Source organism: Strix uralensis, chromosome 1 (assembly GCF_047716275.1).
Source record: "Strix uralensis isolate ZFMK-TIS-50842 chromosome 1, bStrUra1, whole genome shotgun sequence".
NCBI lineage: Eukaryota > Metazoa > Chordata > Aves > Strigiformes > Strigidae > Strix > Strix uralensis.
In genome coordinates this window covers 149,189,601-149,261,689 of record NC_133972.1, presented here as the reverse complement: position 1 = coordinate 149,261,689, position 72,089 = coordinate 149,189,601, and the positions used below count along the sequence as shown (strand labels likewise).

At 41.7% G+C, this 72,089-nt stretch overlaps 1 protein-coding gene and 1 non-coding gene across 2 annotated transcripts; both read left to right on the top strand.

Moving 5' to 3' along the window:
- The first annotated feature begins 58,983 nt into the window (after nucleotides 1-58,983).
- TRNAS-AGA (transfer RNA serine (anticodon AGA)) lies at nucleotides 58,984-59,065 on the top strand. The gene has a single exon. It is a non-coding gene; the product is annotated as a tRNA-Ser (tRNA).
- A 186-nt stretch (nucleotides 59,066-59,251) lies between these two features.
- Nucleotides 59,252-71,070, top strand: CFAP418 (cilia and flagella associated protein 418). The gene is made up of 6 exons (XM_074884916.1): nucleotides 59,252-59,382; nucleotides 60,883-60,982; nucleotides 63,393-63,463; nucleotides 63,962-64,027; nucleotides 64,841-64,936; nucleotides 66,885-71,070. Exons 1-6 carry the CDS (start codon nucleotides 59,252-59,254, stop codon nucleotides 67,042-67,044), a joined length of 624 nt encoding a protein of 207 aa, XP_074741017.1. The 3' UTR covers nucleotides 67,045-71,070.
- Nucleotides 71,071-72,089: the final 1,019 nt, after the last annotated feature.

Below are 72,089 nucleotides of genomic sequence, written 5' to 3'. Positions count from 1 at the left end.
CATGATCAATAGAAGGTGCAGAATGGCAGGGAAGAATTTTTCGGCTCGGGGGAAACAATGTAGTTCAAAATGCTCAAATAGCCTTAAAAATCTCCCACTAGAATGTGTCCGGAAATTGCAGACCAGTTATTTACTTCTTCCTGATGGTTTAAAATAGAATCATGAAGTCAGTTTCCCATCTTCATTCTGTGGGAGAACAAGACCTGTATGTGATAGGGACATTTCCCTGCAACAGCAGAATTTCCTTTGCTTGCACCCAGACTGAATCTGATACCCTGTCCTACAGCTACAACAATGGATGCAGGTGCCCTACTGCTACATTGTCTATCACATTATGCCAAAAGTTCCTACACACAAAGAAAGGACGTTCAACAAACAGCTACATCAGCTGAGCAGCGCTTCCAAGATGAGCTGGTCTACCACAGGAAAAATGTACTTTTTGCAGCAGAAATAGCAACATTTCAGTCACCCAGGGAGGTTGTTTCCAAGAATAAGAGCCACAGGCATGTGTACAAATTAACTGGTAATAAACATCCTGACTTTGGTTACAGTCACTGGGCCAAATTCTTTTTGGCACTGTATTTGAACCATCTTCAGAGTGGTTTGCTGCAATCCTGAAAATTATGGACTACATCCACAGGTGGTTTAAACAGATGCAGTTCATTTTATTCTAATGTCAAAAGCATGATGCAGTAGTGGGTTAGAGAACTAGTTCCTTTATTCTTCTCCATGAAAATACCAAGTTGGCCATATTCCTGGCTTGACCACTTTGAAAAGCTCTCAGGTTTGCAGCCAGTGGAGGTCACTCAAAGGAGCTACAGGTCCTGACATGTTCACTACTCTAAGGTTGAGTCCAGTGCTCATCATCTCTCCCCTGTCCAGAGGTCAGAGCTCAAAGATGCTGTTACAGTCCAGGAAGAATGACAAGCACTGGATGGTGTCCCCTGAGTACCTATTACCACATTGCAAACTATCAGCTCCTGTAGTGCCATGTTGAGAGTCAAGACCTTGCAGCAGGTGCTTGGACATCTGCTGCCTGCATCATTCCTCCCTATCTAATCAGCCAGCCAGTTATGGAGGAAACTAAGAGCTCCAATATTTACTGCAAATCAAGCAACAAAGAGGTGAAGGGAAGTATTTTGGCTCCAGTTGGTGCCTTGTGATGGACAGCAGAGTATACTGAAGGACCATGAATGTAAATTGTGCTCATGGTCCAGATGAACACACTTGCTCTCTTCTTCTGTAACCTAGTGGTGGACAGTCCTCCCAAACATGTCTTATGGCCATCTTGCTAGAAAATACAAACTCAAACACAGCTGTAGCATTCATATGTGCAAAACCCAGACCCATCAGCAAGGCTCATGCTGTGCCAGTTCTCACAGTTTTGGCATGGTGTGTGAACCCAACAGTGAAGGGGAGGAGATCAGTGAAACAGTTAACTAGTTCAGTGCTGTGTAGGGAGCAGGACAGGTGGCACAGAACCACACTTCCGCTCTGTGTCTCTCCTCACTGAAATACTGGTGGCAGCATAGATGTTGCAGCAAAGGCCAGCATTAAAGGAGTTAAGAAATTGTCCTCACATCCTGCTATTCACTGTTCAGCTTATACACATGATAAATGCAACTAGATAAGTATCTCATAGTAATTGTCAGCTTTATCAGCCCATGTCTTTCAAAGGATAAGAAATGCAGAAGTGTTTTATAAGTCACCATGCATCTGCTGAGCTAAAATACCTGCTGAAGTTCAAGCTGACATTCTTCCCTTCTGCTGTCCCAGATGTAAGCATGCAAGGGGACAGCACTCACAGCTCAGCCAAGTGGCATTATCTGTGCTCCTTACCTGGGTGGTGTCCAAATATTATGCCAAGTTGAATGATAACAGGGTACACTTTGTGTTGGCAAAGCAGGTACTTGGGAGATTTTATTTCAATGTACTCTATTTGTAGAGTACATTGTACTTTTAGGTACAATCAGGGAAAGATGAAGATGATAAAAAATAACTAGCAGTATTTTTATGGAAGGCCCAACATCTCATGACACTTAAAAAAGGTTAAAGAATATGTCAGGATGCATGTTTTCTATTCACAGCCCAGAGGTGGAGCAAAGCATTTATCTTTCCTGTACAGCAATTGGACCTACAACTTAATTTACTTCATGTATAAAAATTATATACCTGCATCTCACAAGATTAGTGTGAAATTAACACTCTGCCTTTGGATAACTGGACACCACCAGAACGTCCTATCAGCACTTTGTTCTTTCAGTCCACATTGGAAGACAGCTCTCTCCAGTCTGATCTGGTATACATAATAGTTTAGTTCCAAGGCAAAGCTGAATTAGATAACTGCCAGCAGTCCCTTCCAAAAAATGTTTTTGTGATTCTGTGACTCAGGTGTTGCATTGAACCATTCAGAAATCAACAACACACAGTCCTTGTTTGGCTTCAGGTTGTGCACATCCTGATTAATTTATTTATGTAGTTATTTAGTGTTGCTTATAAATGTATGAAACATTTTCTTAAAGTCTTAAGTCAGTGCAAACATATGGTCATTTCTGCCAATGTATTAGAACAATTTTTCAGAGCTATCTGAAGGCTACCTTTGATATCACAGATATGAAATGATTGTTATAAAATAGAAGTTATTATGGACATTAAAAATTTATTGACTCATTAGAAGATTCAGCAGAGTGGTACAGTATATCCTGTTCCTCCCAAATGAAAGTGTGAGTTTTTGAGCTTCACTAACACTTGCTCATACCTCTAACTGCTTAATTTTTAAAAGGCCTTAGACCTGTGAATTTCTAGCACTGATATCCTTATTACTTCTTTTTTGTTGTTGTTATATACTCCATATTAAACATGGTTTTAAAGTGTAGTCTTTCCAGACCATGAAGTATGTGACAACAGCCCTCCACCACAGGACGGTAGTCCTGGCTGCAGTCAGTTCATTCTAGTGCACTAATAATATGTCAGTTAATACCAATGGTAATAATGGACAGCTCACCCAAAGAATCATTCCTATAAGAATTGTGCATGGGAGCTTGTCTGCAAGCAGCAGCAGTGAGAAGGACTTATATATTGTAATTTTTTTATCCAGCCATCCACCATAGCATCTCATTGCTCCTCGCTTCAGGAAATCAAGTTCCCTGTTTCACAAGATCATGCAAGACATTTCTCTGAGATCAGATTGACAGCACCATCCCCATATCAGGATAAAATGTCATTAAAGATGAAACATGAGTTGCTGGCATAACATTTTTCAGTCCCTTTCCTCATGCTGTAGTTTTTTCAAACATGCTCTCTTGGTTGTGAAAAGTATCTTTGTCAACAAGATAGGAACTACTAAGCTCCTCTGACATTTCTGCTTTCCAGTCCTCAAAAAGCACTGCTTCACTCTGGATATCTCTGGACCATGTCTGTTTCTGTTTTTTATGCAGGCTCTAAGATACTTCACTAAACCACTGTATAGCTTGCAACTGCTGTGCCCTTAGAAGGTGAGTACACAGGCAAAGAGCAAGCATTAAATATTGCACCCATAATGTAGTAGTAGCCATTTGTGAAGCTGAAAGTGGATCCCTGCAGGTTCTTATACTTTGTGGCTCATGCATCTTCCTATTTCTGATAGGGATTTTTTTTAATTCGTTCTTTTTCCAAACACTAAAATACATCTGTAGTTCAGGAGAAATTGACTGATAACCCTGTGCTTGCACACTTCTGTAAAGGACATGGAGGTGACATATACTTGTTTTAAATACTCTTAAGCTAAAGCAAGCAGCTGTTTTCAGAGGAGATTCTTCTATTAACTGGTTTTATTAGACAGCATTAAACTATATGTGGTTTTATGTTGTTATGTTTAAAAACTTCACACACTACTTGGTTTAAAAAGTAACACCTACTCTACTGTTTCCTGATTAGCTCTCTTTCTTATCGTCTTTACTCTCTTTATCTCTTACGTAGAAATAAACACAGATTCTCCCTTCTGTGCCCTGATGACGGCAGAAAAAAGACAGCTACATCCCAACTGAGACCAGAGGCTCCTCTGCTAGCCAACTTTCCTGGTAGAAGTCAACATGCCGGAAAGTTTGAAGGTAGAGCCAAACAGAAAAGGTCTGGTTTGGCTGGCGTGACCAGAAAGCACGCCAAGTCATTGAGGTGACTGTATACATATAGAAAAATAAATACATAAAATGATATATAGGGTCACTTTGACCACTGCGAAGTCATGCCAAAATATTGTCACTGTCTTGGCTCTGCCATTTTAATGGGTTTTGTAGCCCAGCCAAAACCAGGCACTCCATTAGCAGCTTCATTCACTTGCTCTTCTCTGCGCAGGCAGAGCAAAAGACCCACTCAAACTCCAGCTGCTCAGCCTAGCAGGAGGTTTGCTCTTTCTGTTTTGAACTCCTCTGCTTGCACTTTTTGGTTTTCTCATTTTTAAGATAGTGATGAACCTCCTGATGCCTGGAAAACTCAGTAACGAGTGCAGTCAGGAATGTCTCCAAGGTCAGCTGTGTCCTAGCATTTTCCCTTTGGCATGTCCCTAAGACAGTCTCTGCCCATGAGAAATCTTCACTCTGGGTAATTTTTTCTACTTATTGAAAAGTCCCATGCAGATATATGCATTTGCTTTCCCTGCCTCCCCACCACCACCACCTTTCCTCCTCTGCTCTTCCAGGAGGGAACATGTCAGGCACAGTGACATTCCCCTTCTCAGTGGGGCCACCAGGCACCAGAATGATATGAAATAACATGGGAATGACACAATACATGATTCAATGCAGCAACAGAAACATCTTGCTTTGTTCTCACATGACTTTTTACACTAATCTGATGAATATTCTGCCAGACAACTTTTGTAAATGTAGTCAAGGTAGCAACCACCAGGCCAGGGAAAAGTAGCTGCCTCGTGCCCTACCTAAGATGCTCAGCTTTGCTGAACAGAGATGATTTAAAATATATGCCCCAACTTGTTGTCTAAGGAGGACTTTTACAAATTTTGCTGTAACATATTGTGCTCTGACTAGCTGTGACAAGAGAAAAATATCCCAGCTTTTGGCCATATGCAAATTTCCCAAGCCCATGCTACACCAGTGAACACCTGCTGTATAAAACACAAGGATGGGGATGTGTTTTCAGGTAAAGCTTTACAGACATTAGTTTAGCAGGAAGTAGAAACACAGTAATCCCCAATGGAAATGCTAATTCTCTCTGATGGTGCTCTTGAACGCACATCTGGCCTCCAAGAGCTGTGTCTCTGTGTTAAATAACTATGGATGAGTATACCCATGTCTGTATTCAGCCCTAAGTTTTTATGGGAAAGTCCTCCTAACACAGAAAAGCAGGCTATTATCACAGGTTAAGAATTAATCCAAACATCCTCCTCATTCCTCTGCCACCTCTGAGAACTGGAAGAGCTTTCTCATGACTCTAAGTATGCAAGCACACATATCCCTTCTACCTCTTTCTTTTTCACTTTCTCTTTTTCTCCCACCTTTTTATTTATTGCTCTGCATTAAATGTAGGATGAGGACTTCACTCTTTAGGCTGCTATGCAAACTGGGATCTCTTCCCCTGGCCTTTTTTGGAAGTGTGTTAATGTGGCTGCTGTGTTTCAGGACATTTAGGAAGAGGGGCTTTTTGCATCATTGTCTCAATGCTGGGTGCCTACACTCTGCCAAAGTTGTATCATAGGTGACAATGTGCTTTTTTGGATGTTGGAGAACTTGGCACTGGTACTTGGAGAACTCTTACTATGATTTTCAATGTCAATCTCAACCAAAGACATACACTTTTTCACTCATTTCAGTTCATTTCAGTTCAAGTTATCATCCCAGTCCTTTTTTTTTTTTTTTTTTTTGCTGTATCATCTTTCTTGCTTATACCAGACAGCACAGGGAGAAGCATTGTCAATGTGAGGGACTTCAGGGGCAGAGGAGTCTGCCATCTGACTTCTTTCCTAGCATAAAGTTTTCAGGAATTAATTCCTGCTTCATGTTGAGTTGAACTGGAGCTTGGTCTTTAGAAGAACATCCAGTCTTAACAAAAACATTGTCAAGATTGTCAAGGGCAGAGGTCCCATGAACACCTTTAAGAAACTTCCTTCAGTGGAAAATTATCTTCACTATTAATGTTCTAAACTGCCTAATTTTGCTCTTGAAAATTTGGCTATTCTTTCTATGATTTGAGTTGTCATACCTCCATAGTACCTGTAATTTTACATGTATATGTGTGAGAAAGGATTCACTTTATTCAGCTGTATCCATCTAGGAGCTGGACTTCTAGCCCGGGCTGCCTCTATAGTCCTCCTGGTAGAGAACCAGTGTTTCCAAAGATCAACTCATTCCACCTACTCTACAGACCCATCTTAATATGAGAATGACTGCTTTCCACATGTCTCTACACTTTCCACATATGTCTCTACTTAGCCAAACAAGGCTAAGTACTTAGATCTGAACTAGAAGAACAAAACTACATGACTAAATTTTAGATGACTCATAATCTCATTAACAAAAAAATAAAGGAAGAGAAAATCAAGTTGCATAAGCATTGCCATGGAATGAGACTGCCCTCCTTTAGTATTCTTTAGCAGTCATTGAGTTGCTCTCGTTTCCGCAGTTCTATCAACTGCCCAAAACATACGTGAAGCTGGCTAGTCTGTTCAGCCACATTTAACAAGTTATTATCTTCAGCTTTTTTTAAATGATGGCAGAATAATATTAGGGGTTTTTTCAGTCTTCCTGAGCATCACCCAGTGTTTCAGAACTGAGAAACATTACCAGTGGCACAAGGAATGCCCTAGACTGCTTTTTTGAAAGCCTGGTTTGCAAGTTGCCCATACCTTTAGTTTTAAAATCTTACACTTTCTTTCCAAAAAGGTGCAGTGTTTAGCAACTACATCTGAACATCCTCCTTAGTGTCTGTTTGGAGTCAACAGACATGATCTGTCTGTGTTAACTGGCTTTTCCCCAGCTGCAGAAGAGCAACATTCATTGACTACTGTATCTAGACTACTACATGAGTGTGCACTGTATTTACTGTAAAGGCAGTCTGAAGGATGAGTTGCACATTTGTACCGTGGGCAAAGCTATGTAACGTAAGGCAAGTTGCAGGAGGAATCCATGACCATGCATGAAAAATGGTGGTAAATCATGATCTGAGACACTCTTCAGAAAGTCTGCTTCCAATTCTTAATTAGGTCTGATATTTTAATGCATAATCAGTTATTTGTAGCATTTGAAAGTAAAATAGTTCTTCATTCTGTTCAGGGGATCATCTTGGAAAACACTTCCACAGCTTAAAAAAATGATGAGTATGAAAAGGCCAGTGAAACCACTAATCCTCTGCTGAAAACTTTGAAATACAACTGAGAGAAATGCCAGGTTTCAGCCACAGGCCACACTGTCTACCCGAGGGGACGGTCACTCACTGCCCCTACGCCTGCACAAACCCAGGGTTGTCCCCGAGCCCAACAGCCGCCACTGCAGCTCTCAGTGCCCTCGGCTGGTACTGCGTGGGCACCTGGAGATGTGGCGTTGGTTTTGCTAAGCCTGGCCCTGGGGGTTTGGGTTTGCAATCCCCGACCAGCAGTCGTTTGCATCTGGGTCCCACCCAGCTGGATCCCAAGAGTCGGGGTGGGGGGAAAGAAGGAGACACATCGTTCTGGTGTCATGTAAAAATAACCAAAATGACAGTTGGTTTTGGTCTGAGCAAAGTAAAAGCAGGGTAGTTCGGATCAGAGCTTTATTTCGTATTAACAGCCCGAGGTTAGAAAGACTGCTCGTGATTTCGATCCACGGCTAGAAACAAAACGAGCAAAAATCTTCTGGCGAGTGACCAAGCCTGCCAAGGCTGCCAGGATGACAGTGCTGCGACACCAGTGCCCGCCGAGCGCCCGCCCGCGACTCCCGCGGCCCCCACCAAGCGCCCGGGCGGGCCCCGCCGGGCCGCCCCGCAGCCATTTTGCGCACACGGCGAGGGACCCCTAGCGGCCCGCCCGGCGCGCGGGAGGGCTTTCCGCGGCGCGGCCCGACCCCTGCCCCGCCGCCAGCCCCTCAGCCCGCAGCGCCAGCGCGGGCGGGCGGCGGGGGCCGGGCCGCGAGGTGGGCCCGGCTCGGCGGGGCCCGTAGCCGGACAGGGAAGGGCTGTGGGGAGCTGGAGACCGGCCCTGGTGCGGCATCGCTGGGACAGGGATCGAGGCCCCAGGGCCTGACATGGGGTCCTGGGCAGGGTGGGGGGAGCCCCGGTGGGTGGGCAGGGTCGGGCAGGGCTGTGGGTGCCCTCAGGGCCTGACACAAGGACCCTGATGTAACCTACCTATTCATCGTCTGAGCATCAGCTGTTGTTTTAATGCTGTGGTTATTGCATGTGTAAGAATGTCTCTGAAAACCACAGTGACTTCCACAGGTGACTCCCTGTTTTCCCATGATAAACGCAGGGCTGCCCACTGGTAAATCAAACAAAGCCTGTGCCCTCCCCAACAACCCTAACAGGGAAGGTTTTGGAGAGCACCAGCCAAAAAAGTCCTTCATCAGGATTGCCATGAGCAGGAGAGGAAAGCACACGTCAAAATCAAAGCATCTCCCACCCCTCCTCATTCATTCCCTCTAAGATGTTGCCTCCGACTTCATGCAAGGTGGTTCTTTCTATTCCCTAATATTCCCTACTAGAGGGAATATTCCCTGTCGCCTGTGAGATGTTGTGCCTCGCAACATCAGGCACAACTTAATTCTCTCCAGCAAGGCTGCATCTTTTTTATGGTATGTCCATCAGCAATAATAGCTCATCCTTTAATGGAATATTTGTTATTTGTTTTGCTATTACAGTACAGCAGCAGTTGCTCCGTTGTCATGGCAAATGTTTCATTTCTTTTTCTCCACAAGCACTTAACCTGGTTCTCCATTCTCATAGTTTCTGAGCGCCTCATACTCTTTTTACCTTCTCTTTTTATTCTTGCAAATTAATGAATCTCTCTCCCTAGCCTGTATCCAGAAAAAAACATATTAGACTCAGAGTTGACATCTGAAGTTGTGGGCTAACAGTATAGTTTTTACCTTTCTAGATGAGTGGTAGACCATGCAAACAGAGGTGATAAGCGGAATTCTAAAACTCTTGAATACTTTATAGCAAAAATCCAGGCAATCTAAGAGAAATGAAACATACTGTAATTCAATGAGCAGGGCCAACAGCTAAACTGAGCAGGATTATATTTTCTAAACAAACATTTGAACATATTGACTGCATAGTCCTTAAATTAGCACAGTGTGTTACTGCAACCGGATTTTCTTTCATGTTAGAGAAAAAGAAGAGAACAAGTCAAGAAATATTCTTTCTTAAGAGGTCAGTCAGAAAAAGTTATCTGCTGTGGGATCCAACTTCTCTGACTGCCTGAAAACTCAACATCCAGCCTAAAACCATTACAGATGGTCACCCTCCAAGGGCAAATTTTCCTAAAAAATGCCTAAGACAGCTTGAATGAATCAACCTGGAGACAGTCATTTCTCTCCACTGAGGCCAAGCAACTAGATTAGACACCTGACTTCAAGATGTTAATAATTAGGTGGTGAGTGCATTCCAATGCCTAAGAAGCCATTACACTGAGTGAATATCCTTAGCAGGGAATTCACACAAAGCTTCATGCTTCTCCTCAGTGAAGGACACGGAGAACCCAAACTTTTTCCTGAGACTTGGAAAATCAATAGAGGGAGCTCCCTACACACTCTCCATCCCAGGCAAGACACTGCTACTGCTCACCTACCCTAGCTTGTGGGCTTCCTCAAACTATTGCATATACACAGAGGACTGGTGAAATACAGGGCTTTAAGAGAAAGCAAACCATCCCTCCACTTTTCCTGGGAGCCAGGGAAAGGATATGGAAAGAATATTCAGTGAACTCTGGAACTGGGCTCAGTGATCTTCACTGCAAACCTCGGATCACCAAAGCTCTGCTAGGCTCTACAGAAGGGTAAAATGTGCTGACGAGCCCTCAGCTTCCTTCGGGACCTCAGAGAATCAGGAAACTCAGTGAAGTCCACCTGCATTGAGAAGTACATGTGTTTGGGACGCTTGGACAATCATCTCACTTTTGGCAGGCTACAGCAAGTTTTCACACTGCTAGTAGTGCTTGGTGTTACTTGTATGATACACCTTCAAGGATTGTGATGGAAATGTGTAAGACTTGTGCAAGATCTGGGGGAGGCTTGAGAAGTATCTTCATTCGTAGCTTGTGAACAGAAGGAAATAATTTTCACGAAGATCTGCTAAGTCTTGCTTGGCTGCCAGAATAGGGAATTAGACAGTCCTGAAACACTTTTTGACAGGGTGAAGTTTGTCCACTGAAAGACAGGGAAAGGATTTCTCACATTGAAGACAACACCTGCAAGGACTGCTTGGAATAGGTTACCATATCCCTTGATTCCTAACACTGAGATCAGAAGGACTAAGATAGATAGGTGTGTCAAAAAAAAAAAAAAAAAAAAAAAAAAGTGATTCTGAGTGTTTAGAAGGCAGCCGGATGGGATATGAACACCTGTGGTCTTCCAGGGCCCTCAAAGAAAGGAGCTCAGAGTGTGAGGACTGAGATTTGTTAGGTCAGAAGGTAGTGTTGGAGACACCAGTCATGCTTTAGGAGACGTAAATCCTTGGCGTTCATGTACAGAACAACACAGGGGGATTAAGAGAAGCAGAAGACTTCATGGACTCTTCATCCAGCCAGTCTGGTGAAGGGGCTTCCTCTCCTTTCAATACTAACAAAACCCTCTGTCGTTGCTAACAAAAGCCTCTTTGAGAGAAAATTATCATTAAGGCAAAATTCAGTAAATTTAACTCACTTTATAACCTAAGACCTCTGGAATTTTGAAATGAAAATCTAGACCCCTGAACTGCAAAATGCAATTTGCCCCTCTGCACCAGGATGCCCCACCCTGAATGACAGGAGACTCAACAGTGTCAGCACGAAGCCGTTTTTTTCCTATCTTGTGAGGGTGGGGACAGACCAGTTTCACACAGACTCTACTGAAGACAGATATGAGAACCCTGGGAAAAATCAGTCTGTCCTGTTGACCTCCCTGTCCTACAGAGTTTCAAGTAATTACACAGCAGAAGCATTCTCTGGAATAGTGGTTGGTCTCTGTTAGAGCTTCCTTCGCCACCATGATACACAAACTGTATGGAGAGGTATTACAGCTTCCTCTCTGTTGGAGAACAAGGAGGTCTGAGAACCTTAACAGCATGTCCTACATTTTTAATTCATGACCTCTATTGCTTGTTTGGTTTTTATTCCAAATTGAAAGTACTTGACAGCTATTCTGATCTCAGGCTACTGATAATGTGCCTGCAGCTGAAATGTCACCCATTTTAAGGGGGGTTGGCTGTAGATATCAAAAGCAAAACAATCACTTCCCTCTTTGATTTGATCTCTGGGGCATCTGACCCAGATTTAGCATTATCTGAAGTATTTGGCGAGTACTTCCACAGATGTGCAGCTCCTTTTGAAGAACTGTCTCAAGCATCATTTTAAGCCTTGGGTATAAAATAAACTTCAAATCTGTTACAGCTTGAATAAAAAGCAAAGCTGGCAGCCATTCTTTCCTTTAAAGACTTCTGTTTACTGTAGAAAGTTTTAGCCATGTTTTAATTTCAGAATTTTTTAAATATGTATTTTCTGAGAAATAAACATAGATGACTTAACTGTAAATTAAACCTGAGTCCCCTGGATGCTAGCCCAGGCATCTACCAAGAAGTCCAGCTGTCTTGCAAGTTCAGCTGCATCTCCCTGGCTGCCCTATAGCCACGACAAGCTCTGTTTATGTTCCTCTTAAAATGTATGTATCCACTGGTACAGGGAACAGCACACCAGAGTTACTCTGTTAGACTTTCTGCTCCCAAGGGGTCTCATATGGCTGCTGGCCTGCATGATTACATCAGCACAGGTACAATATAGAAAAACATGTCTATCAGTATAGAAAAACTCATGCATCAGTACTGAGCATTAATACTGAGGCTGGTAGCTAGATACTGCATGGTTGCTTATGTCCTGGAAAGGAAAAAGAAGAATCCAAAATGAAATCAGCTAATAAAGCTGCAAGAGTGGCTGGAGAGGGAGTGGTGTGGGTGAGATGGGTGGCAGCAGTGGGAGCAGCACAAATGCTGGGGGTAAGGTAGGAGGTAAAAGAGAAAACAGGAGCCAGCCCTGCGGTGCATTTGGCAATGACACTGGCTGGCTTGCTGCAGGAACGGCCGTGCATTGCACACGCTGGCCCTTCCTGAGGATACACTCTTAAACTCCATACTCCTAGTTTCTAGTCACTGCACAAACAAACCAGTGATGCAGATATCTCTGGTGACTTTGAATCCACCTAACCTGGAGAGCCTTGGGGAAGTCTGTGGCTCCTTTTGCTGCCAGGACTAGATTGTCTGAAAACCGTGCAATTGCTATTAGCAGCAATAAGCTTTCGAATAAACACCACAGTGGATCTGCAGGCAGGTCTGCATCTTAAAGGCATTCCTCCTTGCAAGTGACAAACACAATAGCACAGTCTTAGTTTTAAAGAATTTTTTTCACCTAAAATAAATATGGTAGATGATCAGTATGAATTTCAGCAGCATGGGAAATAGCCAGGTGAGTCAACAAAAACTGTGCTGCTTCTTTAAAATAGCAGATCATCACTTATCAGTCAGAGCATGGCAAATTGAAGGGATTTGAGTGTATTCCCACTTCATCCAGATCTGGCAGAGGCTTTCAACTATCACTGCTGAGACTAAGTTGGCCATAATAAGCATGTAAATGATAACCCAGAGTACACTAAGCCAGCGGTGATGTTGTTTATAATAATGATTAATGGAGAATTACAATAATACTAACACACGTCCATAAGCTCTGTGAATCACTAACCAGCAAGGGAAAAGATGCAGTCCTCACAATCCACACAGCACAGTGCAAATGACGTGGCTGCTCCAGTGAAGAAAGCTCAGTGCGAACCGCTATGGAAGAATGGGGCATTTGGCTGAACTTCAGCAGAAGTGTCTTCCTCCACAACAGGTACCAAAAGCCAAGGGGAAATGTTTTGAATAAGCGTAGATGCAGTAGCAAACATGTCATGTGATGTGGTAAGCAGTATTGTGGATGCTTCTTTTACATCAGGAAGACAGTCATAGGCTACAGAAAAGAAGCTGGACAATTGTCTATAGTGTCTACTGTCCCAGTCATTTTATTTGCAATGTCTAGAGCCACCTGCAGAACCAAATTCCTGAGCTTGTCTACCTACAAATAAATTTGATTTTTTATTTAGCTTTCATTACCTGACAAAATTTATACTCCATGTGCTGATACCCCATCCAATGCAGAGACCAGCTTCAGGTATTAACACATGCAAATGATTGACAGACACACCAACTCAATGCCACTGAAGTGTATTACAACACTCTTACAAGAAACCATGTCAATAAAACTTTGCTATACAAAAGACCTTGTGCAGAGAATAACTATTTGACCTAGTATGACAGAAAGATGACAGAAATTATGTTTGCCACTGTGATAAGAAACACCTGTAGGGCAAGAACTTAAGAAAATGAGCCTCAAGCAATGGTACTGAAATAAGTGGATCCAGTTTAGAAATGGATTTCACCAATAATCATAGGCTTTTCACACCCTTTTCATACATTTTCACAGTCTTTTCATACTGCATGACCTTAGGGAGGACAGATGAAGCCATGGTGACAGACATATTCAGTAATGATGTCACCACTGAACAGGTATTTATTCTGATGGACAAAGATGCTTTATAATTTTGCTGTACAGAGTGTGTCTCACCAAATAATGCTGCTGGCAGGCAGCAGACACCTCACGGCACATATTATACATAATAATTTACCATTTTAAATATTTACCCTAAAGCATTCATATTGACCACCTCATACTTTTTCTGAAAATTATGTCCATGACTTTCAGTAACCAGCCTAGTTGCCCATTATGGTCTGGATGATGTTAGTGAACTCTAAAAGACTTCTGAAGTACATGGAAAAGACTCCTCTACTGCATCAACACAGCAGGACTGAAACCAAACTTTGACAAACACCACTTTCTGTGCACAGAATTGTCTTCTATTGGGCAAGAAACTCCTCACATCTGAAGGAAATTTGACTCAGCCTTTAAAAAAGCCACATCCCTGAAAATATTGCAAACTTTATGTTTATTCTTTAGAAATGAATGACGGTATGCAAAGCTTATCCCTATCTTTGCTTCAGCTGTGAAACTATTAAAAATATTACTTCGAGGAACCCCAAAGTTGTGCTAGATGGATGTTCCAAAAATATTTGAGATTATGAGGATCATGGATAGCCCAGGATTTAGGCTGCTTGATCCTGGATTATCTACATTTATTGATGTCTTAGAAGATGGATCAGAACTGGATTGCTCAATTTCATTAGGACAGCATGGAGAAAGACACTGTATTTGCTGAAGAATTTTCAAAGGAGAAAAGACTGACTGGTCTTGTAGAAAAAGCTTGTCCTTAGCCTGGCATCAGAAAGCCATGGAGCTGTGGACTCCTGCTGCACACAGACCACAGCCCTTTGACCACACTGTTCACAGTCCATTAAGTCCAGATCTCAATTGTCCAGTGGTCAATGACACTATATATTTTTATATGTGAGTCAGACCCAGAAGAGATGTGAAAGCTGGCTGCTTGTCTGGCCTGCTCCTATTTGCCACCTACACTGATGGATGATGACAGTGCATTTACTGCACAAGCATACAGACTGGCTGCAGCTGCAGGAAAGCAATGTAAAGAGCTCTGCTTAGCATGTCTGACTCAGTAAAAACAATGCGGTTTTCTGACAGCAAGATGGCTTAACAGTTCCAAGCCTTGAGCCAGCTTCACTGTCAGACTTCTGTAGATTTCAGAGTAAATCATCTCTACAGGACAGACGTGTTATACAAGCTATTTATCAACTTCTTATGCAGGGGAGTCTATTGGAAAGCATGCCCACGTGGCTTATGATGATTTCAAGGGGTTATCAGTACAAAAAAGTGTTTATCTGATCTGTGCTGATGTCCAGGATTGGATTCTCAACTAAAAGTTCCTTTGAAAGCTTGTGTTACCTGCCAGTCCCATGACAAGGGAGTAGCTGTTTAATGTATCTTTTCGATCTGTTCCTCTACCCAAATAGTGGGAAAAAAACCACTATTAACCTCACAACCCTGTAAGATCATGTACCATTTAATTGTCACTGTGCTATTTCTATCATTTCATGTGATAGAAGCATTTCTATATAGTTTACATATATTTGTATAGGTGTATACATACATATATATATACACATACATATATCACATACATATATATGTCTGTGTGTATACACATATGCATTATATTTATATTTTAATCAGAAAAAAAAACACAAAAAATCATATCAGCCAACAGGTTAAATTCCCTCTTGTTAGAATTTGTCTTTTTTTGAGAAAGAAAAGCATCATGTACAAAAAGCAAACATCATAAAGGGACTTTGAAGAGGTGTTTCCTTGGAAGAAAGGGCCTGAAGAGCCCTTGTTACAGGTACTCTACAAACATACCAAGCTGTGCACAATGTAACAACTTCATTAATTTCTTCATCTTAGGGCAGGTGCATTGTAAACTACATGTTGCTGATGCACAAGCTTAAACTCAAAGCAACATCACATTCAGATAATGGTCAAACAGTAGCAGCAAAAATCAAAACACACTCACTAATGTGTAAGGAGTTACAATTTGAATACAGTTCACTTGCAGTAATCCAATGAAAAGTAGAAAAAAATCTTCCTGTTTCTTCTCATTTTGCTCCTCATGTTTCTCATTTTGTACCTTGCCACAGGCAGCATCAAAATGTTTGGTTATCCTACCTTGTATACATAACCTTCTTATTTTACTTCAGCCTCTCCAATACTAAATGCATGCAGGAACTCAAACCAGCTCAGCACACTACAAAATACCAGCAATCACTTGCATGGATGGGAAACTAAGAAAGTTCTGGAAAGGGATGGGGTTTCAGTTATTTTTGCCTACATCACAGTTTGTCTTTTTGTTCCTAGGTTATTAGTAGCTTCGTAAGTGATGATCAAGACACTGAACAGTGCAATAACAGAAATTAGGAACCAGGTTTGCTTCCAAGAAAAGGAGGGAGCACTGTTGCCTGACTGGTGGTGCCAAATAGCAGAAGGTGCTGATCAGCTGTTCCCAAAGAGAGTGCTGGGACCATCTGCTGTGTTTATTGTCCTCTTCTGGTGCATCCTTTGCAAGCCTCAGGCTGTCGTGGACCCTGCTAGACTGTCTGCATCTTTAGATCCCATCATGATGGTCAGTTAACTTACCACTAGAGAGTCCTCTCAGAACTGTTTGCACTGCAGGTTGCACAGAAGTCCTGAAGGTGACCTCAGCTCAAACAGAGACAACATTACTTCTGATGAAGCAGCACTTTTTTCTTACCTGAGTGGCTGAATCCTAACCACCTCAATCTGTAAAATAAAATGTCACATGGAAAGCTGGCACCCTGAAGGTCACCCATTCCTAGAAAGCCACATTTAAAAAAAAAAAAAAAAAAAAAGTCCTAAAGAAAAAAACAGAGAGAAATCTATCAAGATATCCTACACAAAGTACTGAATATTTACATAACTGATAAGAAAGGCAATATACAATGAACTCCAAGAGGTCTCTGAAGACCTGAACTCTTGGTGCTGATGAGAGGGAGATAGAAGGACGTTGAGATGGCTCCAATCTTTATATCACTGTCTGGGAGCACAAGGACATCCTGAGAATGTGCCCCAGCAGGTACAGCAACCCAGGAGTTGCTAGAGCAGGGAAACCATGTGTGGGTTTGTCACTAATCAGGTGAAAAACAACTTTCAACCAGAAGAAAAAAAAAACATTGGTTTTCTTTTTAGCAACAACAATTTTCAAGTCCGGTGACTAGAGAGAGACTTTTACTTTCAATGCAGTCACCTAGACAAGGGTCTGGTGTTCAGTGGGGCTGTGCGCCAGGCATCTCATTCCTGGCAGCAGGAAACAGCAGGTGCCTTGGACCCATGGGTGATTGCAACCTGCAGCGATGGGACTGGTGATACCTTTAGGTGTGCAAGATGTAGGTGAGAAAAACTGAGGTTGTGGTTAATGCTGTGGAACCCAAGGGACATGCTCAGCTCTCAGCACCACCACTTAGGGTTTGATCTGTGCCTTGCATGTTGCAACCTTTTTCCTATTCACCTGCCTCGCCTGTTTAGTCTATGTCAGGAATTGCCATTGCTAGTCCCATGCCCAGTGCTATTCCACTGTTGCCTAGGGCCTCTAATAACAGAAAATAATAACAATTTTAGAAACCAGAGTTTGAAAAACAAATGGTTTTCCAGAGATGCTTTGGTCAGCTTTTTACTTCCTCTGTGCATGCAGCTCCCTCAGTGCTGGCACCAATTCCACATTTGCCCTCATTGGTAGGAGACAGAACTTTGTGTATAAAAAAAATTAGTTTTTCACATAGCTCTCTGGTTTTGTATAAGTGAAGTTTAAGACTTTAAAAACCATCAGAGGGAAAAAAAGAAAGAACTTAGTCACCAGGATATGAAAAACTGCTTTTTCTGGACATCCTGGTTGACTTCCAAGCTGCATCTGACAGCTAGAGAAGCGCAGTCCATCCTTTTTCCATTTCAAATCCTTTCCCTGAAGCCCTTCACTTCTGTAAAACATTCCCTCTCAGTGTCCCCCACACTTCATCCCACTCATGACTGGCTTAAGTGATGCATCTGAAAGATCTGAGCTGTGTGAAACACAGCTTTGTACAAGTCTGATGCCAGGGACGGATGGAGGGACTTAAACAACCCTTTCTTTCTGCGGGTGTGGTAATTTGGGAAACTCACAGATGCTGAATCTGTCACACTAGATCCATTAGTCTCCGCAAAGAGTACTGAGTATGCTTGTGTGTGCACATGGTCATATAGAAACATATGCATGTACAGGGGAAAAATCAGGAAAAAACATAGAGCTTTCCTTTCCATTAACCTGATCTTTCAGCTATACCTTACTAACTTCTTAAAAGCAACATATGTATTTTTTATTAATTCATCCTGTATGTTCTAGCTTTAGCAATAGCCATACCATGTCAGGCTTTACTGAAGACCTCCCATTGGTGTAAGAATTGTTATACTCCATTAATCCACCATCTGCTTAGTCTAATATCTTGCTTTCAAGATTTGCCAAGATGTTTCAAAGGAAATTCCTGAAAATCTCAGTGGTACTCAAATTATGGAATAATCTACTTCTAAGATGCCACCTTCTTAGCAGTTGGCATATGTACTTATTTTTTCTGCTCTCCATTTTCAATATTTATGCCAGTAAACAAGGTCAGATCCTTGTTAGTTATCTAAAGAGAGCATTGCTCCATGAATTCCAGTTGAGATACATCATTTCATACCAGATGAAGATATGTTTCCCTCTCCTTATTGTGCCTATCATTTCCATGGTATCAAAGCATTCTCTTTTGAAACAGTAGGATTTTTTGTTTGATTGGTTTTGGACACTGTTAGTTTAGTAAAGGACTCCATAGATCTGTCTGCTGGGCTCTAATTCTTGAATTATCCAAGTTCATTTTAAATGCACCTGTAAGTGGTTCATGTACACCTTCCCAAGAGCTGCCATGCATGTCACCTGTAGGCAGTGTAACCCTGCTCACATCCAAGATCTCCCCTCACTGTTCACTGCAGGATCCTCAGTGATGATATTCTACAGCATGAGTTGCACCTTTTTCTCTTTCAGCCTATCTAAAATCAGTCATTTTTACTTTTTCTTCCGTTTCTGACTCTTGGCCATTTTTAATCATTGACAGCACTTTTTTTCTTGTCCCGTGACTGCTTAGTTTCTTTAATAGCCTCTTGTGAGGGATTTTGTAAGACATTTTTTGAAAGCTTTGGTAATCTCCTGAAAGGAGGGTATGACATCATTTCAGAGTCCAACCTTCCCTCTGTCTCCCTGCAAAATCTGCTGAGGTGAGAAGGGTGGAGGGGACTGAACAGCCATTGTGTGCGTGCTAGCTGGCACAGCCTCCTCCATCTCATGGTGCTTTCCATGGAAATTTTGGCTGCATTCACTTTGGCTGAGTTTTGAGGGCTATTTTTGGAAGGTTTAAAAACCTCCGGGGACTGACTTTTATTCATGTAAAGGGTCTTGCCTTTAATTTATTGAAGAAATAAAAACATGCCCCCTCTGCTTAACTTTAGTCGGCTTTCACAGAGTATAAAGAAGGGGGATGGCTGGAGAAGAACCCAGGTGGGTCCGGATCCCTAGTTTGTTGGGATGACTTCTCTGAAGCAGGACCAGATCAAACAGCCTGAGAGAAGATGAGTTGGGGAAAGAAGAGCTGATGCTACCTGTGACCAAAGGATTGTCAGCCAATGATGACGGCTTGGGGCAGTGAATAAAAGTCCTCTGGATCTTCCATAATACTTCCCTCCAGGTTAGGGAACAGGTCAGGACAAGAGAAGAAGGTTTAGGGGAGAGGTGGACAGAGGACCATAGAGGGGAGTTTGGAGTGTTTCTGAGCACACAAATACTTGAGCTGTAAGCACAGTCACTACAGTGAAGGCAAGTCTCAGGGACATTTAAACAGTGGAGTGACTATAATCTGCCAATACATTAAAGTACAAAACATAGATAGACTATTCTGCTGCTACTGTGTAACTCGGGGTGGAGGGGTTGTCCAGTGTTTTAAGTCTCCTCACTTCAGGTATACTAGTCTACATGGACATATGATCAGAGAGAGAAATTAAGGCATAGTTTTGGAGAAAATCAAGCCTTGTTGGCTTTTTGCAAGTGAGCAACCTGTACATTCAAAAAGTAGCCATTTGAGATCATGTCAAATTTTGGTTTGATTCACTGAGGGGGAAATTTGCCACTGTTAAGAAGAAATTGATTCTAGGTGTTGCATAAGTTGGAAGCTTTTTAAAGTTGGGACAGATGAGCTTCCCAAAATTTCACAAATGATCTCAGAATCTGCAATATTGTTGTATTTAAATAATCATTAGTGAACAGCCTCCAAAACCAGGCACATCTTCTCCAAACCATCCTTTCCTTCTCTTCTTATCTTGGAATTCACCTTCACTTGAAGGTATCTTCTGTGGAGATCCAGGGACTCTCACCTACTACTGTAGCTTCTTGCAGCAGCACCCTTTGGTCACAGATGGTGTCATATCTTTTTCAGTAAGCTCAAGTGTTGGCATGTAGGAACTGATGCTGCCTTAGGGGGTTTGGGAAACTTTTGAGGAATTAGAACTAAACATCCTTTGGCCACAGGTGAGAAGGCAGAGTGCAGTAACTGTCCAGCTAGACAAAGTGGGATTGCTTGGGTGTTATCCAGAAGGTGTATGTCTGAGTATAGTATTAATAAGACAGTCAAGAAACGATAATGCCACTCTTTTCCAAGTTAACAAATGTGGGTGGAGAGGAAGACCTCAGAAAAAAAATGGGATCTATGGAACTTAGGAATTCAACTATCATTTGACTGTTGTAGATGGCATTTCTATAGTAAACCTAAGCCACATTAACAGTGAAGTAATTTTTCACCTGCTCTTTGAACAGCAGATTTCTATCACCAGCACTGTTGATCTTTTACTTTTCATGAATCATAAAATCTTTTTTTTAAAAAACTATACAAGAAATGGTCATTACAGGAACAACTACTTGATACTGTCTCATAAAATGGATAGGCATCTGCTGTAATAAACCTTAACTGAGAATGTCTTACCAAAACACATGCAGTAAGTCATACTTGATACAGAAGAATGTGTTCTCCTTTCTGTCTAGACTTTTTCTGTGTTGTGGTACTTCCTGACTGCACCATTTGGCTCATTGCGAGAAGAGAATGATTCAGTGTAGCTGCGAGAGCTCAGAAGCAGGCTGTCTCTTCTAGCAAAAGGCAACTTGAAGGGTTTGCCAGATAGATAAACTGCAGGCTGTACTTTTGTCTGAGGATACCAGCACATACACCAGCCCAGGTAACAGCAAACTTCAGGATTAAGTTAGCAAAAAACCTGTAATGTAAATAGATGGGGGGTTCAAACCAATTGATACATTTGTTGAATGCAACCATTCTTTTTCCTCTTGTTGATAATTTATAGCACCTTGCACTAATTTGTTCCTCTTTCAGATTCCCCATTTTCCTCCTTCTCTTTCCATTTCTGTCCAGCAAGTATTGCTATCCCCAAAATTTCCAACACTGCCAGTGACACAGTTGGGGCAGTGACTCCCACCATAGAGGTGCAGACCTCACCTCTACCAATGGCAGGTAACGCAGACTTGAGAAATATTGGTGCTGGTAGGGCAGGAAGGTATTATGAGATTTATAGCTATACTAGTAATTTAAGCACTCCTAGGTTTAAATACTTAGACCAATGGACCAACTGGAACAGCACTCCCTGGCTCATGACACCTCCTGACCAAGTCCAGGAGCTGTCTGGAAGAATGATCAAAAGCATGCCTGAAAACATATAACAGTACAGGTGATCATAGACAAGTGTTTGCACCATTTGATTTTCTAGTGCAGACTTAGCCTGTATGTCCTTTGTACTGCATAGCTGATACCAAAAGCAAATAACTGGTGGTACACTGGTCAGGGTGGTCAGTACTGAAGATGTTCTCATTGTCTGCTCTAATACTGCCAGGATGATCACAGGCATATTTTACTTCTTGGTGCTTTGGGGACATGATACCAAAGTCTGGTGGCCAGAGCTTTCATGAGCTCCAGAGGAAAATACCAGCTCTTCCCAGGGCAGGACTGCAGCTGAGCTTTCTGAACCAGCATCACAGAAAAGATGTTAGATCCCTTTCTCCAGCTATGGATATGATCCTTCTTTTCCCGTTGTGAAATTCTTGCCAGGTAGTCAGGAATTTATCTGACCACACGTGCAGCAGAACAGTAGCTGTAGATAACTGTGCCATATTTTCATGGGACTGAGGAAAGATGTATGGATTTTTCCAGCAAAAATGCATTTGGGTGTGCTGACCCAGTGGTGGTTTGGGGAATGACACCAGCTGAGCACTTTCGCAGGGCAGTGGCATTTCCTTGGATACAGGCAGCACCAGGCACAGACAAGGCCAGTGCACACCAAAGCAAGACAGGGCTGCAAGGAATCAGTAGGGAGGAAAAGGGGAAAAAAAAGGCAGATGAGAGATGTATCAGTATTACTTTATATTTAGAGATAGTAAAGGCTGTGGAGTGGACAAGATGATTAAAAGGTAACATAAATGCAAAAATGAATTGGTATAAAATTAGCCATGAATACATGAATGAGGGTAATTAAAACATTTTAACTGTCAGATGGCATGAGGTTCTGGCATGCACTTCTAAAGAGTGCAAACTGCTTTAAAATGGAGCTGATTCAGTTTGAGAAAGTGATTGCCTGATATGACTGTGAGAGCAGGAGAGCTGCTGCATTACCTTGAGGCTGCAGGCCCAGGAATGGCCCTGTTTAATGCCAGGATATATTCAATGATGTACCTGAGCAAGACTACCTGAAATATCTCAGCCAAAGAAGCTGACAGTCAACTGCTTTGCAGAGACATCCTTTTCTTACAGGCCAGTTTCTGCTGACTCAGGAGATGAGCAATCATTCATCTGATTTACCTTCTAGTGGACTGAAGTTATCATACATTACTTCCTATATTGATATATAAGATCCGTAAAGCTTTGCTTAAGTCCAAATAAAAAAACCCGGTAAATTAATGTATGAAGACACCATTTTAATTTTATTTGATCAGTTCTTAAGCTAAAGGCAACTGATGGCCATGCTGTATTGGCACGCGGATGCTATTCCCACAGGTACAACCATGACCAGCTCAGAGCCAGCCAGCTTCATTAAGCCACTCCTTAGTAACTCTAATCCCGGTGTTATATACTCCCTCTGGGACCAGCAGGCAGAACCTGTCCTTTTCCCAGAAGGCCAGTATTTTCTCTCAACTGTTTTCATTTCCATTTTTTAAAGCCCACATGGGGAAAGGTGAGGTTAATGTGGCCTAATTCTGTGGCACTCAACCATAAGAAGTCTTTGCTAAAGCTAATGGGAATTGTTTGGGGCTGCAAATGCAGCAGTGTATGAGCAAACCTGAATGTGGGCTGAAAAACAAGTATCCTAGGTCTTCTGCACATGCTTGATCTCAGAAGGTCCCTCTGGTCCCTAAGATCGAAATTGCTCACAACAAGTTTGTAGAAGTAAATTTTTAAAATATCTAAAAACCTGCATCAGTACAACTCCGCCATTAATGTCATTGATATTGATATTTTTTCCACCTGTTAGGCACCTGTTTACCCTCTGCTGTGTCATACTGCAGGTCTGTGTGTATAATGAGGATGTAGGACTGGGAAAAAGCATTCTAGAGCTTCTAACAACTGGAGGCCCTTGGTCTCCTGAGACAACAGAGGACCAAGACACCTTTGGTGTAACCAAAGCATAGTCCAACCCATGTGCTCAGGACACATCCCCCCTTTCAGGAATAGCTGCTGGATCACGCACTGTCTGGATCCTAGGAAGCCACTCTAGCTTAGTGAAATCTCCATTACTCTCCCAGAAATGAATCACACCATGCAAACAGTACATTTAATGACTTGGAAGTTCTCATACCCTTACAAAAAGACCTGGTGAGTTGGTATAACACTCTCTGGAGTGAAGGAAGGCTGTGCTTTGCAATCTGCAATAGGCTGAAAACCAATTAAGAAAATTCAACTTCAGGAATGCAATTTATTAATCTCTTTTCAGACGATTATCTTGAAAACATCCAAATGAGACCTCACTTGATGTAGATTTAGGTCAACAGAGATAATTGCTTCAAAAAATACAGTGTGAGCATGGCAGTATTTTTGAACAGGTTGTCAACAACTTGAGAACCCTTACTAGAGAGCCAAGCCTGAGTGTGTGCTGTGAACAACAGTGCTGCAGTAAAAACCTGAAGCATCTTCTTGTGGGTATAGTGAATAGTGTAAATTCATACCATATCAAAACCCCAAATTAGACTTTGCACTGTCTGCAAAAATTATTGTGAATATAGATGTTGCAGGGGAAACCCGGAGAGAAGGAAGTGCTGCACGAAGACGCAGCGGGAGCATGGATGCCTCACCTTTCCAGGCTGGTCCAAAACTCATCCCTTGGGTGTACTGCTCTCTTCTGACATCCCCCACCCGGTTCTGGGAAGGACGTGAACAAGTCCCAGAAAAATACAGCACAGGGACAACCTTCCAGATGACCAACAAAGTTTGGAAAGGAGAGGGAGGAATCGCAGTGTCCTGCATATTTTTCCTTCAAAATGCTGTAAAATTAATACAAGTCCACATGACATACATGTCTTGGTATGTCTTTGTTTTCTTAACATGCTCCAGATAGCTGTAACACTCCATGCACATGTGGGGTAGGGTTGTCGTGGTAAATGCTGGGTTTCTGAGGTTGAAAAACAGGGTAGATCAGTGGCAAAAGTGCCCTTCACTCTCTCCATGGCAATGCTACACTTTACCCCATCTCTGACCCAGTTGCAGCTGGATTATGTTTCTTTGACACAATATGCCATTACTAAGGCAAGAGTGAGTGTATGTGGCATTTTTAGTCTTTTCTAACTGCAAGTTATACTATGGTTTGTGACAACATAGTAGAGTTTGTCTTCGTAAATAAATTTACCTTTCAGCAAAGATTCCTGGGAAGGCTTCCTATAGGTGCCTTATTTGCTGCAAATGCCGCACAATGTTTAATTTCCTTTGAATTTTCTTCAGTGTTTTTTGTCTCTAATAAAACTCTCCATAGCAGATGGGTGAGAGTCTCTTTCTTTCTTGCTGCTTTTATTCAGCAATTTCTGATTGAAACTAGTTTGAGCAGATAGGCAGAAATCTGGATTTCAGCAGATTGGTATTTGCATGCAAAACCCAACCGTGTTGTCTGACCTGATCTGTGTCGCACTTGCTAAGGATCTGTCCCATTTTTTGTGCAAGAAATGTTGAACTCACATTAGGAGAGACTAAACCATTTAACACAAGGACCAAGATCACATTTTACTGACAAGGAAATGGAGCACAAAGAAGAAAAAATAAATTACTTGTCCCAGTACAGGAAGACAGACTCAGAAGGAAATTTTTAAAACATTATTTTGTTTGTTTTTCACAAGGGATTGTTTTATCAGCTTGACCCTCACCTAGTAATGGCAGCAAAAAAGCCATGATTTCAGGGGGATGAAAGATGGAAGGATGGAACTGAAAGCTTTGAGGACTCATGTCCTCCAAAAACACCAAGATGGACATCCCCTAACTGTTAAGGCAGGCCAACAATTCCCTTTACTTGCATCTGACTGTGGTTGCTCATAAATTCCCAGTAAAATCTCAGAATTTTTGCAGAGAAATACACAATATTTTCAAGATATTTAAATGACCCTCCTCATGTCAAGTGAAGCTAATTGGGACACGTAATGATAATATTTTTTTTGCCAGAAATAAGGCATTGTATAGGAAAAGCTGCATTCAAAGAGATTTTTTTCAACATTTTCAAGATCATTGTATAAAGTTTTGAAATAATAAAAATAAAAAGTCTCAGGAGTTTTGATGTTCAAAATTCTGGTTCTTCAGCTCAGTGCTACTTTGTTTCAAAATATAACCAAATTAAATTCAAAGCTTTTACTAGGGTGGAAAAAATGTTGCCACATCTGATAACCTGTTCTACACAATTTTCATAAGCATCTATTACACCATAAAGCAAAGAAAATTCAGAGCCTGTAAGCAAAATTCATCATTTCTCTGTGTCTTGGGTAGTCAGGTAAAATGCTGCAAAGTGGGCCTTGAGCGTTATTATTTGCTTATGAGTAGCATTGTTCATCAGAACAGCATTGTTTAAGTAAAAATATGTTTTAAGGAACAGCCATAGAGAGCTGTTTTTCTGCCATCTGGAAAAAATAAAGGAGCCTGATTCTAAGACACGTTTGTGACATTTGTAATGTACGTATGATGCTGTACACATGCAGAAAACATGAAGGTAATGATTTTTCCTTGTGAGTGTATGAGGCATTTTTTGATGATTTATTGAATTACTTTTCTGCAAAGGTAAGGAAAAAAAAATTATGAGGGTCTAAGTAGGGGAGTAAATCTCACAAAGGTGCTCTCTGCCTCTCGAGGCAGCCCGGTCTCAGTGTCCCACCGACGTGGCTTTTAGCCCTGGAGTGTAGCTGGACACTGTTAATCCCCTACTCGTGGCAGTCCCACTGCGCTAGCCACCCCACACCACACGGAGCAGGACGGGGCTGAGGCTGTAGGAAGGAGGTGCAAGGAAACCAGACCCCTGTTTTCTGGCCATTGCTGTCAGTCAGAATGGCTCACTGACCAAAAATAAGCACACCAAGGGGTATGTAGGGTCACAGTGAGTGACAAGCTGGAATAAGATCTGGGCAAGTCTGGGAAGTACCTTTTTTTTCCTGAATAACCCCAAAATCATCTCATGCACCCTGCTGGTATTTTTGCCTGCCAGGCAGCTTTAGCAGGCATTTACTGTTTCTGCCCTGGAGGCTGCTGACTAAAGTGGTGGTCCTGCTCTCCCTTCTTGCCCCATCCTCATCTCACCTTGGTTTCTGCAACAAAACACCTGGCTGCAAGAAGAGGCACCCAGGCTGTGCATGTATGCATGCGTGCACATGAATGCATGCTTTCCAGAAGAGGCAGCTCACCATGGTGGTTTCCTGGCACCTCCAACCAGTGCAAGGAAAGCCACAGGAAGAGGCAGCCAGGGACAGAGGTTGTGTCCAAAACTGACCAAATCTTGGTTTTCCTCTGGATCCACTCAGGGCAAAGACCCAAGGAGGAAGCTCTCTCTCCTTTTCCCTCCTGCAGACCAAGCCTAAACCAGAGCAGAGAGGGAAACCCCTGTGCTGTGCTCATCAGAGCCAGCGTGCACCAAAGATGAGGCAGGAGTGATGGGAATGGAGCTCGCTGTGACTTTTGCCATTGTTTCTGCCCACTCACCTCCCTGCCTGCAGCACCTGCCTGACCTCTGCCAGGCTGCAGGAGATCACAGCCTCCCTAAAACACCACACTGGGCATCTTGGTACCTGGCTGCCAGGGTGGGTGCCTGTGGCTGTAGGTACCCTTGACCAAATGCGGTACCCAACACGTTCAGCACGTTTAGTGTAAAAACTCATTTCTGTCCCCAATCAGCAGCAAATTTTGCCAACAGCATGCTCAAGTCAAGGGTCTGTCCCCCGCTTTAAGTGCTGAGCGTGGGCTTCATCATGCCTGTACATCTGTAAGCATATTTTAAAGTGCTTATACACTGACGTGCAATACAGCATCATAAAATGAAAGGAAAACATTCACGCGTTTTGTGAGAGTAGACAGACATGGGCATTATCAAATAATCTGGCTGCAGTTATAAATATATAATAATATTTAAATTTACAAATCTGACTGCTTATATCTAAAAGCCATTATTTACTTTGTACATAAAAGCGCTTTACGTCATACACACATAATAAAGAAATGGAAAGTCTGAATTGCTCTACAAACGTGGGACCTCATCACCTTCTAAGATTTAAGAAAGAAAAAGTTCACATGGAAAATTTAAACTTGGGCTACCAGGGTGGATTAGCAAGAAGATCTAGTGATATGTGTCAGAAAACTGAACCCTTTTTTTTAACAGTATTCTTTGTATAATATGCTTTAATTCAACAGAATTAAATTATACTTACCACAGTATTCTTTCAAGTGCAATTCAGAAGCATCTTGCAATAGTTATTCTCAGTATGAAAATGTTTCCTTTAGTTTACTGCAAGATTCATGTTTCAGTGATACAATATACAAAAGATACAAGTCAAAATGTGATGCACCTAATCCATTTCTACACATACTGATTAATACTTTTGAGCTGCAAGCATCATCACTTATTTCTGAAGGCGATTACTTATAATTTTTAGTATTTGTCTTAATGCTCATCTCATCTCCAAGGTGAACTTTATCAAGATAAATTTTGTAAAGGAGCAGCTATTAACATGGAAGTATCAGCATACCCTCCTGTAACAGTAACCAGTTTAGTGACACCATGAGCAAAAGACAGGTCAGCAAAAGAAGTATTTCTGTAGAAACTGCATCCATTGATGTTTTGGCCTCATATGGATTTCTTCCCCTTGGCCACCTCTGCTTGTGAAACGTACAGGGATGTCCCATGCTTGAAACCTTCACCTCTGTCAGATTTAGTTGCTTTACATTCATGAGGGCTTACAGATAAAGGACTATATTCCCCTTAGTGCCTAAAGAAACTAGATTAAATCTGGGATGAATGGGGAAAAAAGAAAAGTAAATCCTGCTTTATAGCTTCAGTTCATCACTATTTCTGCACATTACCTCTCCTGCGTTTAATAATGACCTCTCCTTCTCTCCAGAAAGAAGGGTGGTCTTTTAGTTAAAGTATGTGACTAGCAAATCAGGACACTCAACTTCTGGTTTCAGCTTTGGCACATTTGTTCCTTGGCTTTGGGAAAATTACATCATTCCTACCTACCATGATTTTCACAAATGTCAAACAGGTTAATAACCTTGGGAGAAAGTGAGTATTCACCTCCACTCCCCAAGTGAGCAGCCCAGGTTCTCTGCAGTGGTCAATGAGAGGGACGCTCCATCCTCCTTCCAAGCAAACTGGGAGCAGGATCCCATCTTCAGAGCCACTAATTGCCCTCACTTCTCTCTCTCCCTGTGACCACAGAGAAACTGCAGACCCTGACATACGCAGCTGGCTTTAGATGCCCAAGGAGGACAGCGTGCCCATCGTCCCGTGTCCATGGGCAGAGCAACATGTTTTCACATGTAATTGCTTTAAGAGATTTATGCCTTGAGATTAATCATAGACAGTCATTTTGACATTTTTCAGATAAATATGCTAATGCAAAGTACTCTTGATATTCTAGCAATCAATTGTAATCACTCTCCTAATAACCATTTTTCCTTCATCGGTAAATCAGTTTTCCATATTTATGGGCCTTAGTGAGAAGTGAATAATTGAAGTGAATAATTGAAGTGAATCTTGAAACGGTTATGTCAGAAAAGGTTTTGATTTCTATACTTTCACATTTTGCATACACTGATGTCCATTAGTTTGCAAATTGGATGCAACTGGGTACTTGGGAGTATACATTACAGTGCCCAGTCCCTTTACAAAACCTTCACTCAGCACTTAGAAAATGCACTGAAGCTTTGGGTTTTTACTTCTAAAAGTTGACCTTAAACTTGTCCATTGCTGTAAAAGTCCTGTATGTCTCAGCAGCACCCAGTCTTTTTCTATCTCAAATGTGAAGTGAAGGATCCACTGTGTGGCACACTGTTAACCAAGGGAAGAGAAATGTGATATCAGCCCTTTGGACACAATAAGGAATATTGATCTAGTTATTTCCCTTTTGCAAGCCTGCATGCTCCTTGGTTGCTGGTGGATTGAGCAGGTCTTCAACAATATGTACGTGCAATTTTGAAATAGGTAAAAAGGGCAAGACATGAAAAATTGTGCGGACAAGCGAGATAGCATGTATTTCAATTTGTAATTGCTTTGTTTAACCTTTCACAGTCCTGCAACTTGTCCCCATATGCAAAAACATGATGTATTTCCTCCTATTTATTATTTGCACTGAGCTACTGAAGAAAAAAGCCCAGTGAAGTATGCCTCTGAGTCAAAATGGTCTCTGCCAGGAATAACAGTAAAGCTCTTGCACCAGTGCCTCATTAGTTTATGGAAAACAGGTCCCTAAGGAAATGGTGGGGTGTAAATAAATTTAAAACTATTTAGCCTTGCAAGTAAAGGGGATGCCAGATTTTTTAAACAGTGGTGGCTCAATGATGCTTTAACACTGTGTTGCACGTATCATAAATTTCAGCTAGGTTCTCCAGGATGTTTATAAGCACCATAGAGTGATACTATTACAGACGCATATTTTTAACCTGTAAAGTGTGTGTGTGCTCTTTGTCATCTGTAAGTGGTATTTTTAATAGTGGTAACAATGCCTCTTAGATATATTTGACAGAGGTGCAAAAGGATCTCTCTGCCCCTTGACACACCACCCCCACTCTGTTCTGCCAAACAAACTGACTTGCTTTGTGTTCATGTGACATCCACAAACAGGGTCAGTGCAGAGCATGCTGAATAAACATCTCTCTGGATGAGCAATGAAGTTCAAACTTCTAGACAAAATCCTACTGCTGGTAGAGACTCACGCATAGATAGCTCATCCAGGTTTCTGAAGATCACATACCTGGAATCAGCCTAGGAACAACATCCAGTTCCCCCATGCCAGCTCCACGGACTGCTGATCTAGCTCATAATGGGTTTTCCCATTTGGAAAGATCCCAGACCCTCTTGGAAAGGATACCAAGATGTCCTGCAGTGTCTCAGAAAGACAGGTCCCAACTCCAGCCTAGGCAGTGAGACTTATTCTCATATATCCAGGGGTCCTTATGCAATTTGAGCATGTCATCTTTCAGCCAACAAATGTCTGAAGATAGATATAAAGGATTCGTTAGTCAGTCTTTAACCTGGAGCTACATAAAATATTGTCTAAAATCAGGTCAAGATCATATGATATGTTTATATTTCTTTAGGAAAGCAATTTAACAAAAGATAAGCAAAATTAGTGCCCAGAGGTTTAGATGAGAAAATGTCCAATGGCATAAAAAGACTAAATATATCACCAACATCAGATCCTTTGATGCTTTTATGCCCAGTGGCAAATACATGTCGTCTGTGGCAAAATCCAGCTAGGTCAGAGGCCATAAGGGAGAATACACCTTTGTTATGTTTCAGATCACTGGAAAAAGGCATCATGCAGCATCACTTAAATGAGCTACCCGTGGCCAAAACAAGTTTGTGATAGGCAAACCTCACAGGCCACCATTGCAGTAACTATTCTCATGTATTCTGGTGAAGCAATAATCCTGTCTTGTGTTATATAATATAGGCAGGAGGCAGTACTTTATTCACAGGTGATATTCAGGCACATTTTAAATTCTAAGTCCCAGAATACATGGCAAGTGTATTTCTGTGTCCACTAATAAGATATCCCTTACTGCTCAAGATTTCAGTGTAGCGTTCTGACAGCAACAGGCCCTGCTTCTACTTAACACATAGCAGCAAGATTACATCCATCCCAAGTTACCAAAAATTTATGAAGCAAAAATTCTCCAGGGAAAGCCATAGTTTTATATAACATTACTGGATATTTACGTTTACAGTGGGACATGGGACTTCTCCATTAGCAGATATGTGTGAGAAAATATGTGAATCCAGTCATCCTCCTCGTGCCTGTACAGCTGGGAAAGCTACTGCATATCAGTTATTTCATCTGAAGGCTGCAATAACTGTTTTTATTGGCTCTGGTCTTCATCTAAGCCAATAACAGCATTGAAAATTTGATTTTACAATATATTTCCCTCTTTTGGAGATGGGAATGGGGTTAATCCCCACCACCTCCACCAGGAATAAACTCAAAGATGTGAATATCAGGAGTAAACAACCATTCAGAGAATCACTCAGAGCTCTCATGTTTAATTTCTGACACCCAAAGATGCTCAGCGCCAAGAATTCCCCAAGAAAGTATGTCAAGCTGTAAAAATCTGGCATATTTGGAAAAGCCACATTATTTTACCTGCCAATTTGAGCAGGACAGTTTCACACTGAAATTTTTGATTGTGACTATGGCCCTGCCTTTGGTTGATGGGATACAGAGCAGAGAGACAGCATGCTCCAGGATAGTGTCATGCCATCCCCCAGGAGGAACTACACAGGTTGTCCAACATCACCTGCAGCACAGGCAGGGCAAGGAGGAGGGCTGGGAAAGCTCTGCCAGACCTGGCAAGGTGGGACCTTGTCAGCTCAGAGGCTTACCAATGAGGTTTTGAGATACTGCAGGGAAAATCTTTCTGCAGGAATAGGCACAGGTGACTCAAGTGTTGCTGAATAAAAGAAAAAAAAAGAAGAAAGCATTTGGGAATCCTAACATTTGCCCACAGACACAGCCCTGCAGGATAAGTGCTTTTCTTTTCTCATTAGGATACGCTAGCTTGGGCAGACTGTATATTAATATGTACATTAATACAGTCTGCCCGAACTAGTGTATCCTAATGAGAAAATAACATGCCCAGCAACCTCTCTGCAGGATTCCAGCCACCCTCAGAGAGGGGCAGAAGAGCCTGGCTGTGTCTGTGCTGCTCTCCAGAAGAGTGCCCTAAACTCCAAGGCTGGGCATTGCAACAAAAGTTGTATCTGCTCAACTAAACCAGCCAAGGTGGAAGGAGAATCCTCCCAGGTCTGTGAGTGCCTTTGTAATCCAGTTGTATCTTCTCTTCCCAGCCCCATATACAAGCCTGAGAAGAAGCATCACACCCTGGGCTAAATATTTCACAAGTGCAAATGCAGTTCCCCAGAGTCTGAATATTGTGCCCATTCTCTCTTATTTACTGGTCCTGGTAGAGAACTGGTTGCCACTGGCATGCCAAGCACTGCCCTGGCATGCCCCAGGCCTACAGCTATGCTTCAGGCAGGAGAACATCCCTGCAGAGCCAGCCCAAAGCTGTGAACAGCCCCAAACACCCCTCCCATGCAATGCTTTTAGGTGGCCTAACCACTGCAGATGTATCTTCAGCACCCTAGCTAACATCTCTGAGGTCTTCACAGCTCCTCGTCGAGAGCAGGTGCAACTGAAAAGCCTTCTTGGCTCGTCCAAGGCTGTTTGAGGGGACAGCGAAGGCAGGGGCTGCCTGCCCTGCTTCTGGCAAGGCAGCAGCAGCAGAGCTGGGCTGTGTGGGTCAGCAGGGTATCAGACATTTACTGCTTCATTTCCTATAACTTCATCTCTCAGGTCCAGTGAAAAAGGTGCACAGTCCTGTGGGAGATAAATCTGCCATACACACAGAGGAATAAGCCCACTGTTATGTTACCAGGAGGATCCCAAGAGCCTGCTTCACTCTCACTGACAGCTTGTGCACTAACTGATCCCACTGACTAGTGCCTGGGGTCTCCTGTTACAGCTGAATGTGGGCACAAAAGGACACACTGCAACAGCAAGCCAGCCATCCTTTCCAATGTTCTCAGGTCTTCAAACAGGGTTAAGCTGGATTATTTGAGTTTGAAAGGTAAGAAAAAACTTTTTTGTTAATTGATGTAGCTACAGGCCCAATATAGTACCTGGTGCAGCATTATCCAGACATAAGACTAGAACATTTCTAGAAAACACACTAAAGCAGGCCAGAATCCTGTTAATGAACTTCAACACCAAGGAATACAAGTGTGACAGTCTCTGAAGAGGCAGAGTTATTGCCGTATTAGAATAAAAGTAGAACTAAGTAAAGGTTGGACATCAGTTTTCCTTGAAACCTTTTTTTCTCTATCTTGAGTCTCTGTGACAATCAATAGGAAGATTTACCATACCTTCCATCTGAAAATCAGCAAGCAACCACAAGTCACTGAAGAGTGAAAACCATCCAGAGCCTGCTGGAAAGGAGTGGGCTGCTAACAGAGTAGCAGAAAGCAGCTAAAGGGCTAGGAAGGGCACTGCTGATGAAGAGAAGGTTCCTTAACAACAGAAATGATACACTGCAGGTATCTCAAATGGGGTTTGTTTCCCCCACAGTAAAATGAGATTTATTTCTACTCTGATGAAAGACAACAGAGAAGTCTGTCCAAAGACAACCCCAGACCCAAGAGCCTGAAATCACAAGTGATCCTTAAAATTATAAGGAAGACTTAATTCAACTCTACTTCATGTCTAAACAATAGTTTGAACCTTCATTTAACAGGACTAGAATAGCCCAACATATTCCCAGCCTCAATGGGTTTCCAGTGACTAAATTGTACAATAAAATTGAATGAAAAGTGTTAAAGAGGTAGAACTCATGTAGTATTTTTTCGTTTAAATTTGCTTTTGTGCGTAACTTGGGTTTAGCTGTAACAACATTATATAAAACACTGGTGCATGTTCCGCAATGCCTCTGGAATAAAAAAGGATGATGATAGGAGATCTTGCTGCAGCTTCTGCTATTAAGTCTTTGGGAGAGCTGAGAAGAGATTGCTCATTAAATAAGTGTTATAAAGCATTCAGCACTGAGAGACTAATTCAGAAGTAGAAAGTGAAAGGTCAACTGTTCCCACTAGAAAAGTATCCATTGCAGCCAAGCAGTTATTCTTGCCTATTGTCACAGCGTCCTTCCCAGAAATGTGGGAGAGGTCTTGGACAAGTTACAGAAACTAAAATAACTGTGATTAAACAGGACAGCAGTACATCAAGGAGTCAAGATGACAAGGCAATCCAGAGAGCAATCCCGTGCCACAGAAAGGAAAATGTCTGGAAGCTGCTTCCACTGTATCCTGTGCCATTCACTAGTGAGCATATATATGTGGACTGAGGAAGAAAACAGGCCCTGGGTCTGTGTCAGCTGATGAAACAGTCCATAGAAAAATAAGAGTAATTTTTAATTGCTTCTTGAAGGTAACAAAAAAAAAAGTACTTTTCCTACATTTTCTTCTGTACTTAAAGTATCTAATGTGCTCTACATCAGAGCACACTGTAAATATTACTGAAAAGCAGAATCTAACTCATAAATTATTGGCATTCTGTGCCAGACAAGCTTGTACTGTTTAGAGAAGCAGATCACCTGGGAGAAATGTGTTCTACACATTGCAGGAGAAACTGAAGAGACAATTAATGGGCATTGGCTGTGCTGCACATATTGTTCCCATGTTGTTCAGGCCAAAGTTGACCGCCTGCCAATAGATATAGAAGTAATTGTCAACAAGATTTACAGTTACTTTTTCATTTGCACAGTTAAAATAGAAAGGTTGAAAGAGTTATGTGATTTGTTGAAGGTCTCCACTAACAACTGATAGACCATAGCATCCTGCACCAGTGATCAGTAAAGAACACAGAACGCAGACTTCACATTTTTCTTGATTCTGGAAGCTATTCTTCATGGCAGAAACCTGAAGTGCCTTGCTATCGTCAGCAACTGGTTTTTATTTTACACATCCGTCCAAAAAGTCATCCTTCCTGCTGCCAAACTAGGCACCAGGCAATTTCTAATCCTACCAGTGGCAGAAAAAAGAGTATTTTTTAGCAAGTTGTATTTTAATTTAACAAAATGAAGGATGTGGTGTTTCAGCTTGTGGCAGAACTGCTAGCACCTCCTGAATTGGCCGTTCTTGTATGTGAATGTGGACAACGTTATTTAATTAGCCACGTTAGACTGCAGCCTGATGATATGCATCTCCACTCTGCAAAAATATAAAATGGGAAAGTAAACACGCTCTGAATGTCCAGGAAATTAGTAAAAATAATCAGGTAATGTCAGAAGATTAGAAGGATCTCTTCAGTTTTTAGGAAGCCCTGTTGCTGATAATGTTACATGTGTATGACTGTATTTATCATTCAAACACAGAAAATAGAAGATACAAATTACTTTGAAGGACCAACCTGGTCCAGAAAACCTGTGACTTTCTTCCAGGCTGCAAAAGGGATCAGCAACAATTCAGGATCAATCTGGAGATCCAGGCAGTCAGTCTGCAGATGTATCCAGGAGATGCTGGATTGAAGGAGGGTTCATAAGGTCCTCTCTTTGGTGGCTTTCTGGAATATCTCTAGAGCCTTGAGTAAATTCCCTCCTGCATTAGTATATGGAAGGCAATGAAATGCAATTATCCCATCAAGGTCAAAGGACGTCCACTACTAGACTACCTTTTGCAAAAATGACTGCACCAATCTACTGGCTCCTTCATGGCTCACTCCTGGTCAGCCCCACTGGCTTCTCCTCATGGCAAATCATCCCACTGGGGCTCACAGGCAGGGCAGAGGCAGTGCCTGTGCTTTCCTTATTTCCAGCTAACACAGCGTCCAACAGGCTTTGGCTGGTTTGTAGCTGCACCCCGCTGGCTAGTGTCTGCCTTGTGCTCTGACAGTGTAAACTATGACACAAATGGCTCTTTCGGCCTTTCCTGAACTGGGTCTCCAGTCCCTGAAGGAGAACGCAGTTTGTAAATGTGGTTCTGACACAATTTGGTGCTATCCACCCAGGTTTGTGAAAACATTTCATAAGCCATCTCAGCTGGAAGCAGGCTTAACTCTGTCCTCTAGCAGAGGTGAAGTCCTTTGTCATGGCCAGTGTAAACAGAGCTTAAGCTCAGCAGAAATTAATTGGGCTAATTAAGAGGTAACCCTAGATTTGTAGGATGACTCTATAAGGATTTGTATTCCCTTCAGCGTTTAAGACTGTGGCAAATGTTACTCATTAGAGTAATTGCTGTGTGATTGTCACAGAAAAACTGCAGTCCAGAATCAATAGGCTGCAGCCACTCAGCAGTGCCAGACTCAGGAAAGATGGAAAATGTGATGTATCAAATTAGGGGCAAAAAGTGATGATGCTGAATAAACATGATAATAGATTTAGAGATATTTGAAGACACTTTTCAGTCTTTCACCCCCATGAAAAGGAAATGTGAAAATGCTAATATAACCTCCCACATTATTTTGACTAGCCATGGGACTAACGGATGCCAGGCTGCAATCCCTTGGTTTATAACAAAATAAATCCTGGACTTCAAGAGGCTTTTCAGCATCCTTGTACTTTCTGGTGCCCTTAAGTAAAGTGAGTAACAGAGGAAAGAGGGGTTCAAGCTTCAGGTACAAAAATCAGTAGAACACAGAACTCCTGCATATTCACGCTAGAGGAGAGTCAAGCTAACTCTGGACTCTTGGGTCAAGCCTGACCAGTTCTTCCTCCAGAAATACCACTGGCATGAGGTCAGAGGGAGAAAATATATTTCTACTCCACCACAGAGAAAGCTTTCCCTCTAGCAGTGCAAACAATTTTTAGTTCAGATCATCAGCACTGATGCTCCATGACTCCATCACATCCATCCTCCAGGGTCTCACAAGAAGAGTACCACCTAACTTCCCTCTTTAAGAAGGGATTCCTAGAGATGGGCTTCTTGGAAACCATTAAATGTGTGGATTTTTCAATCAATCTATCATCTGTATGTTAAATCTGTACAACTTAGCATACATTAGCATACATTATCCCTACTCACTAATACTTCCTCACTCTTCTACTTTCATTTTCCACACCACACAGTGGTCACAGAGACTGACAATAGATAACATGAGACCTTCCGGCTAGCATTAATTCAAAGGTGGGTAACACTCTCTTGGAAGGAAGAAACCGTCTCACAACAGGGACCCATTATGAGGAAATAATTTTCACAGACCAACTGTCTTCCCTTTTACACAGAAAAAAAAAAAAAAAAAAAACAAACCAAAACTAAGAATGTTAAGTGGTTTAGAAAACATGACCTGTGAGGGAAAAGCTGAAGGAACTGGGTTTGTTTAGTCTAGAAAAGAGAAGACTGAAAGGGCACATGATGACAGTCTTCCAGTATGAAAAGGGCTGTTGGAGACAGAGATGATGAACTGGTCACAGAGGAAAGGATGAAAAATTAATTTGCAGTAAAGAAGATTTCAGAGTGATGCAGGGAAAGAGGGAAAGAGTTATCAGTCTGTGAGGTCATCAGAGTGAGCAGTGGGCCAAAGCTTCAACCTATTGGGGAAGACAATGCAGATCTTTAAGAACAAACTAGACATACATGTCTATCATGGAATCCTGCTGTGGTATGGGGGGTGGGACACTTTGTGACCCCTTCCAGCCCTATAGCTTTGTGACTGAGCTGATACAAGTAAACTTCACAATGAAGCCAATGGGTTTGTCTGACAAGTGACTGAGCGAAAACTTCAGGCATTAACCTGGTAACTTCAAAATCAAAATAGAAGGTTGCAAAGCACAATCGAATGCCTGTTAGAACCAAATTTTTGTTTCTAACCCTGACTAAATAAGGAATCTTCATTAAAGGAAGCGGGAATTGGACATGCTGTATCTTCATGCTTCATCTTCAGAAGATGGGTGACAACATTCACTTGCTGGGAGACAACACAGAGAGAAATCTCCTGAGTGCGCCTTGGTGAGAAAATACAATTCCTTGGCAGCAGCAGACTCAAAAAGACTGTGAAGCTGGTTACAATGCTGTAAATCCAAGGTAACACAGAAGAAGTCTGTAGATTTATAACAGGGTAATTGTGAGCAGCATAGAAACCATTGTATTTTCGCTTGGGAAACGGTAGCTAAGCATTCAGTAAAGGCTGTGTTTTCTCCCCTCCAGCCTCTCGCGTGATTCTGTGACACATTGATGGCTTTTTCCATGCTCAGACATCACTTTTTTTTTACTCAGAGATTTCAGTCGAGCTCTAGGATATCAGGGAAAAGACCATGATGGTAAACCATGCATCTGTTTGTTCAAGTGTTTTTAGATCTCTATTGTGATGCATTCTTTCTCAAGCCCACTTGCAAAAATGGTGGGTTGCCAAAAAAACTGGCAGTGCCAGCATACCCAGAGCAAGCTTGGAGGACCTGGAAGAGAGGCAAATATGCTGACCACTTGCTCATCTGTATTATTCTGCACATGTTCTTAAGTTATGGCTGCCCCCAGATGTGTTTTAATCTCTTTGCTGAATTAGTCCTACAGAGCATGTCTAATTTGCTGTTGTTTGAACACTCATGGACCCCCTCTTTGAAAAGACCCATTTCAACTCATCTGTTAGTGTGTACCATGAAGTATTGCTGTTCCCTTGAACATGCCTGCAACATGAATAAATGGAAGAGGTAGAAACACAAGATGTGAGCTTAAACAAAAAGTATTCTGATTTCTTGATTTCTAACATGTCTTTACCCTCCCCTGCCTTCAGCTATTCTCCAAAGGCAGAGTCAATGGGCCTAGAACAAGACTTGTGAAAAGGCTGTTGAAAAAAGGACTCCAGACCCCAAGGAAATCTGCAGTTGGAGGAACCCTAGATCATATTTCCTCAGTTAGACTTAGACAACAGCTACCTCAAGTTGTGTTGTTACCAGGTCTAAGTAAATGTGGACTTGTTGGTTCCATCCTGGCTTTCTCTTTGCCCTGTTCAGAGAGATCAACTGAATGAGCTATTTGTTTTATGAATAAGAAGCCATTTCTTCTGGTCATCTGTGATCTTCCTGCTCTTGACAAAAATGAACAATCAAGACCTTCTTTCAGTGTAACTCTGGCAAGTTATGAAAAATTTACAAACCTGTCTTGCATCAACAGCACACTGCATCTACAGCATACTGCATCTAGAGGCTCCCACACGGATAAACCTAAGCAAGCAGAACCCACTTGACACCATCCCAGCTGGGACAAGTTGCCCACACACTCAAATGCTGCTTACCCTGAAGTCACAAAAACCTTAGGGAAGCAGAAGATGCAGCACATCTTAGGCCCTAGTTCAGATACAAATATTTCTAACTAGCGAGACACAAAAATATGTAGGACGTAGAAACTCAGAAGAGTGTCTTGAAAGTTCAGAACTATCTCAGAGATAAGGAATTGCATTCATTTTCTGAGAATTTTTTCTCCTTTTTGAAGCTAAAAAGAGTGTGGTCCAACTTCGTGTATATGGCCAGTGTAAATTGAACATGTAACCTTAAAAACATGCAAAAGGTGGGATTTCCAGCTGTACTTAGGGCTCACTTTATTGTCTTCCCACTGAAGTCATGGGAGTTATCCATCTGAACAGGCTAGAGGTAACAGTACTTACGATAAGAGTTTTATTAAAAAACACAGAATGGTAGTTTGATTGTTTGGAAAGAAATTTCTCTTATCTGCTCAATAGGGATTCAATACCTGCCATTTTTTTCCCTCCCAGCCTTCTCTTACTGCTCTTACTCTGTCCCTCTTCTACGTTTCTACCTGCTTCCCAGTCATTTTCCTTATGCACCTACACACAGGAGACTCCCAAATTCCCCCCATAATCCCAAGACGAATTAGATATCAGAACAAAACAAGGAAAGCATAACTTGCACAGAGATGCCAACAGCGTTTTTCAACATGTCAATAAGAATGTTGAAACTGTGTTTGGGAGGAGACTTAGTAATATATTAACTCTACTGGCAGGCCATGCATCAGGTTTTTAATCATACTTTAATCTTACATTATTTTAATCACACTAAATCAGAAAGATTTAATCTTATATAGTTTCAAAGGAGACCTTCAATAATTCAGAAATATTGCTAACTTTTCAGACATATAAATAGCTAAGTATGACCTACCACCACTTAGCTTCTTAATCAACAAGAAATGTACTTCATGTGTCACCACTGATCTATCACATGATGGTAGCTGTAGTGAAAAAATAACCGGAAGAAAGAAAGAGATTATAAAGTTTGGATGTTCTGCACATACAGTGGTGGACAGTAGACTTGAGAGCTGGCTAATTCCTTTTCATATTCATTACATTCACATCCAATTAGTTTGCAAGGTGCATGGCTTTTGCAAAGAGACAGAGTTCTGTAGAGCTGTTATAAAAACAATTTATTTGGAAAGGATTGAGGTAATGTGTGGACCAGCATGTGAAGTTTCACACTCTTATAGGAAAGACAGAGTAAAAACATGGGCTTTCCAATCATAGATGCTATGATCATTCCCAGATGGTGTTAGACAATGTCTGTGCAGTGATACCAAACAAGGAACTGATCGCTCTTCCATATATTGAAGAAAGAAAAAATGTGTGCTCAGAATTAATATCAAATGAATCTCAAACTCCTCCATGTGTTTGTACAGTCAGATACATACCCTTTATGTGCACATGGAAGTATATGTTGGGAAAAGAGAGGCAGGAGGGCATTTCTTCCAATTATGAACCTTCTCATTAAACAAATCACACCCAACCCTGTGGGTATGTTAACAAACAAGTGGGCATGGTCCAAGGAAATGAAAATTTGAATGTACATTCAATGTGGTCTATTCTGGAAGGACCAAGAGGAGAAAAATACTTTTAAGTTACTTAAAATATTTCAACTGGTTTTGTTACTTTAGGAAAACACCCTTGTGCCCCTCAGCCTTGATGAGGTGAAGGCGTCGTATAGCAAGCCTTGTGCAACTCAGACAATTTTTAGACAAACAATAAATGTATCAAACAACTGAAATTTCGAAAGAGCATAAACTTATAAATGAGTTTTAGTAACATTTGGAAAAATAATTTTGGCTGGGATTTAAAAATGGAGGATTTTTTTTAATGTTGAAACTTTTCATTTAGTAAAAGAAATATTTGGTTTGGGAAATGTTAAAACATTGTTTTTAAATATTCCCAAAGAGAAACTCAACAGCTCTTGTTTTTGAACTGGTGTCTCTCTTTTTAAAAATTAACTTGTAAACCTGTGTGGGTGACAAAAGGGAGTGGAGGTAAAGACCACTTGACTTCCATCTACAGGAAAAGAATTGTGGTGTGAAGATACGGCTAGGGAGCCATAAGTTGAGGTCTGCCCCGTAAAGGAGAAAATGTTCTCATTTTGGCCAGAGAGCTCTACAAAGCCCTTCTTTTGGTATGCACACATGTCCCGAGCTCCAGCCTGGATTCCAAAGACTCCTTAGTTTTTGAATAGTCTCAAAAGTGTGTTAAAAGCTTAACAAAGATGACAAATGTTGCCTTTAAGGTTTTACAGGCCTTAATCACACAATCTGTTACACAGAAATGGGCCTTTCTATGCTCGTCAGAAGTAGTGCACATTTATATATATAGCATTAAGTAGAAAAGTGGCCTCGATAATTTCATACCTATCGGTGAATGCGGTGAAATTCTTTATCTCTAGGAATGCAGGAGTTCATATCAATTTATCGTAGTTGGCTTTCTGACATCTGTGAATTTCTGACATTTTACTAGCTATTCCATTTCTGAGTTACAGGTTTTTCACCAAATTGTTCTACATACACATTTTTATTATGCATAGAAGCAGGTAAGAGTGGTCCCAAAGAACGCCACAAAGGCACTCAAAAGGATCACGTTAGTAGGTCCCAATCCTGCAGTCTCCTTGTATCCCCAGGAGAGCTCCATGAATTTCAGTGGTATTTCTCATGTCTGCCAATGTCCTCCTGTGTTACTCAAACTACAGGATCAGGGCCTTGGTCAAAGGAGAGGGTCACAGGTTTTTAAGACGTGCACTAAAATTTTTGTCATATTTTTTATGTCTCCAATGCAAGCGCGGTTAAATAACCCATGGACTACAGCCACCGAACATTTCACTTAGCTATCCAGGGGTGAATATTACCATTTATTTGGGGACTTGTCAAAGTATTATTTTCATTACACTAATAAATACTGTAAAAGTCAAAATAAAAAATGTTATAAGTTCTGGAACATGTCTTATCTAAATCTATATGATCTGGAAATATTTAGCAAGGGAGTTCAGTAATACAAAACAGAAACAGAAAGGGTCCTGGGCAAAGCCTTAGGGAAATGCCAAACTATTAATTACACATTAAGTGGATGGTTTTTATTTTTCTGTTGAAACAGCAACTATTCAAAGTCTATGCTGCAGTGCAACAAAAATTATTCTCTGGTATAACTTAACGTAGAAGTCCAAGTTATTTTGATCCCTAGAGTCAAAGTGCTTTAAAAGATGAAATAAAATTGTGTTGGGATTTTTTTAAATTAGGAAATAGGAGAGACAAATTCTGACCCATTAGCACAGAACTTGGCAAACACTAATGATAAATCAAAGCTATGATCTGCAAATATTCTTGCAAGTTTAACTGTATACTTGCAAATTATTTTTCTCACCTAAATGATTTTCCCAACTTGAATTTAATATTGGTAAGTATCACCAACAGTGCTAACAGTTCTGATGAAGTCAAAAGGCTGCCATCATGTAAAACTACCCATACACAGAATGTTTGCCCAATCAAGCCCAACAGCTGTTACATGTTGTTGCTTGCACTGCTAGTCATCCATTTATATTAATGATAAATAATTAACATTATCTTAAAAAGGATCCCAAAATACATCACAAGGCATGACCATAAGCCTGTTCACACTCCGTCTAAACATGGGAATCTTGCTTTTGTGTGCAAAGCTCCCTGCAATACCAAGTCCTTCTGTATACACTTGTGTGTGTGTTTACAGAAAGGCACAAGCTGCATCATCGAAATGCAGACACTTCCAGGATGGAGAAGAGCCTCTAATCAATGTATAGTATGCTCTTTTTCTCTGGGAAAACGGTTACATTTTGGTGAGGACATGGGGGTAAATCCTCCCATAGTATGTAAAGCACCACGGGATCTTTAATGTCTAGGCTGAGCAGACATGACCTCAGTTTTCTAGGGTTTCCTTAATTCCTCAAGTCCCACCTGTGAAAGGTCACAGAGCAGTTCCAGTGTTACTGAATTTGTACTTTGCTTTGGAATTTTGGGAGGACTGTTTTGGGTTTTAGGGTTGTTTTTTTTCATTTGACCACCCTGTTTCCTCTGCAGATTTGTCTGGTCCTCAGAACCATGAAGTCAGTTTTTGTGAGTGCCTTGGATGCAGGATGGGGGAGAAGAGGTAATCTGGAATCTGAAACTAGACAGGATACGTCATTCAATGAAACTGTGCTCATCTATGTCCATTTCTGCCTTTAATGGAAGCAGCCTGGAAGCTGCAAGAGTACAATAATATAAGCACGGATGAATTTGGACAGTATGGAGGGGAACTGGAGAAGTCAATGCTCAAGTTACCCACAAAATCAAGTGAAAATGAAGATACAAATCTCTATTAGAGCAAAAAGACTTCCTCCACTAACTACAGTCCTTCCACTATCCTGCTGTGAATGAAACCCCATGTGTTGAACTCATCATCCAGCATTGAAGGAAACTCAGGAGCCCCTGAATGACCAAGAAAATGGAAGAGAACTGGGGAGAAATTTATAAAAGTAATCCTCAAAGATTCTTGTTTAGTGGAGACCCTTCTTCTTCTGAGGGTTCCCACATAAGAAAGAGGTACCTGTCTCTTTTTTCATAGTAATTTCTGCCAGCTGTTGCAAGTGAGCAACTGCCTTCCTCTAGGTATGATTAGTTACCTACCTAAGCACCCGGTACTCTCAGCACTGCCCAAAGACTGCTCCACATAAGATGTGTCTAAGATTTGCAATGGTGTATGAAATTTATATGACTACAAATGAATAAAGCTCTCATTTCAAAGGATTGCAATTTTCAGGACAAACCTACAATCCCTTCCCAGTTATACCCTGAAATCCATAAAAATGCTGCATGTGAAAGAACTGAAAAGCATGAAGTCCTGCTCAGCAGAGAATGTGCAGTAATTCATTGACTTGGACTTGGATGCAAGCTACAGTGACTCTAATGCCCTGCAAGTCTTCCATCAGAAAGTAACACGCCAGTAATGAACGCTCCTTCCAAATGCACATTCTTACTTTTTTGTGTGTGTGAGCATTCTTCGTTGTGGTCTCCCAGGGAAACTGAGAGAGGACTTTCATTATCCACCCTCACAAAGTCCTCCCTCCCTACCAGGATAGTATCCGCTTGACTCACTAGTTAAGGTCAACATAACCTTGAGGAAGTATCACAGTAAAGCCACATGCATTTGTCTACAGTAGGAGGAATAGCCCAGCAATCTGCAGAAGCAAGGGTTTGCTTTGAGGAACTTCACAGACCTGAATCAGGTGAGGTCTCATAAAGTGCCAGGGCAAATTTAAACCCACAGCTGATCTGTGTCCACTGACACAGAGGGCTACCAAGGGAAAATGGGGTGGAAGTCATTGCATAATGGTGTAGTAGTTCACCCTTCCAGTTTAAAAAGTCAAAATAAGCTTGCCAAAAGATGTTTTATCTTTTTGCACTCTGTCTTATGTTGACTTTCCACTGTCTGCCTCTTCCCGCGAGTTCCACTCGTTACATCCTTTTCTTATTACGCTAAAGTCATAAAATTTGAAAAATACCTTGGTTTCCCCTATTGACCACTCTTAGATCTCATAGTCCATAGCTCCTTTAATGAAGCCCTCAGGCAACATTTCTTTGTATCCTTATCTGAGTTTGGTAATAAAGCATATCTTAAGCCAACCTCCTTTTACAATATATGAACTAGAGCTGGGCAAGCTTTTCATAGCAAATGTTTTATTTAGTGGATTAAGCCTTTTGTTCTCTTTGTGAATTATTATGGACAAACTCTGACTTTAATTCATCTGGTTGTTATTCACAATTGTTCAAATAACTGTGTCAGTGAACATATTTCAGCTGTTTAGATTGTTCTCAAGTGATTCACTTCAGTTCTTTCTTTTGCTATTTGTTATACTCTATTTACTATTCAAGGGCTGTATTTGGTTTTACCCCCCCCCACCTGGTGACAATAGTACCTGATCCTTACATCACTGGAAGGTCTATGTAGAGAAGCAAAATCAAAGAGATTTCATAATGCCCTCTTTTCCTATCATTCTTTGTTCACAACACACATTTCTTACAAAATTTTGTACCAATATATAGTAAGTATCTGTGACAAGGCCTATTTTCCATGAATAGCCTTTCAGTAAAAGAAATTATGTATCCCCATGTTAACAGAAACCATTAAAAGGTCTGAGAATACCATTTAATTGGACTGAGAGCTTCAGCCAAATATCTAAGATTCCACCTACCATTAACAAGGCAATGAGATACCAGACTTCATTAGTTCTGTACCTCACTGAGCTGCTTCATTTGTTGAAACCAGCATTTCTAAATATTTTTGTAGAATATTCATCCGGCTTTAATGTGAATTAAGTAGCACATGTATCTTCAGATTATCCAGTATAACTGCAGAAATACACAGAATGTTCCTGCAAGTATAAATCCAGAGACAGAATACATCTCACTAAGTCTATTTCAAATTATTTTGATTTTTATTCTTCATATAATAGTATGGTGTGCATATAATAATAGATCGTGCATCTCTTTTTTGCATTTAAAGAGATCCCCAGAAACTGTAAAACTTTTATCTAAGCCTAGATTTGATGTGCAGCAAAATTAGAGTGTACCAGTTCAAGATTTAGTTCTGGTCCATATCATCTGTATTATGTGCCTCATGGTTCTGAAAATACAATTTCTGCAGTGGTTTTCTGCACACATGCATAAACAAACAAAAGCAATACAAATCTGTCAACAAGAAAACAGGTGAAAAGAACTGCAGTGGGCCAAATTCTATCCTGAAGTCAACACTGGAGCTGCAGACACTTTTTTGTAGGGAGACTTTAGCCTCTCAGTACTCACATTTGAACAGAATTTTTCTAGGATTCAAAGATTTTGTTTTGAACACTAATGAACTGTGATTCAGTGAACCCAGTAAAAATACTTCACCAAAAATCTCTTCAGGTGCTGCAAATATTTGAACCTGTAAACTTTCACTAACTGACTGTATTATGTGTTTGTGTGTTTTCCTTTCAATCTGTTAAAGTTATCAGTCATGAGAATAAGTTCTTCAGTTTTCTGCTGAAAAAATTTTAGCTTTAACATTTACTGCATTTTTGCGATTTATCACTCTTTCTACCCTAGTATAGCATGAGCTCTTCAATTTGCTTAAGTAAATATTGGCAGCAAATCAAAGAAAGTACTGTAAATCCATGGAACACAATTTTAAACTAACTGTGGAAATCATGCCAGGGATAGCCATGATGTTAAATGTGTTAGGCTCACTAATTTTCCTATGTGGTATATTCTTCCCTGACTATGCACACAAAGGGGAAAACACAACCTATGAAATGTTATATTGTGTAGTTCCTACAATGTCTTCAGAAATACTCTATTAATTTTCTTTCGGGGTCATTATAGCACTATTTAGACAGAGCTGGCAACCTGACTAATGACATTTGTTAATCTTAGTATCACATTTCTGTAATATTTTCATTAGTTACATTTTTTGCTTAGGTCTATAATTTTTAGAGTTGTACTATAGCTTTGTATTATGCTTCTTTGGTTACCAGGAACTCCAGCAGGGCACCAGAAAATAATACTATGAAGGACAATTGGGATCCTACCTGTGAACTTGTCTGGACTTGCATACATCCACCGAAGAATATTTCCACCAAAGAGTGGCTTGCAACATGCTAGGCATGAGCTGCGTTTAATTCAGCAGCAATGTGGTCAGGACCCTATTAAGCTCCCTGTGGAGTGACTCTGGATTTATACCAGTGTGACTGTGATTAAGATTTAACTCAGACTGTGAGATCTATCTGTAAAAATTTTTCTCCCTCCAATTTCCAGTGGCTGTAGAGTACAGTCTTCTCAAACACTTATCTTCTTTTCCATAAATTGCATGTAAACTACATGCAGGTACCCCAGAGCATATGAACACATTTAATACTCAAGACTCCAGTGTTGTCCTAAAGGAACTGTAATAAATAATAGAAAACCTGTAATTAAAAAAAAAAAACAACCCAAAACTGTAATAATCCACGATTCATGTTTTCCATCAGAACTGTACAGAAAACACAGCCTTGCTCCAGGTGCAGTTTTGCAGATATTGTCATTTGTTGCCTGGAAAAAAATCACAATTCATCTTAATGATTATAAAATGCATGATTATATAAAACTCCATTTTACATTCATAGGACAACTCTGCAGCTCAGCTTTCACTGGCTAGTCTTGGTTTTCCCATGATGGATATAGCACGGACATTTGTAAAAACAAGTAATAGAAGCAAATTTAAAACTATACTAAAACTAATCATACAGGAGCTTGGTGCTTGGGTGGTAGGCATACACAACTGATCACATGTTGGTCTCCAACAAAGAGCAAATCCTCCCAGTTTTTCTCCTGGACAAAACTTTTCCCCCCCCCTTGGTTTTTGGATAAATGTAGCCTGTGGTAAAGTCAGCAAACACCAGCCAAGGCCCCCTTGTTCTGCTTCTTTTTGAAAGTGTTCCCCTCATTGAGGTGTCTGCCCACCTCAGCCACCCTCTTTCTTCTCCTGTTCCTGCCTGCAAGCACAACAGCTTCTCCTCCCTTTTCTCTGCCCCTCATCCTCCACAAGCTATGTCTTATCTCTAGGAATAAATCTTTGCCCTTCTTTCTCCCATAAGAACCACAAAATATTGCCAGGTCTCAAGGCTGGTGACACACCGAAGATATGAGATGGACATCAGTGGGTGCCCTGAGTGGGTGCCAGGGTAGGTGAAGATGATGACTGGATGAATAGCCAGTGTGTGCAGGAAGGGGACAGGAACTCAGCGGTGCCATGGACCTGTGGGTAAGGAGGTACAGAGCTTTCAGCAGTGGGGTCCTGTGCCCAAAGGGTGCAAGATGGGGACAAGGCAGGCTAGGGGCAGGGCCCTGAATTCAGACGGGGTTGCAGGGGACACAAAAAGAAGGAGTAATTCAGTACCTGTGGCCAGGAAGGTACTTGGGAAAGGAAGAGAAATTGGTGGGGGAGAAAAAAGACAAGTCAAAATCAAGAGCACAGATACACAAATATGCTAGGAGTATTTTCACTGCCTGGAAACAAAGGACACAGCTCTTGAACCTTGTCAATGCCCAACCAATGTTCTACCTTTATGAAATTAGTATCTCTTGAGGCAAGTTATTTTCTTTCCTAGACAGCTGTTCAGCTCACTACCTTTTGCTTCAGTGGCTCTGCCCAGCATTTGCCAAAGCACTGAGTGAAAGAACACTGCTCATCATGTGATCCAGAGGAGCTGTAGCTAAAAATACTTTATTAAGCTAATGATCCAATGCCATTCTTTTCCTCAGTCTTAGACTACATTGCATTTATTTATCCCTTTGCCAACTTCAGTCTAGATTTCTATTATATGCTGGGCTAGGGCCAACAGAAGAGGCCTCACAGAAACCTGGGTGAAGATGTGTGCCTATTTCAGGGTGGACTTCAGCAGTACCCACAGAATGAGTATATGGTTATGCCTTGCAGGTAACCAACAGTTAAAACTTGGATTGTCTACAAATAAAAATACTATGGAGCTGGACGTTCTCTCAGATATATTCGCAAGATAATGGTTGAAAGAGAAGTGATTTGTTAATCCCAACCCATTGAGATAGACATGAACAGCTGCATATCTGAACTCTAACCTTGGGCAAGCAAGATTAACTAAGCCAGGCAACTGTGCAGTTCTGACAATACAAGAAGCAAGGACTGAATGCCAAAAGCCACAGTGCCTGAATTGTAGGTGCTGAAATAGAACCCAACCCCTCCACATCTTGGCTTCCCACGTGTGCATTTTGAGTCAGAAATCCCAGGAAGGGATCCCAACACCCCCAGCACCAAGGGAACACATATCTAGAGCTAGTTAACATGAAACATGGGCAGCAATGAGGCATCAGCAGCCTCCTTTTACCCCACAGCTGAAGCTCCTTTCTTTGTGCTGCAGAGTACCCTTCTCCTTGAGATCAAGAGATTCAGAGTCACTTCTGAAGCTCTTCTTTCAGAATCTAGCTACAGATCATTACGATCTTTAAAAAGCTGGTGTACAGAGATCCCACCATCAGTGTTTTATACAGTAGCCTACTGGACAGAACACTTCAGCAGTTCTTTCCTCTGACTGAAAGGTTCAAACTCACTGTCCTAACCACAAGACACCCCTTCCAGGCTCACAGGTGAAAGTCATGTAAGCATGGCTGCATATCCTGCTGGGAGACTCACCTGGAAGAGGGACTCATGTTGCAATCTGCACTCCAAGGCCTACAGAGAACTCTTCCTATCCATTCATTATTCAGTGTGAAATAAAAAAATCACTCTAAACACTCTTGGAGAAGTATGTCCCTAAAAGCACCTCAAAGATAATTCCACTAATGTAACAACAAACAACCATTAAATGATAGCTATTGAGTTTTGGTTTCTTTTTTGCACCACAAGAGGAACTGAGAACACCTCTCCAAACAAGATAGACTAAAACCCTTTCCCAAAATAGGTGGGAAAAATAGTTCTGGGTTTTTTTGAGCAGGGGATGGAACTGAATCTGGATTTTCCACATCCTCAGTAAGGGCATTAATCTCTAGGCTTTGGGAGTGGGGATGGCTTAAAAGAAGATACAGCCACAACCTGTGAAAGAAAGGAGGCTCTGCTGCAACCTTTTCAGCATTTATTGATGTTGCCCCTGAGAGACGGGCTCTGAGAACATCTAGAAGATCTTTCCTATTTGGAGACCTAGTTCTAGATCCCCACCTAGTTTAGATGCTAGGACTCAGATGGCTATGAGCCTGCTAGCAGCAGAACTGTGAGCAACTGAGGAAATACGAGATTAAAAAAAGAATTAGACACCATTTTCAAAATCCTCAAAACTCCGGCTCTGATGCTGCTGCTTCCCTGAGGTACTTAAAACCCATCTAGATTTAGGTACCTAAATCTAACTGGAGTGTGACCTTCATCCTGATTTGTTTATGTTATTAAGAAATGCTGACATTTGGTTGAGTGAAGGTGATGAGCTCTGTCATGCTCACAGCAAGATAATTCATGTCAGTGCTCACAGGCGGCCATTATGTAAAGACTGGGTGGGTGACTTTACCCAACAACAGGAAAATACATACTACCTCATCCTAGCTACCAGCAAGTGTTTGGGAGACCTGTCTAGTTTCCATGTTTCATAGAATTATCATTGGGATTGCTACTACAGAGACATGTATTATGTATGCAATTCCCCTTAATCAGAAAAGAGAAAATGAGATTAGTTCCGTAAGGGTTATTACTGTTCATTTCTCTTCCTGCTGCTTTTCTGGGTCATGATTTAGATGAAATATCAGTAAATTTTTGTTCTTTTTGTCCCATGGACTTTTTCAGACTAATGGTAAACCCACAGAAGTCAAGAAGAAAAAAGAAAGCCCACAAAAATTTATATGCTAGAGAAAACAGAACTATCATCAATAAACAACCAAACAAGAGAAAAATATTAATTCATTTGGAATCAGAATATTCATTTAAAGAGTTTCAAAACAACAGCTTGCTCTCTCCCAGACACAAGCAATTTCCAAAATGTAAAACAGGTTTGGAAGTTGTCATTCAATTTCAGTGGCATTAGACAGGGAGAACAAGGAGCAGTGGGGTAAAATCAAAACTGACATAGATCAGGAGCACTTAGAACTTGCTATCTGTAGAAATGTGTGCTTTATTTCCACCACAGATTAATGAAACACCTCGCAAATGTTGTGCATTTGTGGAGAGCACACAGGTCTGTAGGCAGCATACATATTACATAGTGTGCACTACTCCTGTGCATTGCTTTCGAGCATCATCACCAGAGGCTTTTTAAGACTTTGCAGCCATGGAATTAGCTGTGGTATTGCCAGCCAGCTGTGTATCCTCCACGGACTTTGGAACAAGCTATAAAAGTAAAAAGAAAAACATACTTTGCCAGCTCCTCACAAAACAGAGCCAGCACTTTAAAACTGAGTGGGTCCTTTTCCGCCCGGCAAATCTTGAGGTCGGCCTCACAGGTCACCATTCAGGATTACGTCAGGGACCAACCGATTGGGTTCAGGCAGGCTCGGGTTGGTCTGGCAGGCTGCGTGAAGCGAACAAAAGCCAGACCAAGACAAAAAGTTGAGGGAGTGGGATAGGAGGAAATGAAGAAGACTGTTCCAAAGGCTTTTAAATTACGATGGCCATGTTGTTGCAATACTATTGGAAAACTAAATGAATTGCTCCCTTCCTTAGCCCCCTCCTGCTGTGGCTATATTTCTTTTAGCTAAGGGCCTGAGTCAGTAAAGATGCATCCAATTTCCATGCTGTCCAAATACTTGTAATCACTGCAGAAGCCAGATAGAGATTTCAGTAAACTGAGCTTTCATGATAAACAAAACTGTTCATTAGGTGGCTCTTGGCCTTCAAAGTTTTCAAGACAACAGCACTGCTGGGAGAAGGTCACAAATTTATCCTAGAAAGGGCTAATTTCCACAAAATTCTGCTCACCTATCTTCTTAAAAGCAGAGGACTTTAAAGAATTTCTGTTCAGGAACCCAAAAGCTGAGGCACATTGACTCTACAGTCACTACTGAAAAAAAAAAAAAAAAACACCAAACTATCTTTATTATCTTTTAGTTCACAGTTACATTACTGGAAAGCCAAATGTTTTCTAGGCACTGTAAAACCACATAATAAAAGCAGTCCACATTTTCTTTAGAAGCCAGGGGCTCTGTAACTTCACAATCCATAATACAGTTTGCAAGGATGCAGCTACACGGAAACCAATTTTTTTAATACACCACAATAAAAATCATCTAAATTTTGCACAGTGTTTGAGCTTCAACTGGCACAGGCTGCCAGAATCTCATTGGTAGCATTCCAAGAAAACACTACTCATTATATATGAGATCTATCACCCTTTCTTGAGTTGTTCTGTAGCCATTAAACACCCCATGAGTGCAATGACAGCCATGTAAGCTAGCAAGTTCCCTGTACAGCACAAAGAAATTGAAATTGCAGAGCATGAGAAGTTGTGAATTTCATGGTGGATTCCCCTTCCCTTTGTTTGCCCTTCTTCTCCCCTTAAACACCCAATGTGTCTGTTTAAAGAGTGAGGGTTGTTTTCTGTTTGGCGTTTTGTTTCCTTTTACTCATGTAATTCGTTGCAGACTTCAGGACAGTAACCTCTGTAGAATTTGCTAGTGGCCCACAGAGCTAGCATAAAATAAAAAGTTACAAGTCCACATAACCTTAATTTTATGGTTATAAGCTATATTTACTGCTATATCATAAGTTTGAAAAGACTGCTAAGTGTTCAGTGTGGGAATGCAGGGAATTTCTCTTAAGTTAGTTTTATGGAGAAATGTGTTGTTAAACTGTAGGAAAGGTTACGGTCCTTTCAAGTCCTCCAGAGCAGAATGCCTATTAGGCATTTTTAGGGTATTTATAAAATACCCCAACCACTCCCTCAGTATCGTTCACTGAAATTCAAATTCAGGACCTTTGCTCTGTTCAAGTCCCTTTGGTTTTAACACTGTAAACTAACCTGAGTGAGAACGCTATCAAAAATCAAGGTGGGGGAATTTGCTTTTTAACTCTTGCCCACCTGCACTTTTTTAACTTTGCAAGTGTTTCTCACCACAGCATATAAATATGGTGTAGCCCAGTGAGTGTACAGCATACTGAGCTGAGGCTTCATCAACAGGAGAGATGTGAGTGCTCTTAGTACTTCTGTCCCGATTTTATCTGATGAGCCTGGGCAGGATACAACCTCCTGAGTGCCTCAGTTTCCCCACCTGTAAAACTACAATGATAGTACTGATTTCCAAACATACTGAATCCTCTTGTGACCTGCCAAAGAATAAATGCTAAACAAGAGAAAGTACTGTTGCTCCACCCACCTCTCAGCCTCCCCTTCTCCCCTCAGTCCCTCACTCTCCTCTTCCAAGGCATGTGCCCAATCACTTTGCTAGATGGCCACACAATAAGGTGGACTAAAAGTTGCCTGCAGACAGAGACCTAACAGGATGCCTGTCTTGTGGAGTCAATCTGATCATGTATAGTAAATCCACTGCCTCCAGAAAGCAGATTTTCACTACTGTTATGGGACAGGACTGGCCAGGCTATGGGGAAAGGGTCATAGGACACTTCACCTGCCCTGCGCGGTGGCTACATCCCTGTCTGACCCCTGGATGTGCTCCTGATATGTAATGTGAGGGGCTGCAGGGCTTGGGGCAGAGATGGCAGGAAAGACAGAAACCTGGCACTGAAGGCTATGTACTGCCTGGGGGTACCTGGGTACCCTGTAGCTTCTTGGTTTGATACCAGCACACCCTTGTCTTTTTAAAAATCTCCTTTCTTACATCCACTTTTGGAAATTGTGTTTTTCATTCACATCTACCACAAATTATGAAGTTTCGCTCTTCTCCTTGGTGCTCACATAATTTTTACTTTAATTCTGCATTTCATTTTTATAGGAAACCGTTTATTACTTTTTACAGAATGTCAGCCTGAAACAAGCCTTTGCAATTCAGTCTACACTGTCATTTAAAACAGGAAAATAAATTGTGTGATAGAGACACTGAAGAACAAATGCTTTCTGGCATTAGTTTTCTCTTTCAGGCATTAGGGTCTTTTAGAGTGCAAGGAAAAATTCCTTTTATCTTCCAGAGTTTGCTAGCAGCATCTTTTGGTTTTAAATGACTGATAATCTACTCTCCCAGTGGAGATCGTTAAAATAAATTTTAGACCGCCCAAACAACCCCTTAAAGTTCAGTTTACCTTCTGCCAGATTGTCCTAAAAACCAGTAATGTCACCCTGCAATGCCCTCTGCTGGGAGATGCAACTTGGAGCTGGAAGGAGAGCTACCGGTTCGTGTCCTCGGGCAAGGAACAAATACTTGCGATGAGATGGACTGAATTTTCACCTTCTCTGTGAAATCCTGACCCCGCTGAAATCAGTGGGGTTCTAGCTTTTAATTTTCACTTTGCCCTTAATCACCCCCCCCCCCCTTCCAAAAATTGCACTGTTATTAGCTACACTGGAAAAAAACTGTTGATACAGACACGAGGATCTCCTTTTAGCATTTATTGAGCTCCTAGAGAGAGCTTTTGTAAGGAAGCTTTCAGCTGCAAAAGACATTGTTCCTCTTGACATTCTTCTAAGTCACTTTAACGGTAAAAGCCTTTACAAAATCACACATGCAAATAGCATTCCTGATACACAGGTGTGATTCTGACTAACATATTTTCACTGAGCAGGATTCTTTTACTGAGAAAACGAAGTCAGGCAAATGCTATGCAGTAAAACAAAGGAGGATATCTGGAACCTGATGTGTGAGAACACCAACCCTGTCAACTGCCACCTCCGACTGCCTCTGAGATGCAGCATCTTCGGGCCAGAGGAAGAAAAAATCTGAACCCTACCAAGGAGTGAGATGCTAAGCTTGGAGTTCACACAAACAGCAATCTTGCCCCTCACATGCATACTGGCGCCACAACCCCATGGCTTACAGGCTAGTTATTCCCAGCTGGAGAATCATCCCCGAAAAATATTTTCCAGCCTTGGCAAGGGTGATGTAACACTATCGCTGCTTTGGTTTCAGCTCCTGTGTCCCTCAGCAAGGATGGTCTTGCGTGTTGTTGGTCTCTCACCGCAGCTGTGCAATGGGCAGTAAGTAGGAAGGATTTTTTTTTCACAATAGCCCCCAGTCCTCTCTGCTGAACCCTTTCTCCTTACAACTCATGTTCCACAGCTTCGGTCCTTCCTGGCAGACCAATTAATTTTATACTTACTACTAATTATTATTTCTATCTTTTAAATGGAAACATTTTTTCCTTGTGATGAGATGTTTCCTCTGCATTAACCTGCTTTATCACCATGGGCTCCCCCTGCCCTGCTTTAGAGGGACAGACACCCTTGGTGCCAGAGAATGCAGGTGCAGTAAAGCCACGCAGAGCCTGGCAACACCATTTTTATTTGAAGTTACACATAATTATTATTGATTTGGAAGTGTGACCTCCTTGATACACAGCCTTACAAGCTAACAGTTTTTTTCCAGAAATGACTTTAATGTTTGTTATGCCCTCATGGAGATTGAAATGTCATGGTTATAAGCAGTTTTCAGGACTATGCCAGGTTCATTAAAAGGCCCCCAGACAAGTAATTTTTTGCTTTGTATACTGTCCTGAAAAACTTTTGCTTCCCTTGGTAAGTGCCACACTGTCGCACTCATTTGAAAATGGGCATGTGTGGCTACAAGCATCTAAAAGTATGTTTACCCCTGACAGAAAAGTATGTTTACAGCAAGGGCTCAGATTGACACTCGCCTGCTCTTCTCAGGAGTATCTTCCTTTGCAAGAGAACTGAGGTGCCCAGGGATCAGGTGGTGGGTGCTCACATACCCTAACCCTGAAATGATTAATTCAAGGAAAGGTTGGAAATAACTGAAAGTTGTTCCAGTTCTGATGCCAGTCTGGTCCCTCATGGGTGAGGCAGCTGTGCCAGAAAAGCAAACTGAAAATCCACCCTCTGAGCCAGCACCTTTGATGGAAGGATCAGCAGTGAAGTCCAAGACTGAATTGGCCTCCAGCTTAAACTGTCCTCTGATCCAAGGCTGTCTCTCAACATCACAGACGAATAACGTTATATGAGGAATCTTGCACACACTGCTATTTTTGCTGCCAAGCGGTCTTTCAAGAAGTTGTCTCCTGATCTGATACCTTTACACAGAATAATTTCATCCACAGAAATGCTTGCTAGTGGTTAAATTATGGCCAAGAATCTACATTCGGCCCGAATTCACTCATGGTGATGCATTGTACCACTACTGGAAAATACGTGTGGTGTCACTCAAAATTATATTATACTGGAGTGTGACCAGGAACAGGATTAGAGCAATATCCTGTGACTGGGAGCAAGGATTGAACTGGTTCAACATTTGCTGGAGGCAGCAGAACACCTGGGTGAGAGGCTGTCACTGAGCTACCTCCATCCCAGCTTCTGGGGCAAGAGGTGGGAAGGCAAAAAGGACTGCAACATGCCATCACCACATCAAAAAGAAGATGCAATCTCCCTGCAATCATTTCTCTCCTGGCTGGCAGCACATAGCACTAGGAAATGACAGCTTTGGTATTCCCTGGCTCTGCTGACCTCTATCATCACCCGAGCCGTGGAGAGTTCATCATTCAGAAAAGAGGGCTGAGGAAAGCTCTGCTCAACCTCAGTTAGGGCTTTCTTTGGTTTCCAGAGAAAACAGAAGAGACAAATTAACATCCTGCCCTAGGAAGATTTTTTGTCCTCATCACTGTGGTGGCAAAATCCAGTTTCATCAGCACTGCCGAGAACACTTACAGTAGCTTGAGGATTAGAGATCATGATGGCTTCCACCCAGGACTGCCTTCCAGCTTTGTGTCCTCTCTTCCTAAGGATACACTGAGAAAGTATCAAGAAAAAAAAAAAAAAAGCATCATCATCAGACAAAGTGGTCATTCTGCACTTTTCCAGCCCTCAGCAGTCAGTAACCTTTCTGTTTGCACCAATATAAACCCCAAGCAGTCAGTGGGAGACGTGATTTGCACAAGCAAATTCACTCATTTCCTAAGAGAGGGCAAAATTCAGGGTGTGACCTCAACTCCTTTCTCCAGCCACAGCTTAGCTGAAGGCCCAGTATGTCAAATTCACCTCGGTGTGATTCCAGGGACTGGTCTGGAATCAATTTGACCCAGTAAGTCTCTTTGATTGAATCAGGCCTTTCAGAAGTTTTGAACAACAAGGATCTAAACAGCAGGCAGCAATCTGCACAAAAACAATCTTTGCAGTTTAAGGAATTTTTAAAGGTCTGTGCCTTTTTTTTTTTTTTTCTTTTTGGCTTCAAATGCTTTCCAACTGAGCAAATGCTGCAGTGGGTTCATGGGAGAAGGCCTTGAGGCACCCCTGACTTTGGCACTGTTATCCCATAGACACTCCATACATTTCTGGCACCTTGCAGCAGACACATTGACAGCCACAGGATTGATGGAAAAGGAAAGAAGCTGTTTTGCAGTCAAAAGAGAATGTACTCAGATTTCTAAGGCCATTTGAAAGAATGCCAGAATGATACTGGATTTCGGCATTCTTAAGCTCCTTTAAGATGATGCAGCAAGTGGTCTTTTCCACATGTGATGATGTATTTCAGGACAAGAGTTTCTTCAAGATTTTCCAAGCCTGTGGGCTCCTGATCCTTTTTCAAATTACAGAGATGATAGCATACCAGGGAGAATTGTGATTAGTTTAAACTCTCCACAGCTGCAAGAGATGAATGTAAAAATTCCACCCAAAAATCCACTTCTTCTGGATTGAATTTACCTACACGACACCAAGTCCTGACCAAGGGACCACTTAAAAGAGCTGGAGCAGCATCAACACTATTTAGTTTCTTCCATCACATCAACCCAGGGAAGGCTCACAACTGTTCTACCCAACACATCTCCCCCAGCAGCACTGCCATGATACAGGCTGGGGTATTAACAGAGCCCCGAGATGCATGGGGAGGAAAATGGAACGATGAAATAAAAGCTTAAGTACGAGGGAATTCAAACAGGGCTTGCAACTCATTACATGGGATACCAGGAGAATTGTAAAACACCTTGTAACTGAGAGGCTTTGCTTGGAGCTGTTAAGGACTGCAGCCCCCACTTCATCACTGGCTGACAAATTCTGAACGGTCTTGGCAACAGGGGGGTGCAAGCACTGAGCTGTCTCGGCTAACCTGAGCAGACGGCAATGCTTTGTTTTGCTTAACGGGACCTCTCTCTCTCTCTCTCGTTTCCTTGGGTTTCTAAACAAATATAATAATATACAGCATTCACCTCCATCATTTCTCTTGAAGCGTCGGCATTGACAATGCTGGCGGTGTGCCCACCTTGAGACATTTGACCTTCCATTTGTCTCTGAAGTCAGAAGAGGCTGGAGCATGCATTGGAAGGCTGGTGACTGACACCTCCTACATTTGTCTGGTTTTATTAACAGGGCGATAGGCGAGACCCTGTTTTATGGGACTTTCCTCAAAAATGCTAAATAAAGTGCAAAACCAAAAAAAATCCCATTTGCTGAAGTTGTCTGTCTGTCAGTGAAAGGCAGCCCCATAGTACCACTACATGAAGCCCCAGAACCCCCGCGGCCGGGCGGGAGGCGGCACAGGGCCGCAGCCGCTTCCCTCCACGCCCCAGCTGAAACCGGCCAGAACCGGCAGGAACCAGCCACCCCCCAGCCCAGCATTGCCAGCGGTCCGGTCCGTGCCAGAGCCTGCCCCCAGGGCTGTGGTGGACATCTGCCGGGGAGCAGACCTGGACCTACGGGAGGTAGGGCCATTCTCTCAACAAGTATTTTTAATCTATGCGAAAAAACGGGCTTCTCCCGTGGGATTTAGCCAAGTGTAACCATTGCTTTTTGCTCTAAACCAGACTGATATACGGCATAGTGAACAATATTACAAATACATTAACTCTATTTTATGTCTTTCACTCCACCCCGTGAGGAGACGTGCTCTAAATACCAAACCATAATCCCCACCGTTGTACCAGGGAACGTTTCCCTGCAACGATCCCGTGGGCGGCCCGGCCGTGCCCTGCGGCCCGCTCTGAGGCTGCCGGCCAAGGCGGAGCGGAGCCGTGCGGCCCGGCCCGGCCCGGCCGGGCCCGGCCCGGCGAGTCAGGCCTAGTGGCGGTGGGGAGAATGTCTTTAGCATGCGTAGTCGTGGCCGAGTGGTTAAGGCGATGGACTAGAAATCCATTGGGGTCTCCCCGCGCAGGTTCGAATCCTGCCGACTACGGCCGGAGTGTAATAATTGGCGCATATTTTTTTTTATCCCGTCTCCCGGGGATAGCGGGGCAGGCTGGGGCCCGGCTCTGGACGACCTCCCCGGGAACCCCACGGGCGCACCCCACACCCCGCCGCGGCGGGAAGACCCCGCCCCTGCCGGCGCCGGGCGGTGCGGGGCCGCCTTGGCAACGGCAAGATGGCGGACGACTTGGACCGGTTACTGGATGAGGTGGAGAGGCGGCTCTGCCGCCTGCCGGGGCGCGGGGCGGCGGGCGGCCACCGGCACGGCGGCGGCGAGGAGGCGGAGGCAGCGGCGAAGGAGGGCAGGTTAGCGGTCCGGCGTCGGTCCCGGCATCGTCACGCACCTTCCCGACGAGCGGGCGGCCGCTGGGGTGGCGCGCAGCCCGCCCCTCCCCCGCCCGGTGAGGCGGGAGGCGGTCGGCGAGACCCCTCAGGAACCGAAAATGCTGAGGCTCGGGGGCCGAAACACTGGCTGGCGGGCAACGAGTATCCCCTGTAGTACTTATTTTTAAACACCCAAGTCGTGTGCCAGCGAGATAGTTCAGATAGTCTTTGTTTCTTGGGAGTATCCCAACCTCGGATTAAATATGGCGTTAAAAGCTGCACTAATTTGCTTGAGTTAGGACCAAGGGTTACATAGCTCTATAACTGACCTCATGATATGTGTAAAATATCTATAAATCTTGTGATTTAGTGCAGGAAGAACTTTAGCAGTAGTATTAGCAAACATTTTATTCTGTTGATACTTCAGTCATCTATGTATTCTGTTCATACTTTTTCTATTAACTGTATCTTCTACGTAAATACTCAACTTACACTCTATGCTTTCATGCAGCCATCTCAAATTTCACAATTTTCAAAATGGTGGTCTGAATACCGACAGGTTTGGTTGTTACAGGGTCACTGCTGACAGCACTGCCGAGCAGTCTGCCACACTGCAGCCTGCCCTCAGGTTTCCATCCCAGCCCTCACAGGTGTCTCCCAGGTTTCCATCCCTCGTGTCTCAGACTCCAGGTGGAAGGTCTGTGGACCAGGGGGGTTTGGCCAGATGTCTCCACAGGTGGACTGCAGAGCACTTACCCAACAGGCATCTCAGAGACCCAGGCAAGGATCTTGGGGAGCCAAATGACTAGTACAAGACCAACAAGCCCCCTGCCTTTGGCCACGTTACTGAACTTGCCTGTTGTTTGCATAATGGTTAGATGAGCACCCAAATTTAGTCAATCTAATTACAATGTTTTTAAAAATCACAGTGGTGTTCTTTCTCAGTAGATTTGTTCTTGATTGGTTGATGCAGCAGTACTACAGGTCTCCCTTTCTTTGACAAAGAGCTAGCAAATAGCAGACTTGAGTGACAAGACTCTTCACCTGAGTGAAAGCAAAGTGCAGATGATCTCTCTAAATCCATACTATTTGACAGGAATTTCTTCAGAACCCCTGAAGTTGTATAGCATGAGGAGAGAACTTCCTCTAACCTTTTTATATTCCTGCTGCTGAAGATTCATGTGAAAAATCAGGGCTGTCCAATCTGTTGCTCAGTAAGTGCAGCATGGGTTATATTATCATAGTTTTATTCAGGGTTAGAAGTGGTTGGAAATAAAAGAAGCAAGCCAAAATATGATGGGACAGTTCAACAGGGACTGAAAGGCATCATCGTGCAGTTTACATCTGTCCAGTCATGATGGCCTTAGGTACTGCAGATATATTAGAGGAAAAAGGCTGTAACTAATTTTATGCTTTAAATTACAATTCTTAGAACTGTTCTGGTCATGCTACAAAATGAAGGCTGATTTGTTTGTTTTTCAGATCAGCTAAACTGTTAATGAGTGCTGACAGCAGTGAAGAAGATATAGATGACATTATTGATGAAATCTGTAATGACAGCAGCTTTACCAAAACACCTCTGGTGAGTAGGAGTCTGGACAAATGCAGAACAGATGAGGTTCAGCGATGGAAAGAAAAGCACCATAAACGAAAACTGTTTTAAAGCAAAAAATGAACTAAAACAAGCTGTGGGATGAACTTGGAAAATAAAAGCAGAAAGGAAAATGCAACGATCTTATAGTGAGGAACAGGAGAGATATAAAGAGACAGCCTTACCCAGGCAGTAACAGGCAATTAAAGGAAATGCCAGTTCAAGATAGAGCATAGTGTCAAATATCACAGAATCACAGAATGGTTGAGGTTGAAAGAGGGACCTTTGGAAGTCATCTGGTCCAATTGCCTGCTCAGGCAGGGCTGCCTAGAGCTGATTGACCCGGACCATGTCCAGATGGCTTTTAAATATCTCAAAGGATAGAGACTCTACAGTCTAAGTAACCTGTTCCAGTGTTTGACCACCCTCCCAAGAAGTAAAGAAGTTTTTTCATATGTTTAACTGGAATTTCTTGTATTTGAATTTGTGCCCATTGCCTCTCCTCCTGTCAGTGGGCCCCACTGAGGAGAGTCTGGCTAGGTCTTCTTTATTCTTCCTCATCATGTATTTTTATATACTGATAAGATTCTCCTGACCTTTGTCTTCTCCAGGCTAAATAATAACAGCTCTCTTAGCCTCTACCTGTATGTCAGATGGTCTAAGTCCTTAATCACCGTTATGTCCATGTCTCTCTTGTACTGGGCACAGCACTTCAGACATGTCTGTGAGGCCATATCTGGAGTAATGTGTCCAGTTCTGGGCCCCCCAGTACAAGAGAGAGATGGAGCTACTGGAGAGCCTCCAGGAAAGGACCATGGAGATGATTAAGAGAGACTGGAGTACCTTTCATATGAGGAGAGGCTGAGAGAGCTGGGACTGTTCCGCCTGGAGAAGGATCCAGGGGGATTTACTGATGTGTGTAAACACCTGATGAGTGAAGAAGGGGCCAGACTCCTCTGTAGTACCCAGTGACAGGACAAGAGGCAATGGGCACAAACTGAAATAAATGAAGTTCCATCTGTACACAAGAAAACACTTTTTTTACTGCGAAGGTGGTCAAACACTGAGACAGGCTGCCCAGAGGCTGTGGAGATTTTCAAAACCCAACTGGACACAGTCCTGGGCAAGCTGCTGAAGCTGACCCTGCTTTGAGCAGGGGGACTGGCCTAGATGATCTCAAGAGGTCCCTTCCAACCAAAATGATTGTGTGATTCTGTCTCACCAGTGCTGAGTAGAGAGGAAGGATCATCTCCCTCGACCTGCTGGCAACATCCCTCCTATTGTAGCCCGGGATGCTGTTGGCCACCTGTGCTGTAAGGGCACACTGCTGCCTCATGGTTAACTTAAGGTCAGCCAGATTTCACACGGCCTTCTCTGTAAAGCTGCTTTCCAGCTGGTCAGTTCCCACTGTGTTCTGGTGCATGAGGGTTATTCCTCCTTAAGGTCAAGAGCTTGCATTTCCCCTTAGTTGAACTTCAGGAGACTCTTCTCAGCCCATTTCTGCAGCCTGTTGAGGTCCCTCTGAATGGCAGCACAGTCATCTGGCATACCAACCACTGCTCCCCGTTTTGTGTCATCTGCAAATGACTTCTGTTGCTTGACAGCAGGAGATGGAGATGAAGCTGCAAATTTACATTGTCAAGACAGAATGATAGAAGACATTGAAAACAGATACTCATTTAGGTATCATCAGTAGAAAACTGTTATTTATACTTCATAACCCCCTGTGCAGATTGTTTTTATTTTCATGAGTGACACTGGTTTTGCTTTGTTTGTCTTGGATTCCTTACAGAGTGGCTAAATTTCAACCAACAGAAAACACTCATATACCACAATATGTATGTCTGAGTGAGAGAGAATTATGTCAGTAAATTTGTATAATTATATCATTTTATATCCCTAGGACTTCCCATTTAGAATCTAGAATTCTATTATTCTAGAATTCAAATAAATTGTTTTATGTGCAGCAAATAAGAAACTTTTCAATGACATTTTACCTTTTTGAATAATAGAAGTTCTTGATGTGTTTTCAGTAACACAAAAGCTCAAAAACAGTGAGGGAGAAGGTTACTAAATTAAAACTGTCTTTAAAAGCAAAATTATTAAAAAGAGGGTGTGAAATACTAAGCCTTGACTGTAAAGTCAAAGTGATCATGTGGTGTTGAATTCCTTCAGGCAGCTCTGGGAATTCACTATGGGAAGAGAAGCCTCGTTCCTCAGTTATCGGTTACTTCAGCAGCTTTTGTCTCAGAAACCCTCACAGAAACCTGAGCAAGAAAATTCCCAAATTCTTCGTCCCCTTTTGTGACTGAGATTTTCTGGCTCCTGCTTATTAAGTAAAACAGAATATTGTTACCTTTCTGTAATGCTGTCTTTTATTCTTTGATTGCTTTTTAAATAGAAATTGAAGTCTAACTCTACAAGTCTCACACCTGAAAGAAATAGTGCTGTTGCACAGGCTCATAGAAAAAGGTAAATGAAAAATGTTTTGACTAGTTGAACATAGCTTGATTATAGCTTGTCAGTTTAATAATATTGCCACTGTTTAATCTGTATTGAGAGAAAGAAACAGTATTTAGAGAAGCACTCTTTTTTAAAAAACCCAAAGATAATTTTTTAAAATTACTAATGTGCTTTCATGTGGTCAAAATTATTTATTATACATTTATTAATTATTTAAGTTATTGAACAACAGCTTCCTTTGCTGTATGGACAAATACATTTATCAAATGCTGCAATATATAGTCCCATCTCTATTTGTTATAGAGAGTGGTTGTCATAGAGTTTTTCTTTGAACACCTTGGTAATGAAAATTTTAAAATTCTGTAGTTTGTAAGTATTTGGATGCTTTGCCTATATTTAATAAATACTATTTTAGAAATATCGTGTTGTTAGATTGGGAGAAGCATAGTACTACTTTCTTGAAAATTTTTTGCTATAATTAAACATTTTTTAATGAAATCCATATAGATGCTGTCCAGTGTACCTGGGTGGAAGCTCTTCACCATATGGGATAGGAACAAATATTTCAAAAAGGTAGGAAACATGAAAAAAATGTTACACTTGCTTTATTAATTTATTCACAACCGTGTTTCTGTGATGGTACAGAGTTCCGCGTTTGGACTGGACAGGACAGCCTTACATTCATCTAAACATGTGGCTGTCTGTAACTGCAGTCTGAAGTCAGCCGGTCCCTTCCAGTCCTCTGCTGTTGACCACTAGATCTTTTGTTCATTTGAAGAGTTGAAAGATGTGTACAAATGAGGCATGAGACTCTAGAAATCAGTAACATGTAGTTAAGGAATTGTTGCTGTAAAGTATTGTTATTTTTCCCTGCCTCTCTTCACCTTTCTATGTGATGCCAAGTATGTGACTTAAATCAGTGGGCTAGTTTAAATCATCCCAGAGCCTGAACTGAAAATAGCCAGAGTGCTTTGCGACAGAAGCTGAACTTAGTAGGAAGGGTACTTTAAAGATTTATCCTCAGCATCCTACAGAACATTATTGCATTTCCATTTGGGATTTTCTGTAGTAAGTAATTGTGCACTGGTGCATAGTTGGATGCTAGTCAGGTGCCATACTAGTGAGGAAGACTGAAGAGAATATATCAAGAGAATATCAGTTTGTTTTCTGTGTTCAGTGAGGTTAGGAACCTATAAAAATAATACGTGATCATATAGTTAAAACACATACCATAGTGAATGTACCAGAGATGTAAAAAAATTAAGATTGCAGGGTAACCTTGCTTCTAGTATTTCTGCATAAGCACTGCACTTTAAAACAGTTATGATCTGTGTAACTTCTCTGATTGTAATAAGATCTTGGAGCTTTCTGATCTTTTTTGACCAGAACATGTGATGAACTACGTTGTACTGCTTGTGACTTCCGTGTGTCACTTTTCAATGACTACATCTGGGATCAGTCCTGTGATTATCTTTTTTTCAGGTATGTTTGAGGTGGGTTTGGTATTAGCATCGTGTTACTGTGCTTTGGGGCTTGATAGCAATGGGAAACATGAGAAGTCCTGAGCACTCCTGTGTCACCTCAACAGGAATATGTGTGCAACCTGTTTGGGGATCAGGTGGGAAAGTCTGCAGAGAGAGAGATGCAACATCTCCCATAATCTCTTTTCATGCCTTTCCATTTCTTCCCCTGTCACTCTCCTGTCTGCTTTTAGAAAGAATTCAAGTTTCATGGATCAAAAGGCAACTTGACTGCTGAAACAGGCAGATAATCTGTGTGATGGGTTAGCCTCTGGTGTGCCATTGCAGGATGCCTGCAAAATCAATGCAGACTGTTCAGCACGCACTTCTCACCATACCTTCACTCATACAGACTGTGATTGTTTCAAGTCAGATTTTCTTTCTTCCAGTATCAAGTATTATGCTGTCACGTTCAGTGTAAAATCAAATAGTTTGATTTCTTAACAAACTTCTTTTTGCAGCAAGGTTTGATTAAATGGAGGGGTGGGATTTTTGTTTTCTTGTTATATATTGCGATGTCTTTGACTTCAATTATTTCAGTTTTTTTGAGGTCTTAAAATTAAGGAATTCTTATTTCCAGTTTCTCTAAAACTGTCTAATGCCAGGACTTAGTGAAAGATAACGTAGTAGTTGTGCTCCTAATACAGACATTGAATTTGGATTCCTCTTATTTTAATCAAGTCTCTGTCTGTGCCCGTTAACTGATGGAGGCAGTGGATGTGTTCAGAGTTTGGCCACCAGGGGGTGGGACAGCCAGAGTAGAACAGTATTGGATTATTATTTTTCTTCTATTACACGTTAGGTTTTTCCTGTATTTTTCCGTCCAGTTTCGAAATTTGTATTTCTCCTTGAATGCAAATCTTATTTTCCTGTTATTTAAAGCAGCATTAAAAATACAGTGCTGCACTAGTCTCCTGAGATGAGTTTGGTAGCTGGAAAGATGAAAGTAAAAATATGGTTCTTTTACTTACTCAAAGTCTAAATTAATTCTGCCTCTGAGATCTTGAAATTAAGATTTTTTAAAAAAAAAAAAGACAGGGAAGGCATTGGTATCAGATACTTGTAACATTGATTAAAATCTGTAATCTTTAGCAAGATATTTAGCTATTTATTTTGACTAACCCGAATTTTAAAAAGCAAACTTGAAGATTAAACATTTGCCTTCCATGAATAGGTGTCTGACCTCTTTTTCTAAAAATTCTTTCTTTTATGTTTTTTTGGGGTTTTCTTTATTTAGCTGAACTTATTCATGCTGGTTTTGAGCAACTGAGCAATTCAGTGGCCAGTAATTGATGGCCAGGAGGTGGTCATGAGGGCAGGGATAGTTAAAATGGTACATTTTCACTTGTTTTTAAACAACTTGGTTTTATAATAGCCATGCTGGTTTTTCATTTGTTGTGGTTGATGCTTGCGCAGGGATTATTTGTGGTTTGATGTACATTCTTTCCTTTTATGGCCATTTAATTTCAGTCACTTTAACAACCATCCTGAGTAACAGCTCCTGATGAAAAGTTTAACACTGTCATTGTACCCATTATGCATAGGTATTTTTACGGTAAGTTTGATAAGATAAATACATTTTTGGATCATTTCTTAACACAAGAATTAACTCTACCTGGTTTTCTTCCCAACTCTTTCTCTGGAGGCTGACACAGGGTCTCTAATCCCAACAGAGAACATTGCTTACAAAAACATCAGTCTCCAGTTGATCTGAGAATACAGTAATTATGCAACAAGACTGCTCTCAGGAAAGAATTGTGTTCAAAACAGAATTTGAACATATCCCTAAATTCATTCATGACAGTGGTACTCAGAAATGTTCAAGAGCTTTTCTGAATTGAAATGGCTTCATTAATCTTTTTTCGTTACAAAAAATGAATGATCCTAAACTGAATTCTTTTGATTGGCAGGAATAACATGCCTGAGCTCAGTAAACTAAGAGCGAAGATGATAAAGAAGAAAGGAGCACGAGCATATGCTTGTCAGTGCAGCTGGCGATCCATTGATGAATTAACTGACCTCCAAGCAGACCAGCAGCTTCGGTGGGTTTGTGGTAAACATGCAGAATGAAGTCCTTTTGTGTGTGGTACCTACTTGTGTGGAAGTAGGTCATAAACTCAATTTGTTTCCCACACAGTTTTCTGAGAACAGATGGAAACCTGAATACTTATATCTGGAAATAGATTATAACACCCAACTTCAGCCTTTTTTCAATTTAACTGCCTTGCAAGCAATATGGGCAGTTGAATTACTAGAAGAAACCAATTTGGAGGCATTCTGGAAGCTAAATGAAGTTAAAGCTCATAGACAGTAGTGTTAAAGAAAGGAAGAGGAAATCAGCAGATTTAGGTGTGGGGCAAAGTTCCTTGAGACTGTTCCTACTGTGTAGCAGAGAGCCTTATTTCCCATATCTGCAGAATCTTGGACTCAAAATGGTGGGTTGGGATGCAGCCATGACTCACAAGCGTATGAATTTCCGCACATAAATTAATACTGCTGTTCTGCTTTGCTCATAGCTGTTAATGAGCAAGTGATTGTAGACCTCTTAAAAAATTACTGTGAGATCAGTTCTCACCTCAGAGGTTTTAGCACACCCCAAAACTTCACTTTCTTTTACCTACCAATAGCCAGAAACTGCAGGTGCTGGAAATTTCCTTCCAGTTCCTACTGCTTTCTTCAAAGCACTTTCTGCTGACTAAAGACTTTTACCACAGTGAATTTCTTGGACTTCCCTTCAGCCTTCACTGCAAGAGGTGAACAAGTTACTGTGCAATTATTAAATAATGTGCAATTTTAAAGAGATTCTGAAGAGTATATGACTATCAATATTTTCAAGGGAGAAAAAAGGCTCAGGCTATTTTAAGAGTGAGAAAATATATATCCCCACTGATGTTCAAGTGTGGATTTTTTTCAGTTTCACTTAGCTTTCACTTCAGCTTCACTTCAAAATACTATGTATTCAGAAAGTGTAACTGTCCTGTTTCAACACATTCCCTTCCCCCAGTAACATCGTAAAACTACTTCCAGTATCATGTTACTGGTTGGTGAATTGTCTTGATTTCAGTTAATGTCACTATAGTTCATGAGCTTTTTCTTTTCATTATGTATAAATAACACAGGAGATGGATTTGGGTTTTGGGCGAGCAGAGAGGAAGGAAAGGATTACCAGTCCTGGCAATTACTACGTTGAAAAGTGTCTCAAAATGGGAAGTCTGTCAGTATTTTTGCTATGCAGTATGTGATACTGTACAGATAAATTCAAAATTAATTACTTTGTGCAATTCTAGCTATACAGAGCTATGTCTTTTTTTGTGAAGTTTTGCTCATGGCCCTAATCTGTGCATTGTCAATCTGTTGTTTTTCCAAAACAATTGCATGGTCTTTCTTATAGAGGTCATTAGTCGAATCTGTCACTTTGTCTGTACCCCTCTGAAAGAGCAGATTCGGGTACTGACCAGAGGCATAATGTACTCTGCATCCTGCTCACCTTCCCCCTCCATGAGTGTTTTTTTAGAACCTGCAGAGGACGTACACAGTGCTCTGGCGCTCTAGAGTGCGTGTTCCAGTGCCACATGCAGCCTTGCTAGTAGGTTCGGAGGTGAGTGGGCATTGGAGAGGTACCACTTAGCATAATGGTACAGACATATTTAGGGTCATGTATTGTTTTCAATGCAATTGGTGTTTCAGACTGAAGTTTCAACTGCTAGAGCCTAAAACTGCAGGTTCAGGAGACAGAGGGAACCAGAGACCAGTTGATTAATGCTCAAGCAGCTACTGGAAGATGTCTGCTTGCCTTTCTGTCCTTTGTGAAGAAGTAACCCCTGTGTGGACTGTAAGCAGTAAGTGTTCCTGGGTTTTTTTCAGGGGGGGCTGAGCGATTTCCATTCCCAGAGAACGTCAGTCCTAACAGTAAGGGAAGAACCCAGCAGTAGTGTGTAGTTTATTAACAGGCTCTAGTGAAGAAGAAACCAACTTTTATTCTTCTTGAAGAAGAAGAATGCACTTCAGAAAGTGCTGAGTTGCCTTGGCTTGCCTGTTCCAAGGCCATTTGAAATTGATGACCAAGTATCCCCACAAGGTGCTCTTTTGGCCTGGATTTGCACTGGAACTTGTGCCACAATGTAGGGAACAAGTTGGGCTTGCAACTTGTGAGCAGGAAATGGGGAAAATCCTAATGCCCATCTCGGTTCATGAGACAAAGTCTTATGTGACTTGGAAAAGGAACATGTCTCCTGTACCCTGTTTTAAACAACAGAAATAGTCACCCTCTCTGAACAGTTTGTACTACCAAGTGTGTGGAGCAAATCATGCGGAAACAAAAGTTCAAGACATCAGTTCTGGTGACTTTTATGACAAGATGGCCTGCAGCACTTGGAAAGTGGAGGCCAGGAAGGAATTGAGACAAAAGGACTGAGTGTAGGAGAAATCAAGGGATTAACACCAGTATCTACTGACAGCATTAGTCAGCGTTTCTCCTAGGCCACCTCATCCCTAAGTCTTCTGTTAGCATGGAGAGTTGTAGAAAGACCTCTCTTTCTGGGTAGAGATTGTTGTCAGGCAATTGTGTCATTAATGCCATTAAGACCGCGCTCCAAGCACTGAAAATGTTAGAAGATAATCTTTATTGGTAAATGTATGTGGAAACATGAGCATTCCCCTGAAATCATCATGTTTATTGAAGTGTAGTTACTTGTTTCTGGCCTTGGTCAGAATGGTGGGCTGTGGCAGCTCTTTGTCCAAGTGAAGTTTTAAACAGGTGCAGAAATAGTGCTTATTTTATTGGTTTTCATTACAGAATTTAGCATATTTCTAGATCTGAGAACAGTTACTATGTCATTAAATATAATCAATTTGTTGGAAAAAGGAGTGGTATTAAGTATTCCCTGAGTTTGCTTTCTTCAGTTACATGTTAGAAACCACTCCAAAGTCCTCAGATGAAAAGAATGTAAAGAAAGGTAAAATTAGAGCTTGAATGTTCATTTGATGAAGGTATTGTAAGATTGCACGAGGTTTTCAAGATGTAGCCCAGACCCTAAGTGATACTTCCATGTCAGTTATCTGAGATAGCAGGGATTATGTAAAGAATTTTGTTGAAGAATGCCATTCAGCTGTTGTCAGATGGAAGTACTGGAGAACAGTTTTGCTAAGTATAAATGTGACCATTGTTTTCCTCCAGTTTTTTGCTTTGGAAGTAATAATGCCATTTCTGTTTGTGAAATGAGCAAGGTGAAAACTTGAGACTTTCATTTTGCTTAGGTGATATGCTTGGAAATTTTCTAGGCTGCGGTATTAGTCTGCAGCAGATCCCTCAACAAAACAAAAGCAATGAAGGATGACAAAATGAGAATCCACACAAAAGCATTCACTTGGAAATTTAGTCAGCGGTTTAATGTCATAACAGCTTTTCTAAATCTGTGTTCCTGCAGTGCTTCTGGATAGAAACCCAATTCAGATGTACATAATGCATTTTTACAGCTTTTGGTTGTCAAATTTCAATGTGCTGCTTTGACTACCTCTCAGTTGTTTTACCTGCAAAGTATGGAGGGTGTCCAACGCAGATGCTGAATACAGCTCAGAAGAGTAATTATTAAAGAGCTTGCCCTGCCGTTAAATTGAACTTACAGAAGCATAACAGCATTACATATTGCAAGCTCTGCACTATATAGAATTGAATAAAGATACTGTTTTTTTCTGAGCACTCATTTCAGTTCTGTACTGAAGGTATTCTCAAATGCTAGGCACTGTAAGCTGCCACTTGTTGAAAGACTGCGCACTTCTCTTGTTTCCTGACATGTGAGTCTTTGGGTCACGTAACCAGTACATGTGGTAGTCACACAATAGGAGAGGGACTGTGTTGGGAGCTGTGTAGGCAAATTTTTCTTCCTACCAGACTCTTTGCACAAGACCTGACCAGTTTTGTCTGTGGTGTGACACCCGATAACTGCAGACAGGCCAACCCGTGGGGGATGGAGTAAAGGAGTGTCAGGTGCTGCTCATTTGTGCAGGCCACATATGATGCCTGGGACTTGGCATGTGTGCTTCAAGGAAAGTATTTTTCAAATGTCAACACTTCAATAAAATGAAAAGTTGAAACAAGTCTGAACTGTGTGTTGTGTAAATTCTGTTGTGTTGTTCCTGTCCAAAAGAAGCCTTATAAAAATGATGCAGAACCATGTTTTCTCTCAGAAGGGTTATGAAGTGCTCTTAGTACAAAAACGTCGAGCCCATAAAAAACAGTAAGTACTAGTACAATAAGTTTTCTCACATCAATGGGGATGCAGCAAACACCTAAGAATTAAATGAGCTTTAACATTCTTTACCAGATAACATGAGGAGAGTGCACTGAATTATAGAGAGCTCATAAAGGTGGATGCATTTACCACATTTCTTGGATGTTTACCTAGGATAAAAGGTGGTGACATAAACTTCTTGAAGAGTGGGATGCTGGTACCTTTGTGTATCAGTCAGGGCAGGTTATCACTAGCATCATACTGGTCACTTAGGGAGATCAATCAAGGAATCGCAGCATTTGCCATCCCTGGATTTTGCTGTAAAAAAGCATTCTTAGTACCTGGAAGAAGTTGCTCTACATATAGGAGTTGGAACAAATCTTGTTTCTTCATCATGAAGAAATGCTGTGTGCCATACATTAGAGTAACAGACATAAATATTTCCTATACTACATACTGAATTTGGGTGCCAGGTGTTATTCAGGCACTAATTATTTCCCAGACTTAGCGGGCAGCTTGGCCTCGGTGAGAACACACAGAAAACACCCACTGATACTCACTGAATCCTGACTTGCTTTATTTGTGGCTTGCCATGCCACAGTGCATCGTTAGCAGATAGTGTCCATGTATGTTTAGTTCACATTGACAACTTCTGTTGCGTTGGATGTGCTTTAAAATTTGGGGTAAAATGTGATTATACAGTCTAGTCTGCAGAGGGCAGAGCAACACCGCTGAGTGTTAACAGTTCAGGCTTCTGCTTCACTAATACAAGCTAATACTTAATTTTTTTCTGGAATAATGAAGGTTTACATTTAACTGACCAAGGCTTCTTGCATTTGTCTCCTACTAGTGTGATTATAAGTGGGGTAGCTGGAGCTGTGGCAA

Excerpts from the sequence above, each read along its gene's own strand:
- CFAP418 (XM_074884916.1), top strand. The coding sequence starts at position 59,252 with ATGGCGGACGACTTGGACCGGTTACTGGATGAGGTGGAGAGGCGGCTC. Across the intron at positions 63,464-63,961 it reads GCACAGGCTCATAGAAAAAG|ATGCTGTCCAGTGTACCTGG; the intron begins GTAAATGAAAAA and ends AAATCCATATAG. Across the intron at positions 64,028-64,840 it reads GGAACAAATATTTCAAAAAG|AACATGTGATGAACTACGTT; the intron begins GTAGGAAACATG and ends TTTTTTGACCAG.